The 63347-nt window shown below is 37.3% G+C and overlaps 4 protein-coding genes across 4 annotated transcripts; all 4 read right to left on the bottom strand.

Annotated features, from left to right (window-relative positions):
* Positions 1-15122: 15122 nt before the first annotated feature.
* Positions 15123-35615, bottom strand: LOC122027074 (myosin-8-like). The gene is made up of 40 exons (XM_042585902.1): positions 35350-35615; positions 35167-35237; positions 34619-34747; positions 34197-34340; positions 33817-33962; positions 33586-33742; positions 33332-33390; positions 33065-33224; positions 31866-32015; positions 31624-31760; positions 31399-31545; positions 31177-31278; positions 30289-30346; positions 30080-30181; positions 28037-28074; positions 27830-27956; positions 27584-27754; positions 27377-27508; positions 27195-27304; positions 27055-27115; positions 25622-25799; positions 25318-25523; positions 24913-25032; positions 24434-24532; positions 22677-22889; positions 22309-22448; positions 22043-22166; positions 21917-21955; positions 21737-21847; positions 21489-21659; positions 20163-20318; positions 19853-20041; positions 18847-18975; positions 18699-18769; positions 18533-18632; positions 18410-18466; positions 16095-16151; positions 15880-15960; positions 15561-15643; positions 15123-15468 (listed from the first exon to the last, which is right to left on the bottom strand). The coding sequence occupies exons 2-40, from the start codon at positions 35167-35169 to the stop codon at positions 15357-15359; spliced, it is 4569 nt and encodes a 1522-aa protein (XP_042441836.1). The 5' UTR covers positions 35170-35237; positions 35350-35615; the 3' UTR covers positions 15123-15356.
* A 4888-nt stretch (positions 35616-40503) lies between these two features.
* On the bottom strand, positions 40504-41816 carry LOC122027073 (AT-hook motif nuclear-localized protein 23-like). The gene has a single exon (XM_042585901.1). The coding sequence runs from the start codon at positions 41521-41523 to the stop codon at positions 40627-40629; it is 897 nt and encodes a 298-aa protein (XP_042441835.1). The 5' UTR covers positions 41524-41816; the 3' UTR covers positions 40504-40626.
* An 8233-nt stretch (positions 41817-50049) lies between these two features.
* LOC122027201 lies at positions 50050-57549 on the bottom strand. The gene is made up of 4 exons (XM_042586114.1): positions 57368-57549; positions 55174-55344; positions 52439-52652; positions 50050-50311 (listed from the first exon to the last, which is right to left on the bottom strand). Exons 1-4 carry the CDS (start codon positions 57428-57430, stop codon positions 50247-50249), a joined length of 513 nt encoding a protein of 170 aa, XP_042442048.1. The 5' UTR covers positions 57431-57549; the 3' UTR covers positions 50050-50246.
* On the bottom strand, positions 51036-51823 carry LOC122027202 (18.1 kDa class I heat shock protein-like). The gene has a single exon (XM_042586115.1). It carries the CDS (start codon positions 51700-51702, stop codon positions 51229-51231), a length of 474 nt encoding a protein of 157 aa, XP_042442049.1. The 5' UTR covers positions 51703-51823; the 3' UTR covers positions 51036-51228.
* Positions 57550-63347: the final 5798 nt, after the last annotated feature.

Below are 63347 nucleotides of genomic sequence, written 5' to 3'. Positions count from 1 at the left end.
TTCAAAAAACTAGATTTAATTGCCTCTTGTATTTAGAATTCTTACAAAGAAAATAACTAGTATGATGTGGAAGAAAACTACTAGTTATACCTTCTCTTTGTAAGTTAATGACCTCGAGATCTTCTGCCGTATTCCTCGCCTCGCCTTAGACGTCGTGTGGGCGACGATCCTCCAAGATGAACACCACCCAAAAGCTTCCTTCCTCCTCCTCTAAAATCCGGCCACCACCACCACCAAGGAGAGAGAGCAAAAGGGAAAAGAGAAGGGAGAGAAAAGGGGGTCGGCCACTTGAGATCTCCAAGTCAAAGAATAAGAGTTGTGTCTTATGAAGTCCCCTCACCCCTTCTTTTATATTACTTGCCCAAGGCAAATAAGGAAAAACTTTTTACAAAAAAAAAAATCATCCAAGAGTTTTTCCTTTTTCCTTTTAATTTTTCATTTTCTTTCCTCTTGATTGAATCAATCACCAAAATTAATTTTTGTGACGATTTTATATTTTTAATTATGGTCGGCCCCTTGCTTGGGCACTAAGCAAGGTGGCCGGCCACCTCATCAAGAGGAAAAAGGAATTATTTTTTTTATAAAAATTTTACAAGAAAAAACTCTTATAAAATTTTACAAGCTCTCTTTTCTAAAGTAGGAGTTAAAAAAGAAAAGTTTCTAAAAATTAAAATCATGTTTTAAAATTTAAAAACTCTCTTATAAAATTTCCTTTTTAACATGATGATAGAAAATTTTAATTTTAAAACTTATCTCCCTTTTTTCTTAAACCATGAGGATGGTTAAAAAAGGAAAGTTTTAAAACTTTTAAAACTCTCTATTAAAACATGTGGCCAAATTCAAATAAGGAAAGTTTTAAAAATTAAAAACTCTCTTTTAAAACTTATAGTTTTCTACAAAGAGAAGATTTTAAAAATTCAAAACAACCCTCCTATTTGAATTAATATTGGCCGGCCCCTACAAGCTTGATCACCAAGCAATAGGGCCGGCCCCTATAAGAGGATGTGGCCGGCCATTGCTTGGTCATCAAGCAATGGTCCGACCCCCTTCTTGGACACCAAGAAGAGTCTTACATTTGGATGGACTTGAGACTATAATGAGGCTACGACAGGGACCTAGAGGAGAAATTGGTTTTGGCCTTCTGATGAGCTTGAGTATCTCGTGCTCTCCCCGAACACACAACTCAAGTTCATCGATAATAACTCATTCCACTAAAGAGTTATTATCGCACTACCGCACCAATCCCAAATTACATTATGGGCTCCTTATTATCATGAGTATGTTAGTCTCCCTGTGTTTAAGATTACAAATGTCCACTAATTAAGAAAGTTACTGATAACTCACTTAATTAATATCTAGCTCCAAGAGTAGTATCACTCAACTTCATTGTCATGTCGGACTAAGTCCACCTGTAGGGTTTAACATGGCAATCCTTATGAGCTCCTCTTGGGAACATTCTCAACCTAGATAAGTAGGACACAGATTCCTTCTATAATCAACAACACACACTATAAGTAATATCATTTCCCAACTTATCGGGCATATTGATTTATCGAGCTAAACCTCACCCTTTGATAAGTCAAAGAAATAAATATTAAATATATGTGCTTGTTATTATATTAGGATTAAGAGCACACACTTCCATAATAACTAAGGTCTAGTTCTTTTACTAAGTACAAAAAGAACTTACCTAAATAGTCCTACTCAATACACTTAAAGTGTATCAGTGTAATTTATTAGTCAAGATAAACTAATACTTAATTGCACTACAACTATTCTGATGGTTTGTTCCTTTCCATCTTAGTCGTGAGCAACTGTTTATAATTTATAGAGAACCGACAACATGATCTTCTGAGTGTGTCACCACACTCCATGTTATCCACTATATAAATTAATTGAACAATTACATTTAACAAATAAATACATATATTGACCAATGTGATTCTTTTATTTCTAAAATAAATGTTTATAAAAGCTAGGCTTTTAGTATACACTCCAACAGTCAAGACTGATATGATTATTATCTTCAATTGATCTCTTATATATAAAATATAATAAAATAAATTTGTGTTTGTACGAAAAAATATAATAAAAATATAAAATTAATCGACACATACTCTTGTTGTAAATTGGGGCAATTACGCTTGTCATATGACACTCTTCGATATCTGCATCCACGACAAAGCCTAGAATTTGAGGTTGATTTCTTCTTTAATGATTTTAATCTCTTTCCACATCCCTTAGTTCTTACTGCAGAAGGATCAATAATACCAAGACTCTCATCAATGGATTCCTTTCTTTAACTTCTATCACTGTATGTTCTACTAATAGACATCTCTTAAATCTTGTTGTAGATACAATCGAATTGCTCATCCAAGAAGGTTGTTCTCTCATTACTCAAAGATGCATCATCAATTAATACTGAAGTTTTATAGGATAACCTCGAGTGCCTCGACGTCAAATACCTTTCTGAATTTAGATCATCAATGATATTTTACTCCCCTAAAGCATATATTGCTCCAACTTTTACATCTTGCATCCATCGTTTGAGTATATACATATTAGAAAAATGAAACACTTGGTTGATATGAAAAAAAACTAACATATGTGTACATGGAATGCCCTTAAACTCAAATTTCATGCAACTACATGATATGTAGTTCCTTTGTTTGTTATGCGTGAGCACTCTTGATTTTGAGGAAGGACTTTGAAATTTCATCACATGGTAAATCGCTGAGGCAACTTCTATAAATGTCTATTGCACATAATAACTATGACTTTCGATCATTTCACTTTGAAACTCTAGACATTTTTTTTGTGTATAACTTAACCATTTGAGTTTTCATTGGCCAGATCGTATTAACCTTGGGATGCTTATTCATATTAATATGGTCCCAACTAATTCATTATGTCTTTGGTGTCTCAGTACTCTATTAAAACATGTGATAAAATCTATTAATGAGTTTTTATTTGAGACATATTTTTTAAAAAAATACATGTGAGCCTTCAAATCTTTGACTACTTGGCATTTCTGTAGAAAATATATGACTAAAATGTGCTAGCACCTATATATGTCGTAATTCATATATTAAGGACAACTAATCATTTTTCTCTAAGTTAGCATACTTGATAGTCTCTTCCCATGACTTCTCAAAATCATCAGGCATTGTAGAATTTACAATAACATTCTTTATAATGTGATAGTAGTTTCAAAAAGTCAAAGGGTCTAATTTATCTGAAAATTTATTCAATATGTGTCACAAACAATATCGATGCACTATTTGAGGAAAAACTTATGCAATAGCTTTTGTTATAACAAGATCCTGTTCAGTGATGATAATATTTAGTGCACCTTTAGGCATAGCTTCTAAGAACTTTGTAAGCCCCCAGGGCGTAGCACAGACGGTGGGCGCATGGTATCTCTGGCGTAATGGCCAGGGGTCGATTCTCAGGAACTGACGACCTGGGGTTTACCCCGCCATGCGCCTATGGCCTGTGTACCTGCATGAACCTCCCTCCATATCCGTGGGGCCGGCACTAGGGGGGCCGCTAAGGTAGCGGATCTACCTTTTTTCTAAGAACTTTGTAAGCAACCAAACAAAAGATTCAATTTTGTCATCACTAAAAAATCCACAACTAAAAAGAATTCTCTGATGATGATGATTTACTCCTACAAATGGTGTCAAAATCAAGTCATATTTGTTGGTGTTATATGTCATATCAAATATAACTATATCACCAAATACACTGTATGCCCTTCTTGATACATAATCAGCCTAAAAGCACATACTAAATCTGTTATCTGAATCAGTCTCGTAATTTTAGAAAAAAAACTGAGGTGACATTTGGTTCTTTCCTAGGAATCGGAATGAGAATGAAAATCATAGTATTGTGGAATGGGAATAGGTATGAACATGGATATCATTCTTAAAAATAATGTTTGGTTAGTTGAATATTTTCTATCGGAATAAATCAAAATTTCTTTTTTACTCTTAGAGGAAAATAAGAGAAAACATTAGATATGAGAAGCAGTTGAATGTGAGAAAAAAATATGATGAGAGAGAAAGTATGATAGAGAGAAAATATGATGAGAAATAATAAATAGAGAGAAAATGTGATGAGAGAAAATAAGAAAATAAAGTATAATGGGAGAGAACATGTGGAACCGCCACATCAGCGGCCCCCCTAGAGCTGGTCCCACGGATATGGAGGGAGGTAAATACAAGTACACAGCTGAAAGCGCATAGCCGGGACGCTAACCCTAGGCAATGACACTCCGAGGATCGAACCCTGGACCTTTCGACCACGAAACCATGCACCCCCAGCTGTGCTACGCCCTGGGGACTAAAAACACAAAATTGATCTAAATTATAATGGGAGAGAACATGATGAGAGTGGATGAGAAGAGAGAAAATATGATGAGAGAGAAAATATAATGAAAGAGGATAAAGAGAGAGAAAATGTGATGAGAGAATAAGAAGAGAAAGTGTGTCATGGGAGGGATTAAGGAGAGAGAAAGTGTGATGAAAGAGAGTGTGTGATGAGAAAAAAATGAGGAAAGAGAGTGTGATGGGAGAGAAAGCATGATGAGAGAGAAAATGATGAGAGAGAGTAATGATGGAAGAGATTGAGAGAGAAAGTGTGATGATAGAATGAGGAGAGAGAGAATATGATGAGAGATAATAAGGAGAGAGAAAGTGAAATGAAAGAAAAATTAAACAAATATATTAAAGGTATTTTCTTCCAAAACTTAATTCTTACTCTCATTCCATTAAAACCCAAGGGAGGAGGTGAGTTTCATCAATACTCAAGTTTTGGGGTTTCATTCCAAAAATTTTACTCTCAAAATTTCTAATATCAATTTCTGTGCAATCTACCCGCTCAAGGCCTCCATACTCAATCTCTAATAAACGTATTTGTTGACAAGTTTGTACATTAGACTCTGAAAATTGTTTTGTTAATGCTTTCTTGGCTACCGAAACACTACGATTGAGTATAGCAAATGCACACCTTTGATGGAGTTGAGAGCTGATAATTATGAGTTTCTATGAAGTTACAGACAACCCAATCAGATCCCATCTGTTTCTTGACAAATGCAATATTTGATTTACAACTCGTTCTAACTGCGTCACATGTTCTTTCCCTTGTCAGTTGATTAGGGTTTGGATGTTTATTGTTTCACATTAGATCTGTGTATGCCCTTCTTTAAAGCAAACAATTTGTTTCCACGTCACTTCATTTGTCATCTTATTTTTCCTGCTCGTGCTATTCCTTGAAATAAATTCGACTTCTCGTGCATATTAGTTATAGAATGAATATGCATCCTCTAGAGATGGGAATTCCATTCTAATTTTTGACTTTCGATCATCTGCAACTTGGGGAATGAAATCTTAATCATAAGAGAGCTGCTTTTCCCCCCTCCCGATCTGACACACACCCTTCTTTTTCTCCCCTCTCTCCCTGCCAAATGACGCATGTAACCCCCTCTTCTGTTTTTTTCCTTTTTTTTTAATTTCATTTAATTTTTATTTAATTTTAATTTTTTAATTAATTTTGTTTAAAAATAACTCTCAGTATATTTTAAATTTTCTTTTTTAATTAATTTAATTTATTATTTTTTATCAATACTTATTTTTTCAGTTTTATATAAATTTCATTTAGTTTTTATTTTTTAATTAATTTAATTTATTAATTTATTTAGTTTTATTTTTTAATTAATTTTGTTTATTATTTTTCATTAATACTTATATTTTTTAAATTTTATTTAAGTTTTATTTTTAATTAATTTTATTTATTATTTTTTAATATTTATTTCTTTAATCAATTTTATTTATTATTATTGTTATCAAATTTTTTTAATTTTTTAAATTTTATATAATTTTTAAATTACTCATTTCCTGTAAATTACCTTCCTAATTTGACACTTAAATTATCCTCATCCAACTATTGATACATGTCATAATCTTCTCTCCCTTTAAATCATCCCTCCCTCCAACCATTGACATGGTTGGAGGATGGGTAATTTAAAGAGGGTGAGAGATTCTGACATGTGTTATGTGTCAATGGTTGGAGAGAGGGATAATTTAAAGGGAGAGAAGATTATGACATGTGTCAATAGTTGGATGAGGGGTAATTTAAGTATCAAATTAGAAAGATAATTTACAGGAAGAGAGTAATTTAAAAACTATATAAAATAAAAAAAAAATTAAAAAATTTGATAATAATAATAATAAACAAAATTAATTAAAGAAATAAAACTAAATAAATATTAAAAAATAATAAATAAAACTTAAATAAAATTTAAAAAATATAAGTATTAATGAAAAATAATAAACAAAATTAATTAAAAAATAAAACTAAATAAATTAATAAATATATATAAGTATTAATGAAAAATAATAAATAAAATTGATTAAAAAATTAAAATTAAATAGAAATTTAAAAATATATAAGTATGAATGAAAAAATTAATAAATTAAATTAAATTTAAAAATAAAACTAAAAAAAATCAAAAAAGATAGAGGGGCAGAACAGACATTTAAAGGGGAGAGAGAGAATCATAAACTCTATTTTCTTCCATTTCTAGGCGCCCTCACATTATATTTGACAATAGATAAGTAGATAAATAAATAAAAACTACAACTTATTACAAAATAAACAGCAATTGTTTCAATTAACTAGACATGCAATTTCTAAACTCTAAACTTGATTGAACTGTTGGGGATCGGACGGCCGGCTTGAAGGGGGGTTGGATAGACGGCGCCCCCAAATACTCGCTTCTTTCTACAACGTTAGTGCGCAAGCGGAAATGCAAACAAAACAAGTAGAAAGCTAAATACTAAAGGAAAGAATGCAAACCAAGCTACACGATCATTTACGTGGTTCGGAGATAAAGCTCCTACTCCACGGCGTGTCCGTAAGGTGGACGATCCCGATCCTTCGGTGGATTACTCCCCGGAAAACTTCCGGCTAGCTCAAACCTCCTTGTGGGTGGAGAAACCTCACCACAACCCTCACAAGAGCTCCTTTGACGCTAGGGCACAGGTAGACTACTAATAGAGATTAACCACCTCTATTTCGTCAACTCAAACCAAGCTCCCAAGCTTTGGTTTTATAGGCCACGGGTTGGAAAACCCCGCCTACCAGTCGACTGCTAAAACATGCAGTCGACTGCCCTCTGTGGAAATTCGACCGTTACATCCCAACGGCTCGATTCCACACATTCTGTTCGCTGCCAGTCGACTGCACCAGTCGACTGCTAAAACATGCAGTCGACTGCTACAGTACTGCTACAGTAGCGCTACAGTACTGCTACAGTAAAACCCTGAAACTAGGATTTTACTCCGAGTACAATCTCTCGTGCACTCGTACCCTCACCCTTATGACTCACTTGATTCTTCCTTTGCAGCTTTGACCTTTTGCCTTCAAGCCTACTTCCTTTGGCTCTCGTCCCTCGGATGCATTCAAGCCCGCGGCTCGTCCCCAATGCCATCCTTCGCGTATGCCTCGAAGTCGCTTCCCTTGGCTCTTGTCCTCGCTGTCTTGTCCACGGTCCCTCGGATGCTCCATCCTTCACCGGACCCGAAGCCATCAACCTGAGTCACATGTGTATCCTGCAAACCTGCACAACTCAAATACACATATCAAATACAAGGGTGAACCTAACTTAAACCCTTTGCCCAAACACCAAAACACATGGTCCCGTGGACCATCGGGATTGCTCCAACAATCTCCCCCTTTTTGGTGTTTGGCAATACGTTTAAGTTAGGGAAAACAAATAGCAAATAAACATGCTAATACAATGGACTTACGATGCCAAGGCTACACACTTGGACTTACTCCGCCGAATGGACTTACGTTGCCAAGGCTACACACTTGGCAACCGCCGAAACAATGCACAGGGCTTTTTAAGAACCTATCCCAAGGCTCCCCCTACACCTAAGCTGCCATTGAGCTAGGATTTTCCACATAAGGCTTTTGAAGGACCTATCCCAAGGCTCCCCCTTTACCTAAGCTCTCCATTGAGCTAGGATTTTTACAACGGGCTTTTTAAGAACCTATCCCAAGGCTCCCCCTACACAAAGGTACTTTCAGGTTTTCCTAATTAAACCTTACTTCTCCCGCTTTGCCTAACATCCAAAAAGTTCTCCAACAATATCCCAATTATTGAAAACTTGTCATCCAAATGACCCTAAACTCATGTATGTATCACCCATGGATCCCATACATCTATATGAGCTGACCCGGTCAAAATCTAGTGCTGAAAACACTTTCAGACTGGTATCAGTCGACTGCCCCCATGAAAACGAGCTTACAGAGACATTATGTGCTCAAATCTACTATTACCAGTCGACCGGTACACTATTCATGAAAAATCAGCCTTTTCCGGCCAACTTCAGAAATGCGCCAGAAATTCCACAGACCTCAAAAATCCCCAAATTTTGTGGAGAGGTCTATTATATCAATATCTACTTGGGAAAATATATATAAAAATATATCTATCACCAATCCCAAGATTGACACAAAACACAAAACTAGCTAAAAGTTCAATTGAACCTTGACCTAAAGTCCTAGTTTTGGCTTCCTCTTGATGTATTTGCCCATACCAACCCACAATGCATCCCTAGCATTGGTTTATATGGCATCTATACTTCCAAAACCAATTATCATGCAATATGACCCCAATTGTCATATTTCTTGCATGAAACATAAACCATGTGTGCCAATTCCCTAGGTTTGAGACTCAAGTCCGTCTCTAAACCACTTGGCACACTCTATGGCTCCTCTAGACCCCCAAGTAGAACCCACCTGAGATCCATTGGCCATGGGTCCCAAATTGACTCTTTGAGCTCCCCCTAGAGCTCTTAGCCTTAGCCACCTCCCTAGGTGACTCTTCCACAATGGCTAGGCCACATCGATCCACCCCCGGTGACACTTGGCCTACAAACGTAACTTTCTTAACCTTGGACACCTTGTCCTTGGTTAATTTCTTCTTACCATTAAATGACTTTCCCTTGCCATTAATTGACTTCTCCTTGCTATAGTCATATGCAACCCTAGCATAAGACTTTCCCTTAGCCTTGGAGACCTCTCCCTTGCCATGATCATTTGCCACCCTAGCATATGAACTCTCATTGACCTTGGAGGGACTAGATCGGTATCCCAAGCCCGATCTATCATTATTGGGTCTTTGGCTACCCAACATCATCCTTAATTCCTTAGATCCAACATTGAATCTCTTAAGGAATTGTTCCAACTTATCAAGCTTTCCCCTTAAAGCTTGATTCTCCTTCTCTAGGTTTCTAACCCTAGAGTTAATTTGTCCAAATTGGACATTCCTAGACCTACCCAACCTAGGCATGTGTCTCCCCTTCTTGGGATTAATGCCTTGGGTCTCCCTAGGTCTATTGTTTCTAGATTTTTCATGCATAGATTTCCTAGGGTTTTGATCTACATTAACCCTATTCCTATCATGATATTTAAATCCAAAATTTTGCATGGGTAAATAATAACAATTATTCCTAGCATGCATGGGAACATAAGAATTTGAATTTGAATTACACTTCAAATTAGGGTATACCTCCCTTACCCTTGAAGCTCCCCCTTGACTTGAGCTCCTCTTCTTCTTCTCCCACTTCTTTAGATGCTCCAACTTCTTGAACTCTCCCTTCCTCGAGCATCTTGTGTGGTAGTGTCCAAGTTCTCCACACGTGAAGCATCTAATGTGCTTCTTCTCCTTCTTCTTCCTACAACTCAAATTAGATTCTAAAGGAATTGAATTGAGTTTAGGAGATACCTTCTTCTTACTCATTGGACACCTACTCTTGTAGTGTCCCTTCTCATTACATCCGAAGCAAATTATGTTGTTCTTTGACTTCACTTCGGTGGAGGTGCTCACTAGGTTGACTTCTTCCAAGATTTCTTCTTCTTCACTTGTCTTGGAATCTTCTTCAATTCTTGAGGATGTAGATGATACCTCATCTTCCTTCTCCTCCTCGGATATTGAGCGTGACTCAACTTCCGTTTGCTCCACCTCCTCTTCTTGAGCTACTAAACCCAACTCCTTGGGCTCCACATCCGATTGGTCCTTCTTCTCCTCTTGGACCACTTCATCACTTTCTTCGGATTTTTCTTCTTCTTCTTGTGTAGGCAAAAATTCCTCCCATGGAAATTTCTTCACTTTGCTCCATAATTCATGGGCATTTTCATACTCACCTACATCACTTAACACGTTAGAAGGCAAAATATCTACCAAAATTGATATTACCTTATCGTTTGCCTTTGACCGTGTGATTTGCTCCTCCGTCCAATGTCGTGGTCGGAGCTTCTTCCCTTTCTTGTCTTTTGGGACTTCGAATGGTTCCTCCACCACCATCATTGTGTCCCAATCCGTTTCGAAAAAGTTCTTCATCTTCACCATCCAAAAGGTGATGTCCCATAAGCTTCCTCCTTCGAACTTCGATGGTTCTATCAAGTAGGTCATCTTCTTGCTTCCTTGGCGGTTAGTCCTATGGAGAGCGTCCTCGCTCTGATACCACTTGTTGGGGATCGGACGGCCGGCTTGAAGGGGGGTTGGATAGACGGCGCCCCCAAATACTCGCTTCTTTCTACAACGTTAGTGCGCAAGCGGAAATGCAAACAAAACAAGTAGAAAGCTAAATACTAAAGGAAAGAATGCAAACCAAGCTACACGATCATTTACGTGGTTCGGAGATAAAGCTCCTACTCCACGGCGTGTCCGTAAGGTGGACGATCCCGATCCTTCGGTGGATTACTCCCCGGAAAACTTCCGGCTAGCTCAAACCTCCTTGTGGGTGGAGAAACCTCACCACAACCCTCACAAGAGCTCCTTTGACGCTAGGGCACAGGTAGACTACTAATAGAGATTAACCACCTCTATTTCGTCAACTCAAACCAAGCTCCCAAGCTTTGGTTTTATAGGCCACGGGTTGGAAAACCCCGCCTACCAGTCGACTGCTAAAACATGCAGTCGACTGCCCTCTGTGGAAATTCGACCGTTACATCCCAACGGCTCGATTCCACACATTCTGTTCGCTGCCAGTCGACTGCCCCAGTCGACTGCTAAAACATGCAGTCGACTGCTACAGTACTGCTACAGTAAAATCCTAAAAACTAGGATTTTACTCCGAGTACAATCTCTCGTGCACTCGTACCCTCACCCTTATGACTCATTTGATTCTTCCTTTGCAGCTTTGACCTTTTGCCTTCAAGCCTACTTCCTTTGGCTCTCGTCCCTCGGATGCATTCAAGCCCGCGGCTCGTCCCCAATGTCATCCTTCGCGTATGCCTCGAAGTCGCTTCCCTTGGCTCTTGTCCTCGCTGTCTTGTCCACGGTCCCTCGGATGCTCCATCCTTCACCGGACCCGAAGCCATCAACCTGAGTCACATGTGTATCCTGCAAACCTGCACAACTCAAATACACATATCAAATACAAGGGTGAACCTAACTTAAACCCTTTGCCCAAACACCAAAACACATGGTCCCGTGGACCATCGGGATTACTCCAACATGAACAAATTATGCAATTTCTAAAAGGAAAATAACAGAAGCATATGAATTTTGTTTCAACTTATGCAACTATTGTCAACTTCAGTGAAATGTTAAACCACCGTCAACTTCAAATTTTGTTTCAATTTAGATTTTACAATTTGAAATGAACAATAAACTAAAATAAACACAAATCATAAAAGTACATAAAAGTATGGGAATGAAGTTAACAAAATGTTTCAAGCACGTTCATAAGCAAAACAAACCGTAAACTACAGGAATGACTTTGTAAGAGATTGGAGAGGCTGGATTCTGTCGCACATCGTCGGCAAAGAGGGAGGCGAAACCCTAGTCCAAAACCACATAGCTTCTATGCGCAAGAAACTAGAAGCGAGAAAGGGATGGGCGGTGGGGAGGCAAAAACTATTGCGCTCCGCTAGCAGAGAGGGAGGCGAAAACTTGTCAAAGGAGAGGCTGGATTCCGTCATGCATCACCGGCAGAGAGGGAGGCTAAAGCCCAAGCTCCGTGGTTCTGGAGCTCGTGGCGAGGGAGGCTGGGAACCCTTGCGAAAGGGAGGAGCGGCGGGCGGGGAAACCCTAGATCCGCTGGAATTAGAGCTCGTGGTAGAGAGGTGAAGAAATTGGAGAGGAGCCGTGGAGAAGTCGTGGAGAGAGAGGGAGGTCAAGAGAAAACTCGCTACAAGAGAGATCTCTCGTATGTTGTTTGGTGTGGAGGGCTGATCACAGCGAGAGAGTCGCTCATCGTAGGAGAGCTCGCGTAGGTCCAGTAGCTCCGGTGAGGGAGGCATATTCGTGGCAAGAGAGGCGCTTCTTCAATTCGGAGAGGGAGGAGCGGCTAGGATTTACGGAGAGGAAGGCGAGGAAGAGGGTTTGACACAAGATAAAAAATTTCTACCATTGCTCTGAGTTTTTGTCTTTCATGCGGATGACGTGGAATGTGCCACATCAGCTCGCCACACTAAAACCACAAGCAAGTTCTGCAAGATAGAATATATATATATATATATAGGATAGAATATATATATATATATATATAGAGAGAGAGAGAGAGAGAGAGAGAGAGAGAGATATGATACTCTAAGTACTTTATGTCGTACATCCCGTAAGCATCTAAACTTTTCTTCGATTTAAAAATTTATTATGCTTAATACTATAATTAATCTCTAAACCCTAAAGGTAAAATCCTAAATGATATACTCGCAAACAAAAAAAAAACTTGAAAACATGCTATCACAAATAAAGTCTGCAGGGACCGTCCGTAGTATATATATATATATATATATATATATATATATTGTTATTCTGCACATCTAGTTACCCATTGAGCACTTAATTTTTTTCCCTTTTTTTTTACTTAATACTATAACTCAACATTTAACCCCTACAAAATCTAATTGGCATAACCGGGAGTTTTAAAAAAATAAACAAAAAATAAAAATAAAAAATCAGTGTTTTGTTAGATGTGAGTCACTCATATTGGACGTCTAAATTAGATGCATATCTATATAAAATGTATGTTGCAGACGGTCCCTGCGGACTTTGTCTGCGATAGCATGGTTTCATTTTTTTTTTTTGCTTGAGGGTATGACATTTGGGGTTTTACGTTTAAGGTTTAGGGATTGACCTATAGTGATCCTGTCCGAGCAATGAATCGATGGACGCTGGGGACGTGGCACTCTCCGTTGTCCTTTGATGATGATGTAGACCTCCGGCGAACCTGCAAAGAAGTCGAGCCGGGAGGAGTTCCCCGGCGACGACCCTCCGACGCTCAAGTCAGGCAACGAGAAAGAATGGGGGCAAAGTTACTGTGGCTACAGTGATGAGAATTGCATACCTTCGTCGAAGTTTAGGGGTCCTTATATAGGACCCCGGGGAGATGCGGGCACGCTTCTCGATGCGTGCACGTTTCTCTAAACATACCTCAGTAGGGTTGTGTCAGAAAAGCATGTCTGACTCCATTCCGCAATCGTCCGAGCATATCTTTGATGTGACAGTGAAAACTTCCACCGTACGATACTCTGTCCGCTCCGGCCGCCGACCGTGCTGTTTGTCGGTGGCAGGTGTCTCGAGGATGATGTTACCAGTTGCCCCTTTTGTCCCTTTGCGCCACTTGTTTATTCCCGTGCCGAGCGGACCAGCCGCTCGGCGCTCATTGCCTCCGGGCATGCTCCGATACCTCAGACCGGGCGGGGGAGCCCCGCTCATGTGCTCGGATGGGATTGCACCCTATTGTCTTGTGGCTCGGCCGAACAGCCTATCCGCTCGGCACAGAGACTCTTTTACCTTGAGCATCGGAAACCCGACCCCTGGTCGAGCTGTCTTTCGTCCGGCAGTGGAGACCCATGGCTGGATGTTCGGCCGGCCGAACGTTTGGTCGGCTCTCTACCCGCTCGGCACGACCTCTACCCGCTCGGCACGACCTCTGGCCGCTCGGCACGACCTTGGGGTTGACCCTGTTGACCATTGACCTCCACGTGTCGTTGACCTCCCGCCAACGAGGGTCCCCCGTTCTTACCACCGGATCATATAGTATTAAACATAAAAAAAAAATTAAATCGAAATAAAATTTCATGTAGGGTATTATTTCTCTCTATATACATACATACACGTAACACACACTTTATGATATACACTTTTCAATTTCTGTAGCTTAAATACCATACTATAAATCCTATATCTTAAACCCTAATCTCTAATTTTTTTTTAAAAAAAAATTATACTAGGTGTTTACAGGGTGCGTACCTACAACGTAATCAATAAATCTTCAGGTACAAACTTGCGGATATGTACAATAGCAGATTTTTTTTATTATTATTTTTTATTTGCGATTAAGTCATTTAAAATTTAGAGATTGGATTATAGTATTAAGCAAAAAAAAAAATTTGGATCCGCACATAATGTGCGCATAAGATCCTTAGCCTATTTTTTTTATTTTGAATGATTGTATTTATTTTTAAAACTCCTAATATAGTTTTTAATTTTAGCTAAAAGCCATAAGCATCGTTAGACTAAAATTTAGTTGAATATTAAAATATTTTATATATTTCTTAAAATGCATAATTTTTTTTGAAAAAAGTTTGAGTAACATTTCAGTAAACATAAAACATGTAAATGTGCCATTTATAATAAAAAAAGATAAAATTTTATAGGTCAGGGACACTTTTAGAAGCAACTTTTAAAATTGTTTAAAAGAAAATTTGTGCCTTAACTTTGTTTTTTTCCTTGAGAAACTATCTTTGGCTATTTGAAGAGGATAACACAAGTTTACGTTGACCTCCTCATTTGGCTGTCTTAGATACATGTCTTTGAGTGTTGAACTGCAAATCTGCATCATTTTTTCATATCACTTGTCCTTCCAAATCCCAAATTCTCTATATCTTCCTTCTTCCTAGTAAAGGCCATCATTTCGATCAAGATGAAAAGACAATTTATGTTACTATAATAAAGAATCATGTTAAACAAATTTTTTTTGTTCACTGTAATGTTTTTATACAACTATATAATATAGGAGAAAGGAATATTATTAGGCATTCCCCACTTCCTGGCCTTCCCAGTTTTGTGAACTGAACCAAGAATCAAATAATGTCACCGAGAACCAGAGACAAGAACCTAATGGCAAGAATGCTGATGCACATCTTGACTCACTATGGCAATCCTAAACATCTATGTGATTGAAACATTTTTCTTTTCTTTCTTTCTTTTTCATTTTTTTTGTTTACAATTTGACAGGGAGAATGGGAAAAAATAATGAGAAAGAATGAATTTACAGTATTTTACGATCGATGAATATCAACCACTTGAATGGCGCGGCAAAAACCCTTAAGCCTCACTCTAAAAATTGGAAGGCTGGGTTTTGGAGGAGCTCCTCAGCTAGTTTGACCTCTGAGAAATCCTTTGCACGTAAAGAAGTAGCCAACTCATCGACTGAGAATGGCATGCTGCAACCAAGATACAACAAGGATGTCAAGTTACCATGAACGATTTAACTACTACGTTCAAGTCCTTATCTATGGAAAGTACATTCTTTTACCTAGAATTGTCATCTAACAAGAAGGAGCTGCTTTCTGCGCCGTTAGAATCTTCGGTCATAAGTGCCCGCATGTTTGAAAGAACCTTGAAAATTGCATCAAAGAATAAACACTTAAGAGCCATTATCTAACAATAACTAGAAAATATAACTCCAAAAGAAAAAGAAAAAAAACTCTGGTAGTAGAGATTAGTTTCTTTCAATAGTTTTTTCTTTAAAAAATTATCAAAAACTGTTTTGATCAAATTACTGTCTAAAAGCGAATGATCTCTGATAGAAATCAAGAGGTACTTTAAAGGAAGAATTACTAATGAAAGAATACCTCTGACGAGACACTCTTTGTGTCGTACTTGTCATCCCAATACTGTGTGCAGATTCTATAAAGTTGCTGCACACTGAGAACCTGTATGAAAAAGAAAAGGCTGACATTAGCAATACCATGGCACAACTCAACCATTCCCATTGGTGCCAACTAAAAGAGCATTACCACATCAAATGTACTCTACAGGATAATAACACAAATCCCTTTGGTCTTACCGGGCACAGATCTTGAGCTATCTCGTCGTAGGAAATCCTAGATTTCTGGAATATGACCTGAATATGATATAAAAAACGCAAACATGAGAATGATAATGATTTTTCCTCACTCCAACAATTTTAAAGAACTAGCATTGGTCTCTTGGGCCTTTGCTTCTATCAAATTGGACTTGATACCATTCGTGCTTCAGAATGCTCTAATCTCAACAACAAAGATATACACGTTAGTTTTGTATTGGGTTTAGCAGTCCCAACTATGGCCCAATACCAAATAACCCTATTTTAGGTTTTTTGGATGATTTTTAGCATGATGACAGCTGGGACAACATTGGGGCAGCAAATTTCTCAATGATGGAGTCTTTCAGATTTAGAAAATGCTGTGGGGGTGTGTTTGAAGGCTATAGGAGACCTAAACACTTGCATTAACAAAAAAATATTCTTAAGGGGGTTGTTTTAATGTCTGGAAATTGCTACAAGTGAGGTTTCTCACTTTCATTATCATTGTTGAGAAAGGGTAGGAAGGATTATGTGATCCCTTGTACAAGGTGAGGACAACAATTTGTTATTTTATTGTGCTTTTACTCTCATATGATATACTCGAATTCTCTCCATTTAAGTAGCGTTATGCCAAACCATGCTAAATAACTCTTTTCTATCTTTGTTTGCTTGTGTTGTTTTACCAAAGAAAACAAGGATTCCACTACTTGAGCTTACAATGGAAGGTTATTTTATAGAGACACTAGATTTAGATCTACAAGTGCATGATTTGAGGCGGTGAATTCAAAGAAGTGTGAGAGGGGATCTCTAACCCCATCTAGGGGGTACCAAACACACTTGGGATCCCAGCAAAAAGCTTAGACTTATTGAAATCCAAAGTCGCATTCTGGAAGAGAAGGAAAATGCAGCACAATTATAGTGCAAGCAAGGATGGAATCAACGGTAACAAGATGAAATTGTTATTAGCTACCCAATCACGTTCACATTATGACTAGTAATAAATATCCAGAAGCTTAATTCATATTGAATTCAGTACTCTTCCAAGTGTTTAGCTTAACTTTGTGGTTTAGATGCAGAATTCTTCTGCATCTCCTGCCAGATATGCTGCAAACCATTTTCATGATTTCAGATAGGTTAATTATTGCATATAACATTTTTTTTCTGTTGTTGCAATTGGAGGACAAAAATTATTATTACCTTTTCATTTGAATACATTTTTTTTCTTCTAGAGTTGACATGGCCTTTTTTAATGAACACGCATGCAATGTCAGTAAAGTGATCTTCTACCAATTATTAAATATTGCAGGGCTCCAAGAAAAGGAAAATTGATCAAGAGTTTATTCTTATTTATCAAACTGGAACTTGAATCATGCAGAGTTCAGTCAATGATAGAAACTCTACTATTAGCTACCTTTACTATAACAATTTACTACCAAATTTACAGAGTTATTATGATAATGGAATATGACTGACAACTTCAGAACGATGCAGCTTAATCATACAATAGTCAGTGGCCTTTAGGATGGAAAATGTAATTGTGAGAAACTTGTGTGATCGGACACAGAGGCATCATCCCTACCCAATGTTTACTAGTAAACATCCAGAACCTTTCATCATTCTGTATCGGCAGTCTTTCTACTTTGGCTCAACTTTGCAGTTTAGATGCAGATTATTCTATTGTATACTGCTACATAGTCAATATATTGTCTTAATAAAACAAAAAAGTTCTGAGATCTACTATCCTAGCCAACACTGACAAAGCAATAAAAATCACATTTAAGTATCACATCATACAAAGAGTAGCATAGTAACTAATGACTTGGACAATATCATAAATAGGCTGAGGAAGATTCATATGGACATGGAATTATATAAAAAAAACAAAACAAGTAATCCTCATAGGATCAAAACTAGAAGAGACAAATATAGTCATGCATTAAGTCATTGCCTCTCTCTCCTCACAAAGAGATACAGTCCTTTGCTACACAGGAGAAAATGTTTGTTACCAAAACAGCAAACAACGTAAAAGATAATGTACCTAGCAACTATTGGAAATTATGTTTTCTGGTAAAAATGTGATGATTGGCAGAAAAACGCTCTTAACAAAACCAAAATTCCAAGAAATTACAATGTAGCATCTTCCATGATGTAAGAGGTTATATTGTCTTAAAAAGAAAATATGCTCTGTTTGAAACCTAGATTACATGATCAGTATTCCAATTCAGTATCGAAAAATAAACTCAGGTAAAAAATCCTTGGGAAGAATCATAGCAACATCATATATAATAGTGCACCAGCTGATAAAAGAAATTACATACCAAGAAACCAACAGCCTGTCTTATGTGCTTAAGCTCATCCCAGGATGATCCAGCATACTACAATTAGCAAAACTTCAGATGGATCATCAGAATACAGTAGACAACTCTTGCCATATTTATTACCTCAGATTTTGCTTTTGTGCACCACAATTCTAACTCAGATAAACCAGATTTAACATACTCTCCATTGTTGAAGGAACAACATTCACGGCGAAGAAGCAAACTGCCACAAGAAAGAAGTTACATTTTGTGTTTATAATAAATAAGAGATTTAACTACAATTAGTTACCTGTTAAATAATTGTACATTTATGTATGAGAAAATCTGCATAATTATCTTCTGAATGAGAATAGAAGGAACCTGAAAAGAACGGGTTCAACCTTAAGTTTCAAACAAAAAATTACAAGTATCGTACCACATCAGAAAAGATAATTTACATAATTTCCTTGCAACGTCTGGAGAAGGTCATCCAAACACTCAACAATGGTCTTCCAGTTGTTACTTTGTACTTGGTTTCCAGATGAACTTGCAGAGCCATGCAACATACTTGACCTTGTTCGTGGAGCCTAATTGCAAAAATCAATAAACATTGGCCATGATTCAACCAATAGATGCAGAGTGATTAAGAAAAAATAGTGACCCTTTGCTAGGATTCTACAGCTTATAGCCACACCTAGGGCATCATCAGAGCCTATGCCAATGAGGAAAATGGACGGGCAGAAGTTACTTATAATATACCAGAAACATAATTATATCAACAATTAAATTGATGAAAATATTAAAATTCTGTGAGAAAGAACATCTAAAGTGTCAAAATATTTATAGCCTGCTTGTTTCATGGACTGGAATTTATAGGGAATAACGTTTTTTTTTTCCAGTGAATGCAAATGCTTGAAATAGGATAGGAATATGTATTCTTTAGTTTGGTTCATAGAATAGATTAGATGGTTCATGAATTGATTTTACCATTTTTGTAATATTTAAGCAGTCTTGGTCATCAATTGCTATTTCAACATCAACAGCCAAAACATTTATATAATAACAATTCACAGTGTGGATTTCATTACTGTGGTAAATATTAGAGGCTACAACTGCAGCCACTCAAGAATCAAGATCTGGTTCTGTCCACACAATGGAATAAATAAGAAATAGAATAGTTATTCATAGGGAATTGAATGATTCATGGTGGATAACAATTTTAACATATTAGAATAAGTATTCCTGAGTTTGGTATAAGGGAGCCAAGAAGGATTGAGTAGGAATAACAATTCAGTAAGAATTGGTACTCAATTCCAGGTTCAATTTGCAACTAAATGCAGGATTAACTATTCTGTTAGACGTCAGAAAAGGAATAGCTATTCCTGAAAATCAAATGTGCAGCTATTAAAATAGGAACTTAATTTCCAGCAATTAGAATATATTTCACAACAAGATGCATAATACCTGTACACACAATGACAGTGAAGAAGACAAATCCTTTTTCACATTGTCTCGGATCATTCCATACATCTTCTCCACATAAGCTGTCAGCTGCTGCTTGAAAAGTAAGGCAGGATATTTTACTTCAACTTGGCGCACAACATCCAGGCCATCCACAGCAAGGTTGGTAAAAGATGCTGAAGAACGAAATGACTGGTGATGATGAATAATGTAGACTGTTAGTTCTTATCCAACTAATTACCCAAAAGATAAAGAACACAACAAAGTCACATAATAAAACAGAGCATCAGAAAACATAGTAGTTGTTACATACCTGAGTCATTCTCCCAAATAATGACGTGGGAACAGGAGGTTTTCGATGTGGATTAGCTCCAGCCACACCAGGAGGCTTAATGCTTTTTTGCAGCAAAAACAACAAACTTGAACCATTTGATAGCCAATAAGCAAGATGATTATTGGACTCTTCATTCTGTAAGGCAAATTACACTAAATTGAAACACATAATGCAGACCAATGAACAAAAACAAATAGTTAAAAGTTAAAACAAACATGTTAAAATTTCATGCAAGTAGAACTACAGATCAGGAATAATCATTTAATTGTGACTATACAAGAAACTCATTAGATTTCACATTTTTCTTGAAATTGACCGAATTCCCATAAATCTAAATGCATTCTGCATGATTTCAGAGTGAGAAGTGATCAAATCTAGAAAAATTAAAAGAACAATGCATAGAGCTAAAGAGCAAATGACACAAAAATACCAAGAATATGTGATAACATATATGAGGTGGCAATATAATTGGTATCAAATAACAAAGCAGAATACGAAAGAGGCAGCTTCCCCACTGACATCAGTTTCTTGAATATGTAGTTTGACTATCCATACTTCATACCAGTGACCAATCATAAGATTATAATATTAGTCTTCAGGCATATTACAGGAAAAGAAATCATAGTCAGATGTAGTACATGATTCACTTAAAGGATTTGAGTTTGGACTAAACAAGATTATCAGTACCAACATATGAAAGACCCAACCTATTTGAGTAATGAATAAAAGGATTTGTTTCAGTGCGAAATATTCAGCTGATCTTTAGACTATCTGATTCACAAAAAGGATATTCAGCCAAACTATAGACTATCTAATTCACAAAAAGGTAAAAATTCAGGTGTAACCAAACCAGCACAAGAGATTATGTAAATAACCAAGGGTAAAGTTAAACACACCAGATGGAGCACACCAGAAAATTGAGCTAATTGATATGTTTCCCAAGACAGTGGTAGGATGGTGAATTTATACTATTTGCTTATGGACAATGGTAATGCATACTACAGATTAATATTGCCTTCAAAGCATTGTCATTTTCCTTTGTACCTAATATTCAAAGATATTTGAAATGTTAGTTTTACATTATTATCATTATTTTAACAGTAATTTTAGTGTTTGGTCAAACCAATAATAACCAGTAGTATCTGTCTGGTAACTGCACGGACAAAGTCTAGTATATCATAGTACTGTAGTCAAGGAAATGGATGAAATCTCCAGAACCCATACTATGTTTGAGATATCTAAAAGAACTTGAAAAAACAGAATTACACAAATTAGAAAATAGAACTCTATAAACTTGTAGATTACCTCAATCGCAGACCCAATCATCTGGATGAGATGATCAAACACACTAGTTCTTTCAGCTTCAAAGGATTTCCAGTGAAGAAAACATTTGTATATAGTTAATGCAGCTACTGGTTTTCCCTGACTAAACCCAATATTTCTGCTGACACAACTGATTAGGGCACCAACATTCTCCTGTGAAGAAAGATAGCACATCAAAAGGAGTGAGAAGTGCAATAATAACTTAGCTTGGTGGAATATAAAGCACTCACAAGTTGTCTCTCAGCATGAAATTTGCTCAACTTAGCATCAGCATTCTCATAGTCCTTGATACCTGGTGGGGCACTCTGAGGTTCCAAAAGATAGATGGAGTTTAGGTGATGCTAAGCATCACTAGTGATGTTGCAATCTGCACACAGATGAGATCCTTACATATAGTAAACACACTTTACCTTAGGATCTTCAACATGATGATGGCCATTCTCCAAATTCTGTCATTAAAGACAATAAGAGTATAAGGGACAGATGAAAATAAAAATAGGTAAGAAATAGACCATAGTTGCATAACACATGACTACATGTTTGGTAGGAGTTGTTGGAATTGATGAATGCTCAGATATGGATTTCACTGAGGAATGCAATAAGGTCTGCTGTCGCAAAATCTGGTTCTCAGATTCCACGTTAGAAAGTTTCTCTTTGAGCCTGTCACCATATTGATGAGCATCAAATGAATTAAGAAACAAAACCAGAAAATGAGAACATAAATCAGCGCAACCATATAGTTTGTAAAAAGATACAGGAAGGTAAGGTATATCTTAGAAAGTTTTAAAATATTTATAAAAACCTCTGCACTGAATTGTTCAACTGAATTATCTTAGTCTCAGCATCCATGGACTTCTTCAGCCTTTCCTCACTGATTCTACTAGTCTCTTCAAACTTCTTCTCAGTTTCATTGATCTTTGTTTCTAGTGAGCTCACCAAAGCCTACAAAAATATGAATATGAAGAATATCTTGTATGATGCACTGATGTTGGCTAAATATGAAAGAAGAAAAGGAAGTGAGTTTCAGGGAAAAAATGACACTTGGAAGACAAATGCATTTCAAACACAGTAGGTATTCACAATACACTTTATGAAAACTGAAGAAACAAATCTTGGTAGTCAAATTAGGGATAGTAGAGAAGCAAAATAAATCATTAAGGTCAATCTAACCTTAAGCTTCTCATTCTCATCCCTAAGCTTATCCAACTGAACTGTGTCAACAACAGGAACCTCTTTAATGACAGGAGCTACTTCAGCAGCCTTTTTATTAGCCTCACACTCCTTAGTCAACAAAGAATTAGTTTCCTTCAATTTTTGTTGCATCTCTTGCAGAGCAGCTTGCGATTTCACATTTTCCTGGTTCTTAGCTTCCTCAAGATCAGCCTACAAAAAAGTCGATGCGTGTGAGAGAAAGCTAATGCAAGAGAAGTACATGGATTCAACTATCCATATTAAGAACATTGATAACTGATAGCAGTATAAGAAATTAGCAATAATTAGGAGATGAAACGGAAGGACTGAATTAAGGGAAATTTTACAGTTTTCCTTCCCTCTTGTTCTGTGACTTCACAGGACCATATCTTCTATGACACATGCGAGTCTAATCTAATACCTAAATCTGAGTCGACACACAAGTTGACCTGTATAAGTCAATTTAAGTCAAAGGACCACCCAAACCTATGGTTAAACATGAGTTTGACAACATCACTCAATTAAACAGACTCAACTCTATTTTAGGAAATTTACACCAGTCTGACTACATCTGCCAATCAAAACAGACTCAACTTTAATTTAAGAAATAAAATTTGCAGAACAACAAAATGATAATAAAATATATCATAATAACAAACATGGTTTAGTTCAGACAGAATTCAAAACTCCACCAGATCCATCTTATGGTTGGATTTTCTGAGAAATTAGTAATTGAATTTCCATAGAAAATAGTGATCCTTTCTTATTTGACTTTCAGAGAGAAATTCAGTCCTCAAAATTGTATCAATAAGGTAAATTTTATTTGTTACATTATACAAATACAACTTAGAAATTCAATAAGTGATTTTAAAATATTTAGTCTCAATTGCACCGAGTAACAAGCTGGATCAATTTTTCCAAAAATGTTCTTGGGTTTCTCTTTATTGAACCTAAAAATTCAGATTGGAACAACAAACCAGCACCCACTCTCAACAATGAGTTGAGGGCCTTGTTACCAAGATTGAAGTTACACAGATCAATCAATGGATAAGAATCGAACTCTTAAATATAGGTCATAAAGGACTATTTAGGTCAGGATTTCTAGTTATGCTTAAACTGACTTCAATATAGGTCACTGCATTGAGAAAGGGTCTTCAAAGTTCAAACATGCATTTAGCAAGTGCATCTACCCCCAAACTCTTAGGCCTTGTTAGGTTTGTGAAAATTTTCTAGTTTTAATTTGCATCTTTTAAAAAATAAAAGAAAACCATTAAAAATTAGAAGAAAAAAAATATATCGCACTACACACCTCTAATAAATTTAAACGTGTCAAAAAAAAAACAATCCAAATATTATTTTTACATCTCGTTTGAGCTTTTAAATTTTATGTTTGTAGAAAACAAAAAACTGACAATTGATTTTTTTTCCCAAACAAAGAAGGCCTTAGAATGCTAGAAAGCATTATCAAAACATACCCTTTTCATCATCTATGTAGTTATTTCTAGTGGAGGTTGAGATACTTTTAGGATATTGTCTACCCTAAACACCAAAAGGTATGACAGATGGAATCTATTTTGTTCCAAAATAATGAGTATAGGAGCAGAACCATCAAAATAGGATGTTGTTTAGCACAGAATCATCAAAACAGGATCCTGTTTATGTGGACAACCATATAGAAAATATGGTATCAAAGAAAGTTAGAAAAACGAAAAGAGAGAAATGATGATTTTTTTTACTCGCATGCGCTTTTCCAATTGCAGACGCCATGTAAGTTCTTCAACTTCTTTTTCCAACTTATTTTTAGCAGCTTGAAGGGCACCAGTTTCTCTAGCCGCCTGGAAAGGGAAGAACAAATATATAGCTGCATTCAATATGAAGTATCCACGCCATAAACAACAGATAAATTAGATTGCTCAGCAGTTTATAATTAAATCTTTTACAAAGTATATATGACTAAAAATAGGGTAACAATTTAGTAGCAAAAGGGCGCCCCCACATGACCGGTCTCACGGTCAGAAATAGGGTATCAATTTAGAAGTTATGACAAAATGTCATCTGCCATAATAATTGAAATTCCATATTAAAGTAGTTTAAATTTAAAGAAGAGATTGTTGCCCATGTCTTAACCAAAATTCATACACTGAGAAGTTAAATCCATGTCACTCAAGGTAATGATCTACAAAAGAAAGTTCAAAGAAAAAACAAACTAGGTTACCATTTTAAGATTCCGTAGCTCTCTTCTTGCAACCTTTCCTCTCCAAGCACATTGAGTAGTGATCACCGCCTTCTTCATCCTTGAGTAATTCCAGCGAGCCAAGAATTTGCGACAATGACTCTGGAAGAATTAGCCGGCCTTAAGCATTTACCAGTTTATTGCTCTCAAACTAACAATACGTGTCAGGCTAACAAAAATGCTATGGAAAAAAAAAAGATAAGATAAACCTGAAAATTACAATCCTAATAGGTATTTTGAGTTAACTAGTGAAAGATAATTTTAGTGCAAGGGAGCTTCTAGATATATTTGAACTCTTTAAAAGTTTGTTAATTTAAGTGTTGCTAGTCAGTGTACAGAAACTAGATGTGTGATATGTAAATGCCTAAGAAGAGATCCTTAATGTACCTGAATAATAATGGCAGCTTTCGTCTTCTGCCTGAAATGAAGTTCCTCACGAGCAGCCATTCCCCTTAAGCCAGCTTGGATGGTTACAGTGGAAGACAATAACTCTTTGTAAGCTATCCTTGCAAGATGCATTCTGAAAAATGTCTGAATACTAAGTGCCGCAGCTTGTCTACGCATGTTTTCATAAAGCTGTCTTGCAAGTTGACCTTCAAAAAGAATGAAAACAAATTGTCTGGCATCAGCTAGAAAGATTTAAAGTTTATGTAGCAGAAATCACTGCTAAAATACACTTTTTAGTAGATACCTCTGCATATGATCTGAATCTGTATGGCTGAATTCTTAAGCAAAATGAACTTTTTATGGGCCAAGTATGATCGAACTTTCCTTTGGATTCTGGCAGCAGATCTTCCCAGAACTTCATTTCTACGGGCATCAAGTTCAGCCATTTGACCAGCTCGAAGAAACACCTTCGTTTTTCCAACCTATATATTTTATAGTTAGAAGTTAGATAACTCATCAGCAATGTGACTAGGTTGCTTAAAGAATCTAGTACAGGCAGGCCCGCACTAGAATCATAATTTTAGTCCTCAAAACCAGGAATTTAATTAGAAACTTTGATGATCAACTAGTCTGAATGCAACATGAAATCTCAAATTATGGAGGCTGAACGTTAGAAGTGAATATGCATAGGAACTTACCCAATCAATTAAATAAAATTTGGAGGACTAGCAAAAAATTTAGGCATATCACAACATTTTCCCCAGTCGTATTAGGTTCCAATAATAGTTGTTATCACGGTTTAAAATTTTGACCCGTGTAGATGTTTCGGTCCCGAACCTGAACGATACAAGTTCGATATTTTTTAAATATAAAATATATTATCTAAAAAAAAAAATCTAAATATTTATAAATTAAAAATATAAAAAAATAATTTTTTTAATATATACATATATATTTATATTAATGAATTCTCTCATTATATATATATATATATATATATATATATATATATATATATATATATATATTAATGAGAGAATATTATTAGGCTTTGATTATGCCTATTTAAATTATTCCAATCATTTATAGCTATAAGAGTTGATTAAAATTATTAATTATTTAATCAAAAGTTAAAACTTCATGCCCCTCCTGTTCCGCACTGTGATGCATCGTCGGCGGCCTCTGCCTAGCTCGACACCTTGGGACGTGTCGTTGGGCCCGCATGACGCCTTCGGACACATCATCGGGCCAGAGCAACGCCTTTGGACACATTGCTGGAAGAGCGCAACTCCTCCAGATGCATCACTGGGCTAGTGTGACATGTCCATGGCGCCTTGAGGAGCACCAACACAAGAGGCGTGCCTATGCGTCCGCGGGCGAAACGAAATGTTTCGCCAATATTAGGTGAAATGGCACGAGAACTCTTGTTATAGAAGAATATGTTGGTCGTGATACGGGTATAACTACTAAAGGGTAGTAGAATGAAAGGAGAAGCAACAGATAAGGAGAAACTAAAGTTTCTGCAACATAGGACCCCAATCCCAACAAAATAAAAGAAAATAAATAAATCTTCCAAAGTGAAGGCACTTAGATAAGATACTTGACCAAATGTAACAGGTGTAGTATTTGAGTATTGCGGATAACTTTCTTTAGTAAATGTTACCCGGTAATACTTGACCAAATGTAAAAAAGAAAAATACTTAAATATTGTAAATTATTTTCTTTAGTAAATTTTACCTGGTAACCTTGGAGATCAGTCTTCTCTAGCAACCTCTTTACAGCAGTGATCTCATCACAACTGTCAGGCAAAGAATATCAGAAGAGTGAGATCAAACAAATACCAATATCTTCGTATAAACCATTCAAATACAAAATACCTTTTGTCCAAAACCTGTGGTGCAAGAATGCCAAAACGGTCGATAAATTCACAAAATACCCGTCTTGTTGGATATCCAGCACAACTTATTCTAATGGCCTCCATCACTCCCTAAACAAAGAAATGATGCAACATCAAATACAATTGACTCCTTATACTTGAACTACTAATTGAAAATCCTACCCCACACCGGAGCTGCTGAAGAATATTCTGATTCTCAAATATTGCTGGTTTCAAGAGATTGTTGGGTTTAACACAGCGAATGTAGTGTGGCTCAGTGGAACTCAGAGTTTCTAGCAGAGATTGCAGTTGTTGCTGCATAGTTATTGAAAATAACATTTATAGCATGACAAATTTAAGGTTATCCAAAGTGAATATATACCATTGTACCTTAAATCTTGAGCCTATTGATGAGAATTTTGAAGATTTTGAAGCATCCTCAGAAAGAGGTGGAAACAAACTTGAAGCAAAGGAACATTTAGAAGCACTCAAAAGAGCCTGATGCTCCGCAACCACATAATCCTTGTTCTTGTCTAAGAACAACTCTGTCTGATATGTAACCTATATGAGGGAAATTCTAAGATCACAATACGATTTACAGGTAGATCAATATGGGACATAAATATAGCTACTCACTTCACCAGCATAATGACAAATGGTAAAGTCAGACCGAGATAATTTTGGCTTGTTAAAGCGGTTGTGATTTTTAAAAGCTTGGTAGAGTTTCTGAGCAAAAGTTTCATGTGTTGATCTTGGCAACATGCTGCACAAAGAAGAAAGACAATTACTAAAGCATCCTTTCAATCAATTCATAAAAGATCAAGACATTTAGTGTTAGATTACCAAGCCTCATCCAGGAGAGCAATAACTCCACCAGGTTTCTGACAGTTAAAAACAAAAAAAAAATGATAATTAAGAACCTAAACCAAATATTATATAGAAGATGTGTGTAGATAACTCATTCATCTTGGATAGATCTAATAAATATTGTTAGGCTTCCGATGTATTAAAATCCCAAAATTTTCTCAAATTTTTTACTTGCACTTATGATATCTCTATGAAATAAATTATGAAACCAAAAGAACTAAAACCATATGAAAAAATGACATCTTCAAGTGTTCACTATGAAGTCCACCACAATTTTGATATATGAAATTCCATAAGTTTCTCCTTAAATCTATCATATGGTAAATCAAAGTTTGATATCTTAAGCAAAGCCAAAGCCAGGATTTTAGTCCTTGGCTGGCTCAAGATGTACCACCCATGTTGAGAGTCAAAGGATGTGTCGAACACTAGAAGAGAGGAGAAGGGGAAGGAGAGGAAGAAGAAGATCAACTCTCACATGCTTATGGGAACCCTCTGATGCATCATATAAGAGTTGTGTTCCCTAAGTGATGTCCCAGAAGATTCAATATTTGGGTGTCCTACGTGATGTCACAGAAGAAACATTTGTCACGGAAGACTCGCATGTTGTAGGTGACACGCAGAATGTGTGTTACAGGTAATGTCGTGGAAAACTTGGCATTTGTCATGGAACACTCACATGCTGCCCTAGGTGATGTGATGAAACTTATTGGTCATGGAAGACTCACATGCCTAAAATGAGATAAAATTTGTTTATTTCTCCACCAGAATTGAGAGGAGTCCGGGGAGAAAAGTGAGAGCTTTAGTACATGAGTGTGGGTAGCAATTTGTTTGTGTTTCTTCATACTTCACTCCCTAAACTCTTCTCCTAGTGGGATATGGTGGTGACATGGAGAGAGAGTGTCGAATTTCACCTAGAGAAACATGTTGTAGAAGTTCTGATCCAATGAGCACTTGAGGTTATGTTTTACTTACTTTAACAATCAATATTGATGGAAGTGTCTAAGGGAGAATTGAGAAAAATTTGATGCATGATGTCTAGGATCACATTGTCTCATTTTGTTTTAATTAGTTTTGCTCTCATATAAAATATACTAAGGTTCTCTATATGGAATAAGCTTAGGTCAAACAACCTTATCTCATTCTTGTCTATTTTGTAGTATTTTTTGTGTTTCTAAGGAGGTTGTTTTAGATTGCATACAAGATATTTGATCTATTACTTGTCGTGAGAAATTAAGATTCTGTAGCACATCTTTGTGGTGGGGGTGATTCCATTATAGATATGTGGGTCTCAATCTATATAGAGATATTTGAGACAATGGATTTGAGTATCTACTTTACTGGTGTTGTCACATGTGATCTTTTAAGAATGTCGATTACAGTAAATGGTGATAGAGTGATCAATAAACTCTTTGACTATTAAAAATGAAGAGTTCTTGTATTGAGAAGGTTAAGCATCAGATCATGTCAAGCAAGTAACTAAAATTGAACAGTTTCAGTCTCCTGGCACAATTCAACAACTGTGCTGATCTGTACTCACCCTTGTAAGCCATGGCTTAGTGTGTGAAGAGCTTGGAGAATGTATGAGAAATCCCTTTGGTTCATTTCCTTGAGCTATATAAATTGGTTTCAGCCTTGCAGGTATGATGTAGTGTCCAAGTGGCATGATTAAAGAGTTTGAAGGTTTCAGTCACCTCTGGTTTACTGTCTTAAGATCTAAAACTCAGACTATTACAACCCCTAATCTGAGGAATCATTTTATGCGCCTTGTTAAATCTGAACATGACTTTGGAACTTGTGAGAAAAAAACAGAAAGAACCTAATAAAAAAAAAATGGTGCACAAACTAATGGTTGATTTAGGCACAATAGTTGAAGCATTATAAATGTTTCTTATCCATTTGTTTTTCCTGCTACTAATTCCGAAGCATGAAAAGAGGTACTAACAGAATTGCATAACATATAATTTACGTCAATATGGAAAAAAAGTTAGCAGTTAATATGGGCAAGCATTCAAGGCAAACCTTTTCTATAAGATCCAGTATGTCCTGGTTATCAACAAACTCAATATAACTCCAACTGATTTCTTCTTTAGTATATTCTTCTTGCTCCATCTTAAAAACATGCTGTAACCAGAAAAAAAAGGTGATAGCTGCAAAACTTATGACAACTAGGTTTAAATTTTAATCGTAATTGAGCACAAAGTACAAGATATCAATACTACTATACGAACCTGATTGAAGTGCTGCTGCAATTTTTCATTTGTAAGATTGATACAAAACTGCTCAAAACTGTGAAACATATAATATTAGTGTCTATCCATCAGTTTATCTATGTTAACTAATAGAACGTCTACTGAAAACAGTCAATAGGTCTTATCAAAACACAGTTCTTGTTCATAGAGGAATCATGAAAAAACATATGGTTCAAGGTAATCTTAAGAGGGAGGCCCAATTCACAAGACTATGATAATGCCGGATCTAGTAAGGTTCAACGTTGAAGGCTTTTGCTAGATTGGTTAGATGCAAATATATCCAAAGAACCAAAAGTTTTACATTGTGTATCTAATTGTTTGGAATCTTGTGTTGTGTCAAGCGACATACTTGTGATTTCTCTTGTATTGATTGTCCCAATGCTAAGCACGCTTTGATACACATGATTAACTAATTTTTAAGTTTTATTTTAAAGTAAAAGGAAAATATTTATAGGAGTAAAAATCAATTTACCTATCTAATTGATATACACTTAAAAGTAAAAAAAAAATCTAAGTGAAAATTCATTCATCATTCTTTCTCATATGTCAAAGCACATCAAGTAGCAAAATAATATAGTACCGCAAAATTTTAATTCAATTCACAATCTCATTGTTATATTATTATTTATAAAAGCAAATAAACAAAGTGTAAGGGTATAAAAAAGTTAAAACATTTAAATTCATCTTGGCACACTTTGATGGGAGCTAAGCATATTGAGTGTTAGCATAGTAAGATGTCGCTCGTTCCAGCCAGGGAATAAACCCCCAATAAGGAACCATATATCAAACCTTATTTTATCCTATTATATAATAATAGCAAATGTCTCACATATTAATTGCAGAAACAAAAACAGACTGGTTGAGCACCTGTTAGTTTTAAAACTTTCAAAGCCATATATATCGAGCACCCCAATTAAGCACTTTGAATTAGGGTCTTGGCCAATTGAGTTGTTGATCTTGTTTACAAGCCTGCATATAGCATATTCAAATCAAATAATTTAACTGCACGTTTCAGATATTTGTTAACTGAGATCAAACAAAAGAAAGAAACCATGAAAAGCTTATCACAGATTGAAACAACCAATATACCAATCAAACAGTCTTGAGTAGACAATTTTTGCAAGGGCATCTCTACTTAAAGCAGCAGCTTCTGGATCCAGGGATTTTACAATATTCTCATCCCGAGTAACAATAACACGCTTACACAAAGAATCTTCAAGTGCCGTTGCATCGCACCTAAATTTTTTTTATTTCCTTCAAAAAATCAGAATCCAATCTGAACTAGCATTGAAAAGCATAATGTTCAACAATTACATGAATAGCTCTGCAGCAGTTCTCAAATGGAACCATGACTTCTCATCTTTAGGTTGAGAAGAATCTATGTCCTTTCCATCTACAAACTCAATATTCCCTAGATGAAGAATAGCAGCGACTACTCGGAAAATTGCATCCTGAAACAACCAATATACATAGTAGACAATAAAGGGTGGAAAAAGTGTGACAATGTATCAGATTTGGGATTTTTTTCGCACTCTCATGTGAACCAGACAACAAACCTGTTCATCAGAATTGATGCCAATGATGTCCATAGCCTTTTTAGTTTCCAAATACTCCTTGGAATCATCTACCCCATCAAGCTCATAGCAGCTGGATTGGTTAAGATAATGGAATGTCTTGGGATTTCCCATCTTGTATCTTTGAATGTCCTTGATAATAGCATTTTTTTTCAATTTTAGAACCAGTAAAGCAAACTGCTTGTACTAACATAATATTTCTTTGTATTTTTTCAGTTAAGATGATAACCAAGAACATAAACGAGTATCTAGGAGATAGCATTGCAAAGGATGTTTGTGTGAACACTGAACCACATTTTGGATCTATTGCCCCATAAAACTGAATATGATCCAAGACAAAAACTGAAAAATTAAAAATTAAAAAATTGAAAAAAATAAAAATAAAAATACACACGCGTCTAGCTAAAACAGAGCCATTATCTTCAAAGAATTAAGCTTGACTAAGAGCCACATGTGATTTAAATATATGCTCACAGAGAATTACTCTAGAGATTGAAATATTACACTCCTTAATACATGAGTGGCACGTTAATGATCTCCCCAGAGTAAGGCATCACTCTGTTGAACCAGTAAAACAAAGAGTGCAGGAAGAACAAAATAAACAGCAGAACAATGAAATAACACGTGGCCAAACTAGTAAAATGTCATTCATAACCAGCTCATGTACTGATTATGCATTCACATTATTTGAATGACTAAGGACAAAACTAACCTCAAAATGCAGGGTATAAATCATTACTGCATCTCTTCGTATCAGGTAGACTAATTAGACATCAATGATTATCCTATTAGGGGCCAGTTAGAGGTCACTAATTATCTGATGCTATAAAGATCGTACTGTTCACCACTCAGATGTTTCAAACTACACTATCCCTTGTTTTTAAAAAAAAAGGGTAGATGTGAAAAGTTAGAAACAGTCCACCAAAATAATCAAACAAGAAACAATATACACACATTCACTTGTTCCTATTGACTATATCTAAGAAAGGTGTTTGAACCATTTTTCACTCAATTTAATCTATTGTCCATGATTATGCATAGCAAAATTAGTCCCCTTTATGCTATGGTCCTCCAAAAATGTTCCTTTTTGTTAGAGCATAAAGACAATGGAATCTTATCATCTCGGGGGTTTAGAATATATATAGAATACTAGCAGTCAACCAAATGTCTAAAGTGAATACTTCTGGTGGTGCCGCGCAAAGCATGTAAAAGCAGTGATAGTTCCTTTCAGTATCAGATATTTGGCAAACTCGGGATCTTTCAAGAAGGTAAGTTCTAATGGCAGCTCCAGAAATCCTTCCCCTCTCATCAAACTGAATCTCAACAAACTTGCCAAAACGACTGCAGATACAACAGTAACCAAAAATGTAATTTGAGAATGAATGAGACAAAATTTTAGTTGCAATAAGGAAGATATTGCGATTGTCAAAAATTCCACTCTTCATTACCTTGAGTTGTTATTTCTTACTGTCTTTGCATTTCCAAAGGCTTCAAGAACAGGATTGGACTATATAAAAAAATAAATGAATAATGTTAGAGAAATTTGAGTTGAAAAGGAGAAGTTCGATAAATAATAATAATAATAATAATAATAATAATAATAATAACAATAACAATAATAATAATAATAATACAAAAACATAATCTAACAGAAAATGGTATAAGAATTCTGATTCAAAATAGTAATGGGACGAAATTTAACCTGGAGGACTTGTTGCTCGACAGTCCTCCCTTCTGATACAGCTCTACCACCCATGTAAGCAAGATAGCACATAATCATCTTTGTGCTTTCAGTTTTACCTGCTCCACTTTCCCCACTTACTAAAATTGCTTGACTTTTTCCTTCATTTCTCATCAATCTGACATTGGAAGACACACTCATGTTGAAAGCACAGTCCATGAACACAGGACTAAGCATAAGAACAGAAATTACCGAAAAGCAGCATCTGCAACAGCAAAAGGATGGGGACTTAAATCACCAAAAGCTGCTCCTTTATATTGTTCCATCATGTGGCTGTCATACAGGTGAGTCAAACGCCGGAAGGGATTGACAGCAATCAATATATTGCCAGTATAAGTCTGTTTACATAATTTCATCAATGAGCTGGGCTAAGTAATCTGATATCAAAATGAAAACAATCCTGCAATGCTTAACAACTTTGAAAGGAAGTCAATAAGATTTTACAGCCAGGACACAATGACTATGTACAAATAGTGAACTATGAGAAGCATCAGTTTGCTTAACAGAGAATGTTATTTAACCATTGCAGATAAAAAAAAACTACTGTTTCAGCTTCTGTAATATTTACTCACATAAATTTCATTCATGTCATATCTAGATCTCAAGTTTTGCAAAACTCCTGGTTCATGCAAATAGGCAAGTTTTGTCATGTCATCCACTCCACAAGGTGAAGCTTCGGGATCCTTAGGATGGACATTAGAAAACTTGGCTGTCACCTGCATTGCAACATGTGATCATATTAAAGTAACAATTTGAATTGTAGAAATAGAATTCAATACTCTGAGTGGTCAATACCACAACAGATACAGAGAAGAGAAAAATATTTGAATTACTAAACTACACAAAGAATACATGCTATCGAACTATTAAAGCTTCAGAAGCATATTCCATGGAACAAAAATAAAATCATATACCGGAGTATTATGGAAAGACTTTCTAGCTCTCATCCATGCAAAAATATGTAATGAAAGATAATTGAGAACAAAGCACGCACTGTCTTTCCAGAAGTACAGCTGATCTTAATCTCATCTCCTTTGATCTCCAATACTTGTCCATCTATCCATGCCACATCAGGATCCTCAACCCAGACTTGTGATCCTACAACTACACTTGACTTGCTTGCCTGCCAAGGATATTTAGCAGTTTCAACAGTAATGTAAATGGGTTTGTTTCAATGCATGTGCGATAAGAACGCAGCACAGATGCCAATTGAGCAAAACATCAATTTTTCAAAATCCCTGTTTCGGAACCAATGCAATATGAAGAGCAGAATATGTTGTGCAAGATAAATGAAAAAACCCATTTTCAACAATTTTGTGTAAACACGAACAAGGCAGTCTACAGACAAGTAGAATAAATAAATTCATTAAAATCTTCTAAATCTAATCTAGTTTGGTAGATACATGGCCATGAAAAAACGAGATTAGAGTGTCAAGTAAATGCAATTTTATCGTCCGAAAATAAAAATTTCTGAGAAAAATCAAAAGGTGTCGAGCCAGAGCTAAACATCACAATGTCACAAATTAAAAAGAAGAATTTTACCATTATCTCCTACTATCGCAGAAAGCCAATCGTTGTCCCCCGATGTTCCCTTCTCAGAGGTCCCAAAAACTCTATCAAGAACCAAATTAGAAAAAGGTCCCCAATCTATGGATCAAAATCCAATATTCCCTTAGTTTCCACTTCCCCGTGTTTTAAAAAAATGATTCCCTCCTCGTCCCTTACCTACGACACCTGGATCCTGTCCTCCTCCATCGCTTGCTCTTCTCCGAGAACCTATTACCAAATGCACCGATCGAATCGCTACGCAGGGAAAGAGAGAAGGAGAGTCACAATGCGGAGATAATCCCTGCCAGGCGCCGGCTTCGATCGCCGCCCAAAACCCCCCCGTCTCGCCGAGTAGTTGCGTTCCTCCGTCCCTTTTTCCTTTTTCCCTGTGTTTTCTTTAGCTCCGCTCCCTCTTTCTCGGCTTCCTTCGTTCCGCATGAACGCGCGATACGCGACCGCCTTCTCTATTCTAATTACGAACTAACTCCTCCGTTTAGCTAAATTGCCACCGTCGTTCCGTAAAATTACGTAATTGCCTCCCCTCCCTCTCGGAGCTGTTCCTTTTCCGGTAAATATAGACTTCCATAACAATTGCCCCTGCGAGTCTGCTAATCAACAAGCGAACCTTCTTCTTTAGCATATAATCATTTTATTTTATTATAATTTTGCATTGTCGGTGTAATTAATGGGGAATAATTCGGTATAGTTTATTACCTGATGCGGTGGATCAAATATCATGGTGGAGGTCAAAATTAAGATGATTAATATTAGAATGTCAAAGAATTTATCTATGATGATTGAGTAGAGGTTGACTATAAGAATCGATCGGGGACAAATAATGTCCGATCGGCAACAAGCTTGGTCGAGCTGACCGTCCGTCTAGCTCGGAACAGTATGATAAAATTATCAGACGCTCAGTACGAATCAACAGAATACCAGGTGACCAGAGCGCTTGTCCGATCGAAATGCTGCAATCTACTATATCCAATCACTACAAAGAAGAATAGTTGAGGCCGACTGAGCGGAGGAGTCCTCAACCCAGCAACTACCCCGCTCAACCGAGTAGCGAGATCATCATCGTATCTCTCAATATCCTTTTAGGAGATAGTACCGTTGGCACAAGGCATGGTCAACAGACGGATGATATCATATGACGGAAGCTTCTATTATCTTGTCAAGAATATGCACGCCTTGTTAAGATATGATGTCAGACATATTTTTCTGACAAGTTTTTTCATAGGACACATTAGAGAATATGTCCACGCCTCAAAAACGTATATGTCGCCCACCAGCTCTATATAAAGGAAGGTTTATACACTGACGAAGGTACGCGTTATATTCACTGTTTACGCTTGTGCTACTGTTATTCCACTTTCTTCTACAGTTCTGATGACTGATTTAAACATCGAAGGACCAATATCGAGGATCCTTTTCTAATTCAATACTGATATTACTTATTTTATAAAATAAGATACGATTTATATCCCGTTAACATAACAATCACATCTCCAAGTAATCACTTTAATTTCATTTTCGGAGAGGATCATTACACTCGACCCTATCTTGTTTCTTTTTTACCATAATGCCATTTCTCCGCAACTTATTTGTCTTTGATAATTGACGATATTTTGACAACGAGTCGTCGTCAAATTCACGAGACTCAAAATCAATTTATCCGAAGTATTTCTAATCCAATAGAGAATTAAGACACATTTAAATATTTATTTCTTTTTGTTTGTTTGGGAGCCAAATCTACGTGCAGAGGCCGCGCCGGGTCAGACTTCAAGATTCGCGACTCCGCAGCGATGGGACAGCAGTTAGTCGGTTCAACGGCAGCCCTGGTTGTTGGCAAGGAATCCGGAGGAGTTTGCGCGTTTACAACGGAGCAGAGCAACGGGATGAGCATGAAGAGGAGGAATAAATGACCACGGTGGCCTTTTAATTGCGCATCTGATGAAAACGATTTTTCTGTACGACGTGCTTCGCGCAAGTATCTTCGATTTTCTTTTTCTTTTTTTATTAAAAAAAAGAAATATTTTGATGATCGTAAAGTTGTAGTAGTGCGACAGCTATTAAAATAAACTACAGGACGTGCAAATTATTGAGAATTATATAGTGGAACAGCTAGTTAAATTTTAATACGTTTGAAGATTTTACTATGTCACGTGCAAAGGAGATCTTTATTGGAGTTTAAGTATAATTTATTATTTGTTATTTTTTAATATTTTTTAAAATTTATAATTTATTTAGTACAAGCGGAATTGATTCAAAATAACCGAATATCCGACTGATTTTTTTAAAAAAATATAATTAAAATTAAATAAATCAAACTAATATAAAATTGATTAATTTGTCTATTATCAATCAGGATATTATTAATAGTTGATGCAGTCAACTGCTTATCATGCTTGATTCAATTTTAAAATTAAATCGAAAAAAGTAATATTTTATTGAAAAAATAAAATTTCTGAATTAACGAACGGAATTTTTGATGAATTAATTCTGTTTAATTGATCTTTCGATTTTTAGCCGACATTGATAATGAACTAAATGTTCATTAAATGCGGCCTACATCCATTATTTATTAATTGCCATTATCCTCGCATCCAAACTCGTACAAATGATGTTGATTTGGACCCAATAAGGGAGTTAACAACCCTGACAGAACAGTTTCTTCGGGCCAATTAATTTTAGGAATGATCGATTTGATCCCATAAAAATTTTTAACCGATAAATTTATAAGTGCTTACTCCGAGTAGGTGGTCTCAACCTAACATCTGTTAGGAGCATCCTATAGCACCTTAACCCGGGGCGAGATATGAATATATTAGTAAAAATTTAATTTATACAGTTAGCATCTCATAGCAATTGACGCATTGAATTACTAAAAATCTCAATGTCAATAATTTTCTTTTTTAAAAAATAATAAATTTTTTTAAAATATTATTATTAGAATTATTATTATTATTCAATATTATTTAAAATATTTTAATACTTTTGATATTATTATTAATTAATATAAAAATATATATTCAATTGGGGCTTAGTTTGTGGGCCATGTCTAGACCAGCATAGCTGAGTTCGTCCACAATGTCCAACTCAAGTTCTTAGGACATAGACAATGAGGATTTGAATAGTAGGTCCTGGAACGGATTGATTGTTACACTAAAACGAGTACAATCGTCTTTTGTCAACTTGGATAACTTATGATATAGTCTTTAAAGATAATTATCTTGCCCCCAGGGCGTAGCACAGATGGTGGGCGCATGGTATCTCTGGCGTAATGGCCAGGGGTCGATTCTCAGGAACTGACGACCTGACCTGCATGAACTTCCCTCCATATCCATGGGACCGACACTAGGAGGACCACTAAAGTAACGGATCTACCTTTTTTTAAAGATAATTATCTTCCTTCTAGTTTCTGCATTTGTCTCTTTACCCACCGATGATTTTTTGAATTTTAAATTTATATATTCATAAAATTTGAGAACCACGTTAATTAATAAATAAACCTTTTGTTAGAGTTATAAAATAAAGGATCAGTTGCCAAAAGAAAAAAAAAACAACTTATAATATTAAACTTAGTAACCAACCAAATAAAATCAAAATATAAAAGTTTTTAAATTAATAACATTTAAATTAATGAAGTTCAAGCCACGAGCTCAAGCTCATTAAAAAAAATCAAGATTGAGCAATCATTCAATAGATCATTAGTTCATATGAGTTCATAGTTATTTTCTAGCTTTATCTATACCTATTGTTAGCCAATATTATGCTTTGCCAGTAATTGCTGTTTTTTTTTCATTTAAATTGATAGTACTAATATATATAATCCTTTAAACATTTTGTCCATGTTGGTTTCAGTATATAATATTAATTAGCCCTACTTTTGGTGTAGAAAATTAAAATTATATGCCACAGTGATTTGTTTGATTTAATGGATTCAAGAACATGGCTCTAAGAAAGTGTCAAAGTGTAGTTTAATCTTTAATCATTGATCTAGTGATTAAAGAGGTGAGAATAAAGCAAGACCAGGATAAAGAGAAGATAATGAAAATGAATACAGAATTACAGATATAAAATCTGTAGGCAGAAGAATGCTATTTCTCCCTTCATGTTAAAATTAAACCCTAAACAAAGTCATTAGATATCGGTTTAGTTTAAGAAAAATGATAATGCTCAATGCGAAAGTAAACAAGTTATCTAAGGAAGAAAAGAGAATAATTTGAGCACCCTTTTTTTTTATATGTTTTTTGTATTAATCTATTTTAGATTTAACTATATTGGCATTTTGAATCAGATCAATTATACACTTCAAGTCTCATCCCTGATCGATTCTGAAACCCTTCTTTATATATAGTTTATAGTTTTAGTAGATTTTTTCTTCAAATTTTCTTTATTGTTTTAACATAATTCATAGCATTATTAATATAGCTAAAATGTGAATAACCTTTGAAAAAAGAAGATGCACAAACCAAAATCAAATAAATACACCTCACCCTGGTGACCCCTTCAGAACTGCTCCACTATCTGGAAGGGAGGTAAATCACGAGACAATTCAACTGCACAATCTCGAGATATTGTGCATATTTTCAAAGCCAAAACCTAAAGTTGCTTATGTTGAAAATAGAGTAATTTTTCTAGGGAATGAGTCAAATGTATTGTTGCATTTATAAGCAAGAACTCTGGAAAGCATATCAGCAAAGCTAATTGTGGCTAAATTTGTCTAGATGAAATACTTGATTGAGTTTGATGCTACTAGAAGAATTAGACTCCTTATTTGGATTGTCTATGTAACTATATAGTCTCTTCTTCAAGAACTAAAACACAATTAAGATCGGTTCGACTTAGAAAGCTAAGAAAGCTATTCACTTGCAACAAACTATCGATAAAAAGATATACAAGAATGATGATGATTAATATTTGATTGAAAAAGATGAACTTATCTGATTTCTTTAGAGAGAGAAAGAAATTAGGACATAGACATGTTGTTATCCGACAAAGAAATAAAATCTATTTACTTGAAGAGAAATAAAAGATACAAGCAAAGATCAATAGCTAATTGTGTAATTATGCATATATGTTGCCAAAGTAGAAGAAAACAAATCATGATTATATAGAGCATTTTCCCTTTTCCTTCATAATTAATAGGCATGTGTATAGAGTAGCCAACATGCATGTAGGATGAATAAGAACCCTAGATCAGATATTAATTAGCATGTCATATTTCATCTCAATCTTTTCAAGAAAAACTACCGATGGAAAACCTTTTTTTCTAATAAGAAAATAGTGGTAGATCAATTCAAATTCAAAAGATCTGAATTCCGAAGAAATAGAAAACAGCAAAAGCTGGGTTTTAATTTGAAGGAGAAGAACAATTCGAACACCAAAATATCACAGCAAAGGAAATTAGAGTGTAGTAGTTATACAGGTTCGTCGCCGGTTCATCGTTGATCAGAACTGTGGTCTTCCGGCGGTGGAAGACGCGCTTCCGGGCCACGCGTCGCCGCCGCGCCCATCCACCGGCAGCTGAGACATACTGAGCGGCAAATTGAAGAACGGAAGACCGGACGAAGGATCGGCAAACGGCGACGGCAGTCCCAGTCCGGCGGCCGTCCCGCTGGCGCCGTTCGTCGACGGCGCCGGGTGCTGGATCTCCAGCTGCTGCTGCTGCTGCTGCTGCTGCTGAGCGGCCGCTGCCTCGTCCTCCTCGTCTTCTAGAGGCAGCCTCTCGTACGCCACGTTGGTGAACGACGCGGCGATCAGGATGACCGGCCCCGCGGCGATCAGCGCGCCCACCACTCTGCCCCCCACCACCTGCCCCTGCCCGCCCGCCAAAAACACGGCCAAGCTGGTGGCCCCCGGCGGCGCGGGCGGCGGCAGGAACGAGCCGGACAGCGACAGTATCTCGAACCTCCCCTGCAGCGCCGCCGCCACCGCCCCTTCGCCGCCTCCCCCGCCGCCCGGCTGGCGGAGCGTCACGTTGGCCACCGTCCCGCTGCCGCTGAGCACGCACACGCCGCGCTGCCGCCGGCGCGCGTACGTCGTCAGGCACTCGAACACGTCGCACCCGCCGCCCACCTCCAGTATGTGCGTCCGCAGCGCGTTCGCGCTCTCCCGCGTGATGATCACCGGCGGCTTCGGCTTGTTCTTCGACCCCGGCGGCCGGCCGCGCGGCCGCCTCCCCCCCACCTCCCCGGACGGCGTCGACAGCTCCAGCCCCCCGTACCCAGCTCCCTCCTCCTCCCCTCCGCCAGGCGAGCCATCGCCCTCGTCGCCCTTCCCGTGGGGGAGGTGGAGGTGCAGTGGGTGCACGAACCGTGAGGCCGTGCCGAAATCAAGCCCCGCCATTCGAAGCAAAATAAAATACAAAGAAAAAGAAAATCAGCGTTAGGTTAGATTATTTTTTTTAACCAATAAAAAATGCAAGAAAAGCTCTTTATAAAATTGTTTCTGAGTGGATCGCAAATTTTTACGCTACGAAATTATTTTTTTTCCTTTAAAAAAAAAAAGGTCGATAAGAAATTAATTATCGAAGAGAAGAGAAGAAGAAAGGCTCTGGGAGATGGGAAACGGGAAGGAAGAGCGCAGAAGCTCGAAGGCTGCGTGTCCAACTCAAATGACAGCACAGGCGATCGAGAAGAGAAGAAGACGAGCGGCGGATTAAAATATTAAGTCAGTGGGGGCAGCAATTGAATTGTGTGACAAAGCCTGATGGAGATGGCTTTGTTCTTGGGCGAATTCTTTAAGGAGGTGGTGTAGACTTTGAGGGGAAACCCTTTTAACGAGCTAGGGCTAGCTGTTAATAGTTTTCACTAACAGTTTACTAATTTGATCGATTAATTTAAAAGGCTTCTTGTCAAATGTTTTGTCAACTCGTCCTCACAAACCCTAGCTAATGGTATATATATCACCATATATAAGAACATTCCTTCTCACTAATTATACGGAGTACTTTCATAATGGTACGAGACGATGCAATTTGGAGTGAGTTAATTAATTAAGCAGTATAGCCTTCTTTGTTGATTGAAAGCACAGATTAAAGCAGAGGAGAGCATTGGCCGCCTTAATTAAAGAATAATTAAGTTTGAAAGAATTAGGTTCTTTCTTCATCTACAAGGCTGCGGCAGGTTTAATTAAGTCGGGGTGGGTGCCCTCAATTATTATCTATTGGGTTGCCAGTGCAAAATTATATATGGCAAATATATATGCAATAGGTGATGGATGGATGGATGGATGGATGGTTCTGATTACATTGCGAGCTTTGGTCAAACAATAATGACCATGGATTTTGCTCCTTCAACAAGGCGTATTTTTATTTTGCACAGTGAGTGCATATGTGCGACCGATAGGCGGGCGTAAGCAGGCAGCAGCCTGAGTAAATGCGGGGAGAGGGAGGCAGGGCAGCGTGGGAGGGCGTGTGGGGTGCACGTGAGCGCGGTCTCCGAGCCTCAAAAGCCGCGGCTGTCGGCCATCTCCACCGCACCACCACCACCACCACCAACTTCGCCCAGCGCCACCACCACCTCCCAGCTGCTCCCTGTCATCGGGAATGCCTCCGCACTGCCACGTGCGGTCGCCGCCCTCCTCCACTCCATCAGAAATCGTGCGGTCGCGCCCGCACTTCCCGGGCAACAACCCAGCACCTTCTTAATTCCGCCCTTTCAGAGCCTTAATTTAATCACCCGTCTATCAATAATTCATGAGCATTGCTGTTAATTTTTTTTTTAAAAAAAATCATTTCCTCCACGTGAGAATTGGAAACTAGATTCGAACAAAATCAACTAAAAAAAATACTGAGTCAATTAGTCAGGTTAAAAAGTGCCCATGGGTTATCTATATATAAGTGAGTAGAGCAATAAGATTGTATACCTATATTCACTCATCCATGGGCATCCCATTAGCACCTATCCTATGTTTGAAGGTTTATGAATGGGAAGGGAAGGGAGGGGAAGGGAGAGAAAAAAAGGAGAAATAAAATATTTATATTATCTTTGTTTAGGAGGGAGAGAGAAAATTCATTAAGTAACATGCATGTGTTATCACCATATTTGAGAGGAACATGAGGATAATAAAGGTTAAATATATAAAATTATAAAATTATTTTCACTTTTGTTAAAAATTTATGTGTTCAAAAATCTAGTACATCTTGTATACATTTATTGGTTAAGACTTACACATTCAAGCAATTGTAGTTCATTTGTTAAACTCGACGTCGAAGTCTGTGTCGATGTAGGCGTTGAAGTCAGCGTCGACATCAACATCGGTGTTGACATCGGTGTCGACATCAAAGTAGGCGTCGGCGTCAAAATTAGCGTCGACGTCTACGAAGTACGACGTCGAGCAGTGTGAGTCAGGTAATGCGAGTGTTTTTCGTCGTGACGCAAATATACATAAAATAATGATTTTTAGAATTAATATAATAAAATATGGATAAAATTAAAACACAAGCACCTTTCCTTACACCAATCGGGGTATAAAAAATTCTTTCATTTCATGGGTAAGGAAGGTTAAAGCTTATCCTTCATTATCTTTTCTTTTCGTAGCTCACTTTCTCCTAAATAGAATTTCAAGTTTCCCTTTTCCTTCTTTATCCTTCCCTCACCTCTTTCCAAACAGTATGCTAGTGTTAATTCTTTTTTAAGAATTTATGGCTTAGAATTTATGATTTAAAGTTTATGCTAAATGAAATGAAAAAAAAAAAATTAACACTAGGTGTCTATGGGGATGATCATAGATGAATAAATAAGGTAACAAAATTCTATATATAGAGAGAGTCATGTTACCCTATTCACCTATGGGCTATGGTAACCCATGGACATATAGTATTTTTTTTTTAATTCTCACTTCCTTTATGTGAGAATTGAAAAATGATTAAGATAAAATCTCATTTCTGTACTAATAGGTGTTCATGGATTGTCTATAAATGAGCAGGGACGGATTTACATTGGGACTAGGGTTCCCCCCCCCCCCCCTGTGTGAGAGAGAGGAAGTTGGGGAAGAGGGGAAGGCGAGGGAATAGCGGCGGCAAGGGACTCAGGGACTCAGGGAAGCTAGGAAGGCGTCATCGCTAGTTTCTCAGGCAAGGGAGAAGCGAGGGAGGGAGGGCCGGTGAGCGGGTGACAGGGACTCAGGCGAGGGAGGAGCGGGGGCAAGGATCAGCGACGGCGAACGACCAGGTGAGGGAGCTACGACACAATAAATATGTTTTAATTGAAGGGAGCTATGACACATGAATAGAATTAAGGGAGCCGTGATATAGTAAAACAGTCAATGAATTTAAAACTTATTAATTAAATAAGAAAATTTATATATACTTCTCTATCCTAAACTAATCATTACAATATATATAAATTTATTTTAAATTTTAAAATTATAAATAAATTATATTTATTTATTACATATATTATCAATTTTATTATTATAATTAATATTATTAATATTATTATTTAATTTATTTAAAAAAGAATTTTAATTAAATATCAAATTAATTTAATTTTTATTAATCAAGATCCTCTATCAAATACTAAATTAAATTTTAAATATTTTTAATAGGATCATACTATTCTACGATCTGATCCCGATTGATTTGATTCTAACTCTAAATTGATCCTGCATAGGAACACAATACTATAAACTGTGATTTTACCTACCGTTCATGTGTGAACCGTGTGCATCGAGTTCTTCGCTTCTGGTAACCGGTACCTCCCTGACTCCGTCATCAGCTCTATCCGCCTTCTCGTCGGCACCTTCCTCCTCATCTCTCAGTCGTGTGACCTTTGAATACAATATATAATAATTATTTTCATCATTTAATATACGATCCCCAAACTTAAAATCTTAAATCCGTCCCTGTAAATAAGTGAGTAGGATAATAGGATTATAAACAATACTTGAAACTCCAATCCATGTGAAGTTAGAGGAGAGTATATTATATACCATTTTATCTTACATTGCTTAGACAATTTTCGCATTTTACGATCACCGAGTCTTGTGTTAATAATTTTATTTTTAAAAAATCTAAATAAAAGACAATTCAATATATAAAATTACGCATCAATATGAGATCTCAACAGAAGATATATTATAAGCAATCTTATCTCACATTATAAAAATTTATTGAAAAAAAACTCAAAACAAAATTAATTATTAAAAGGATGAAAAATTTTATTTTATTTCTCTGCAAAGTGCTTTCTTTTTAAAATATGAATCAAATTCTAAACTAAGTCAAGTAGCGTTATATCATCATGTCATATTATCATATTCTATTTAATATTGATAACTTATTTTATTATATATTCAAACAACGCATTTATATATCTTTATCAGTCGTATTAAAGTACCACAACTTTAAAAACAATATCTGTTTCCAAAGTTCAAATCCTAGCTAAGCATTTATCCCGTAAATAAAGCAAAATAGACAGACAATAAGTTTATAAATGAGTCATTTTCTAAAGGACTCAATTGTTTACATAGTAACAAGATTTTTTAAAAAAAATAAAACAAAGAGTTTCTGAATATGTCTTTTAATTATTTTTTTTATCTTGTCTGCACTAGACAAGTGATATTGCTGTTAACATGAAGAGGATCTCGAACTAGAAAAAATATTATGTATTAGAGTGAAAAGGGGTTTCGAGTATCTTCTTTCTCTCTGTGCACACGAAAAAGAGATCCTATTGAACGTTAAAATGAGAACCAAAGAAGAGATTCCTAGTATAAATTCTCTAACGCTCAAGTTAGTATAGTGGATCAGCCTAAGTGAAGAAGATGAATAGTAATTCTATATCAAATATGTATGTGTGTCTTCGAGAGCTTACCTGACTAACAGAGAGAACCTCCCTCCTTCATATCACCTCTTATAACTTCCGTAATAATAAGACGATAAAAAATATTCGGTATCAGAAGATGTCGGATAATGAAAGGTGTATATCTGGAATATGTACAAAAATCCTCCGAGGAACCTTCTATTACATGTGTATAAACGATCTCATGTAACCGCTGCAATAATTGTTGGTGCAATATCCTTTTGGTCAAGGTTGACCTGGTTGACTAAGCGTGAGTTGACTCAAGTTTGAGTCTTGATATTTGGATTTCGATGTTTGATAATGCATGGAGATTGCAGATGCAATCGTCCGTTTGGAGAGATTATTGATACAATTCCCCTCTGGTCAAGGTTGACCAGTTAGATATGAAGAAGAGTCAAGTAGGTCAAAGGGTTGACTGTATACTTGACTGAGAAAGTCCTAACTGGATGTTAGACAGATGAGAAATCCTGGTGAGTGAAGCCAGGTGAAAGACCTAGTGAGTCTAGTGAGTGAAGCTAGGCAGTTTGAAAATCCTAGTCGGTGAAGTTAGGTGAAAGTCTTGGTGAGTGAAACCAGGCAGGTGAAAGTCCCGGTGAGTAAAGTCGGGCAGTGGGAAAGTCCTGGTGAGTGAAGTCAGGCAGGTAAAAGTCCCGGTGAGTGAAGCCCGGTAGTGGGAAAATCCTTGTGAGTGAAGTCAGGTGAAAACCCTAGTGAGTGAAGCTAGGTGAAAGTCCTGGTGAGTGAAGCCAAGCAGATAGGAAGTTCTAGTGAGTGAAGCTAGGCAAATGGAAATACCTGATGAGTGAAACCAAGCACGTGGAAATCCAGGTGGGTCAAGGTTGACCAGACACCTAGTATTGAGAAATCTAAGTAGGTCAAAGGATTGACCGGATACTTGGCACAAGAAAATCCAGATGGGTCAAGGGTGACCGGACATCTGGTGGAAGGAAGTCCAAGTGGATCTTGGAGGACCGAACACTTGGCACGAGACGGTAAATCTAAGTGGGTCAAGGAGGATCGCACTTAGTGATCAGAAGTCCAACGAGAAGTTGGCAAAGAGACATTCCTGATGGGTCAAAAGTTGACCTAATACTTAGCGATCGTAAGCCCAATAGGGAGTTGACATTGAACTAGGAAGTTCGGATGTAGTAAACTTCCGAAGGCTATAACTTTTGACTCGGATATTGGAATGAGGTGATCTCGGATGTGAAACGAAGCTCGTTTCAAGATCTGCACATTTTTCTACTTGCCAATCGATTGGGGTGGTTATCAATCAGCCAATCGATTGGTTGATGTAATTTTGTGCAGAAACTGTCTTGATCGATTGGGTAATCGATCAAAACTTCCTCAATCGATTGGGAGAGTTTCTGAGCGAACAGTGAGCTTTTGAATCAATCATTTGATCGATTGAAACCTCCAATCATTCAGTCAATTGATTAGGAAGCTGGAAATCACGTGATAGAGGCTGAATCGATCGGGCAATCGATTCAGGCGTTTTCCAGAGAGCACAGAGGCGCTTTGAATCGATTAGCCGATTGATTCAAAGCCTCCCCAATCGATTGAGAGTCATTCAATTGATTGGGATCCGACCGTTGCGCAAGTTATAGCCGTTGGCGAGCGTTTTCTTCGCGTATTCCTCTCCAGCGACGACAGGCATCTCAGCGATGATTCACGAGCTCTCTCCACATTTTCACAGCCAGTTCTTGAAGGCGCTTGGAGACAAATGTAGTTACACTTCTAAGGTTCAAGAGGCAACAACAAACAACAAGTAAGCAAGAAGAAAGAGTTTTCATTTGTATCTTTTGTATTTTCTTCTTGTGGGTGTTGTATATTGTTGTGTGAGTTTGTACGAGGCTTCTCTGCCTCCGGTTGTGACCAAGAAGGAGTGTTTTGATTAGTGGAGTGTGTGTCGTGTAGATCCTTGGATTAGTCACCTCTTCTTGAGGTGGATACCAAGTAAATCCTTGTGTTAGCATTGTAATTTTGTTTCTTATTCGTTCCACTGCATATCATGACCAAGAAGCAAGCAACGAGCACGTGACGAGCTATTCACCTCCCCTCTAGCACCAAAACACCCCTAACAATAATGATAGAAGCTAAGTAGCCACCCTCATAAAAAGGTTATGTTGTATGTATATGTCAGATATTAGAATATTTCCTGACGAATAGCTATTATTCTCTGATAGGTTGTTGTGATTCTTTGACAATATGGTCTCTTGAGAAAGCCCGACCGGATCTTTAGCCGATCGGTTATATATTATATTGGCAGATTAATACATAAGCAGCAGGGTACCGAGTCCCGTAAAGTAGTTCGTCCCCTGAGTGACTCAGCTATATACTATGTGATGTTAGAAATCTGATATTGAAGCAACAAGGAGCCAAGTCTCATAGGCTTGGACGGTTATACGATCGACCGACCATATATTGGGATATTTACCTCTGAAGGATGGGAACTGAATCCCGAGAGATCTGATCGGTACTTTAATTCGATCATCCATATGATAAGAGACTTACCTTTGGAATAATAACCTGAGATCTGGAGGTTCGGTCAAGTCTATAATGAGAATTGTCTTATACATTTATCTTCTGTACATATGAGAAATGGGTGTGCTGAGCTGTGTACATCTGATCGACGTTATTACCGACCGACTATTTAAAGGAGGGCTGGAACATGAGAAGACCTATAGATTTGATCGGTTGTTGGATCGACCAACTATATACTGAGAGTCCTACGATAGTAGTGGAGGGTTGTCTTGTACGCTCGTTCGACCGTAAGGTCGTTCAGGTTATGTGTACGTATTGGCATTGGGCCCCCTAAGTTTGACTGATTTCAGGGCTGAGCGTCTCTATACTGAGTTATATTGCAGAAGCGGGGAGCTGGATCCGTAGACTCATTTCAGCATGTAACGTCGATCGAATTTGCTCTGTATATCTTGGCAATGAGTGGAGCAACAAGCTCCCTAAGTCTGACCGGCTTAAGGGCTAACCGACCATACGCTGAAAGATCTATACTATGAGAATGAAAAGCTGGGTCCTCTGAATCCGGCTTGACTTATGACCAACCGGATTTGTTGTATGTCGGTCATCCCTTAAACCCGATCGACTATTGGCTGATTGGATATATAATAAGTGTCTTAGCATATGAATGGAGCACCAAGTCACTTGGGTCCGACCAACTCTTTGGCAAGTCCTCCTTGTACTGAAGGTCTTAGCCCTAGGCTAGGCGCAATAATTCCATTGAAAGTGATTCGATAGCTCTCACCTCCCCTTAACTTTAATCACAATTTCACTTTGACTTTGAATCATACCTAGATCCGCTTGTAACATCCCAATCATTTTTTTTTTAAAAAAAAATCAGATTTATACCACAATAATCAAAATTTACTGAATTATTCCACTTGCCTTTCACTTTAAGAAAAGTGACTAACAAATGCTCCCTTGGCTATCATGATGGTGATCCAGCAATGGCGTAATTGACTTGAATGGATTACCTTTTTCCAATACTACACAGAATTTAGTTTATAAGTAATTTATCAAAATACCTTTGTTTGATGCCAAAATGTATTGTTAATGAAATATTGAATATTATTCAACATGTTTAATCTCCATAAAGAAGCACAAGTCAGTCAATTCCTGTATTCCTCACACCTGATTAATTTAAAGACTTCACAGCAAAGAGGAATAAGGCAACTATTCTGTGATGAAGCCAATTATTCATCTTGAGGACATATTACTTTTCTAATTGTTGATGATCATCTCTTGAGAAGAAAAATAATTTAAAATACTCCTTTACCATTGATTATTTCATAAACAAAATGTAATGAGAAAAGCATGATTATTTATATTGTAGCATGCTGTTAAGTCAAATAATATAAAATAGAACATCAATATTTTGGTTTCCTTTGTGTTTTATTAATTTTAAACTCGGTTTCAAATAATATTATCCTAAAATTTATTAATATATAGAGAGTGATAAGGAAGCATAATGTAACTTGATGCCTACCTTTGAAAGTGATCCATCAGTAAAGGAGTTGTTATCTTGATGCCTTACTACACTAATTTGCTGTTGGTGTATCGTGGGACCTCTCTTTTAGCATTTTAATTATTGTGAAAAAGAATATTTTATTTGTGCCATTCAAGAAAAGATCAAAGCAATAAAATGAAGAACATTTTGTTTACATCTTGTTCAGTTAAGTAACCTCTTGTGGCGCATCAATGAAACATGAACAGGTCCTTCTCTTGCCTAAAAATCTCTTTCGTCAGGTTGAATTATAGTTCATCTTTTTCCACCTTCTTTCCTTGTTCAAGATGTTGAACACGCGAGTGAAAGAAACCTGCAGTCAATCATGGCAAGCTAATTAGTCAATGGAAGATAACGCAAGGCACCAAATGAATGCTATCAACAATGGCATGCTTAGAAATCTAATAGCTGCAAAGAAAGTCTTTCTCTGAATGGTCTTTTTTTAGCCAGTATATTTGTTAAGCATGACAAATCCCTGGTGCAAACTTCTATTCTCTAAGTAGACGACAGTGAGTATCATTACTCTTCCAGTATGATGTTCAACTTCGTAGAGTAGTTTGTAACTCTTGTAACCAAATTGGATATATCGGAAATTGATGTTCTTTCCGACTATGCAAGTAACTATTAGTACTTTCTACTTTGAAGAAGAAAGAAACATAGTTTAAGGATCAACAAACTTAAAAAGTAATTAAATCTGAGACATATGACTCAGTGCAAATGACATTAGATAAATCGTTTAAAAGTGATCGAGTATGTTTTCGGATAGAATGCTAGTTGATCAGCACTCTTGGCATTCTGTTTGAGGATATAAATGGGCTTATGATGCTTAAAGCATGACAGGTTGTTTTTATACCTTTGGAGAGCTGAGACATTCAGCAAAACTTCAAAACTTAGCTCAACAATGCCACCTTTGGGTGTCGCCGCTAAGAGCTTCACTTGGTATGTGCTTGCTTGAGCTTGACAGACTCTGTATGAACAAAGTCCAAGCCAAGCTTTACTGCTTAATGAACCAGTTCTATATAATCAAGTTCTGTAACTGAGTCAGAGTCCATAGTTCATTCTTTCAGTCTCTGAAGTGGAGCATGCAGACCAAGCTCCTAGAGACAATACTACTTTTTCATGGCAAACAACACAAAGTTTATTTAAAATCTGTACTCTTGCACCACAGTGCAAGATTGGTCACTCCATCTCATATATATATATAGTTTCACTAACTAGCTGTTCATGCCTTTAGCCAGCAATTTGCACGAGCCTAGTCTGCGCCTTCTTGTCCTGCTTCTTGGGCACGGTCACCACCAGCACTCCATTCTCCAGCTTGGCCTTCATCTCCTCAGTGTTGGTGTCCTGAGGTAACCTTATGCTGCGAAAGAACTTGTCGTGGTTGCGTTCCAAACGGTGCCACTTATCTCCTTTCTCTTCGCTCACCTTAGCTCTTTGGGCGCTTATCTTGAGGACCTTCTCTTCTTCCACCTCGATGCTCACCTCCTCCTTCTTCACTCCGGGGAAGTCCGCCAGGAAGACATGGTGGTCCGCAGTCTCCTTCCAATCCATGCTCACGGCGGCGGAGGCTGCAGGAAGGGCTAGCGTGGTGGTAGCAATCGAGAAGCCTTCGCAGGCATCCCAGATGTCAAGCGACATGGGATCCTGGGAAGCAGCAGCTGGCTTGTTAGTCTTACGACCGAATAAGCTGGGGAAGATCGACATCTATGGACAAATGTACTGATTGTTGGATAAGTAGTTGCAGGGTGGAGGAAAGTTGCTGATGTATTTATAGGGATAGGAAAGAAATGTCTCATAGACTCAAAATATTATGATGAATTATAAAGAGAAAGCTAGTGAGAAATGTTGTTTGGTAAACAGACTGCACAAGTAGGTCTCTCTAGAAACACAAGGAATCTGATAAATGGATAGCTTTGGATTGAAGCTCAGAATATTTTCCCTCCAAAGGTGAGGAATTATATTCTTTATGAGTAGGGCAGTGCAACTTCTAGTGGAAGGTAGGAATATTGTGTAGATGATGTGAATTAATTCAAGAGAAATATTAATCAACCCAAATTCGAATATCATTATTCATTAAGGATAAATATCAACGCATGCATTAACACACTCTTATAGACAATTCATATAAATAAGCTATTCTACAGTAAATTCAGCTTTCATCTAGTATTGAAGACTGTCATGTAGCATAAGAATCCATAGCACAATGGAAGACTAACTCAAATGAACAAGCCGCAATGTAAGGACTAGCACAAATTGCTGCTGTTATTGTATTGAAAGAAAACCAAGTTGCTTATATACCTGGTATATATATATGCATAGGGAAAAGATATTTGATCTCGGCGGTAATAAAAAGTTGATAAACACGATGGACCAACAACGATACGACATGAAAAATAAATTGTATACAAGGGGCTGCAAATGGAGCATATGCCTTAGTTACCAGCTTGATCTTGAGATGTATTACACTCCTCTAGCAGGCTGATGATACTATGCTCAGGTGCGCTGAGAGAGGAGGATATGTGTCGCTTGGCTGGATTTGGCATTGGCTTTGTTCCATCTCGAGATTCAAGGCATGATGCATCTTTAACGACTGGTAAATCTGCCTTGGCGCGACCAGTGATGGATGTCCTCCTTTCTTTCCATATTCTTCCATCCTGAAACAATAGAAAATGTAGGGAATGAACGCAAACAAGAGAAACAACACGAGCAGGTTTCTAAATAAAATGAGTAGGTTGTTCATGCAAAATCCTTGCTGATTGTAGCATGCGGCCCTCTAAATTTATGCATCCTATCAACAAATACTATTTTTCATATGAATGAAAAAGATTGTCGCACGAGACCAACGGGTTCAACAATCTAATAGAAAGTTAGCAATTGTCATTCCGAACTTCAATATTTTGGTGTAGTCCAGTCTTCCGACTACAAAATGTTAACAAATAATAAATTTTAAATATATATATATATATATACAAACTGTTAAACAAACTACATGGACAAGATGTAACTTTCAAGGTAGTTATTTCCATGTCTCTGGACGATGCAATAAACTTTCTAAATGTTGAATCATTAAAGGAAGTTTTAATATTAAAGACCATTTCAAAACTAGTTATTCAGTGACCAACACTTTTTAAGTTTTCCATGGCTGTTTTAACAAAAGATGTTACCATAATATTCATGCAAGCTTCCTATGGGATCTGAGGGAGAAAAATATACTGCAAAATTGCTTTTCTTAACCATGCCAAGTTAGGCCTAAAGATTATTCTATGTGATTGACTTTATTTCCCGATTACCCCATCCATCAATACACAAACACAATAGATGTGGCTAAGATACACTGAACGTGTACTATGGTTTTATTGATATAGGCATCTATGTACTGCACATGAGTAAGCAAGCCTATACAATTACAAGCATTCAATCAAGCGATACAGAATCATAGATGAGCTAAAACCCACAAGGACAACAAATAAGTTGATGGTGCATACTGCATTCCTATCCAAATTTGAGGTTTGTGATAAAAATATAAAATTCTAGTGACCAACTAATCAAATACAACCGAGAGGCTTGGAACTTCTAGTGACTCTTGCAATTTCTTGCGAACAATGAAAACTTTTACGAAATTAAAGAGACTTCTCAAGCTTCAACTTTCACTTGTGGAACTGTTGGACTTTATATTACTTCCCAAATAGGTTCATCATTATCCAAACTATGCTGAGTTTTGGAATCATTTTTCCTGTGCTTATATACATTTTACAGGAAGCAACCACTTGTCTCCATCAGTTACCCTTCAAACCGATGGCCTATGTCTAGACTTAGTTATTATGTATTACTGAGGTAGAAAAGTAGGAAAACAAAATTTTGTTGCTATGTAGTGAGAAGCAAAATCCAAACTTGAGTAAATGTAGCTTAGCTGCTTAATGGAAGATAGATTTTTTAGTATTCAAAAGTCAATATTCAATAATGAAACGACAACTTTCATGTCTGTCAAGTCAGATATTTCGAGAGAGCAAAAAGATATGAAACAAAAAAAATTGTACTATATGTTAGTTTTTCTTGATAAGGGTGTGAAAATGATAAAATAAGTAAAGGGGCTATATAAATGCATCTTTTCTAGATGTTGTCACATCAACCCTGAATTGTTAAAAAAGAAACATATCCCTTTCTCCTCAATGTAATCCACCATTAGTTCTAGTGCCAGCAAAATTCCATATTCTTGCAAACAGAGATAAAATTGTAACAAGTTCATGAATATCGCAGTGTAAGAAGATTTTTCTGCACTCAAAAAGTTCCAAATTCTCACTGAAAGAAAATCCTTGAACACTGATAAAATCATAATATGTTTATCGCTCAGTTGAAAGAAATCATTGACACTTTGCAAAATAATAATAATAGTACACCAAAACTGAAACTGAATTCCTACAGCAACTTAAAGCTATTTTATCTGCTCCATCATTAACACACACCAACCTAGACATCAGTCTCCTTCAAAATTGATGGTTTGGACGCTCATGAATGATGGTCCGTCAATTGCTACATCTAAATCTTTGAGAAATTAAATCTCATCTACAGCTTCACAGATTAGTATATAGTCAGTTAGATGCATTTCCACTGGTATTTATAAAGTCAATAACAATAGTAAACATTCTTTGAAATGTTGGTATACCTCAATACGGGAAGGTATTGCATACTAGTACAACCTTATTTCACGCAACATTCTATTGCTATAGTGATGATTAGGGGTAGGTTAGTCACTAAAAATTGTATAAAAAATGCTGATAACAAAACTTGGGTAAACTAAATCTAATAACTTTCCTCTAACTGCATTTTTAAATTAAGCATAAATGTTTGGTGAAGTGCAATATGCAAAAATGGACATCTCCAGATGCATGGGAACCAATAACTGATTGACAATATCCATAATCTGGGGCAATAAATGACAAATTCTAAAATATTACTTCAATATGTTGGCTTTTTTAAATAAAAAATCACCATGAAAATTTAAGATTCAGTCTCTGTCTGATAGAAAAGAAAAGCAACTCATCCTTATCTGAATATTCTACAAGGGGAAAAGTTATGAAGAGGAATAAGACTGACATGGCATATGAGCAATACCAATTTACAATGGTAGATTAATCATTAATCTAATTATTCTTCGTGAATATTGAAGCCACCTACATTTATTATTGAAGGTTCTGGCAGTGGGCATGCAACTGGTTGATCATAGACTATTGGCTCGGATGGGTGCTCCACTGGTTTAAACTCCACTGCTTCTTCAAATCCATGGTTCACAGCAGTATGAACAGCACTAACTTCCTCTATGATTGGTGCCGATGAGGTCCTAACATCCTAGTCCAGAGAAATATACATTTAAACTTTAGAGTAAGGAGACAATATAATTTCCATGATAGAGTAGAACAGCTTAATAAGAGATTCAATTATTCAAAAATATCACCTCCAAACAACAAAAGAGAGAGATTTTTTAGAAACAACTTATCAAGAGAAAAATGAGGACATCAAGATCAGAGTCCTGTCATCTGCATACAAGCATTTGAACTTTGAATTTATATAGCAGTAGCATATTGGAGTGGTGGTTCCTATAGTTTGGGAAAATCCACTTAGAGCCTCTTTAAGTTTTAAAATTTTTAAAGAATCTACGCAACAGCTCACTCAACTAAGAGAAAGTGGTAGGCATTATTTCAATGCATTTGCCATAGTTCAGTACGTTTCAATTAAAGTGAACAGGACCTAGTTCAGGTGATGCCTGCTTTGTTTATGACCTATGATTAATCTATGATAATTCAACATCTCCAGTGATTTTCCAATAAGTCTACGGCAACTAGCTTTCTCATCTCATGGCAATATTCCAACAAATCTCTAATGATGCTTTAGAAAGTTCGTGCCTATGATAAAAACAACCCATAACATTTCATTTTCTGGCCAATTGTAGCTGACTAACGCCAAATACATTCCGTCATCATAAGCTGTGTTTATCTCAACTATTTGGGTCTCATCCTTCCATTGAGTCAATGCAAGGTTATATTCTAAGCCTCAAAGACATTCATATGATCAAATTTTACTTTCTATCTCTGTCGAGTAGTTTATCAAGAGTGCCCCTACAATTTTGAAATAACGAAGAAAGCTAGAGGAGTTACCCTAAACCATAAAGAGTGCCAACCACAATATGTTGGTTTCATAGTTCCAGTTTTGTGTGTCCATGCATGTGGAAAGTCAAAATAAGTTCAAACAAACAAGCATATTGCAACTATCTTTATTTTAAAGGAGCCTTGTGATTTCAAGACTAAAATAGATGTAGCTCTTTGACATAAACAACATCAAGGATTGTTAAGGAAAGATGATAAATTTGTGTTGAATTCATCAAGAATATGTGGTTAAAATGAGTCTTTTTTCTTGTCAACTTAGCTTTTAGGATAAGTGGTAGTCAACCAACTTTGACATGTGAAGACAGAATGAGGTAATTGTTCAAATTCTGCTTGTCCCACTATTATGCACTTGTAGTTCATGTTTTAGATTTGGGCTAGTCGAATTTAGTATCTAGGGCCAACTGCTCATCACAAGTGAGTGTCGTATATGGATTGATCTTTTTCCTAACATTTTAGTTGTTGGAATAAGTGGTTATACAATCAGCTTGTATAGAACTAGTAATTAGAATAAAAGTGAAAATATTTCAAGAAACTTATCTAGAGAACTATCACATTAGCCTATGTGAGAAAATATAACATTTAAAAACCAAAAAAAAAAGAGTAGCCCGGTGCACGAAGCTCCCGTCATGCGGGGTCCCGGGGAAGGATCCATTGTACACAGTCTTACCCTACTTTTTGCAAGAGGTTATTTCTAAGATTCGAACCCGTGTCCTTTTGGTCACATAGTAACAACTTTACCATTGCGCCAAGGCTCCCCTTCATTTAAAAACCAAAAAAGGAAAAAAAAAAACACACTACTTTATAGGACGAACTGAAGAGAACATCAAAGAAATTATAGTGCAAGCTCTTCTCTTTTTTTCCCCAAAAAATCACATATAAGTTGTATAGTAAATAGCGAATATATGTAGACGGAAAACAAACATCTCTAATCTGAAAGCTTGATCTATCAACATAGTAGATCCACAACTATCAAAATCACGCCCCAAAATGTTAGAATCTGTTTTCAGCATCACGAATGTCAAAAATTCAAACCTCACTGGAACAAATACGCGAAATAAGTCAAACGCAAACGTCGACCCCCAAAATATATCGACAAGTATCATCCACAAGTCATCAGCATCAACAAAAAATTGCAGAACATAAAATATCCGGCAGGTATAAGATCCAGCCAGAACAAGATTCGACTTTTGGAAGGTTCAGGAACTCACAGTGGCGCTTTGCGCTCGGCGGTGCCCCCATCCGCCAGAAATCCGAGAAAAAATCCCCACCATCGCCTTCCCTTCGTTCTCCGCCTCCGCCTCCGCCTCCGCCTCCGCCTCGAAAGCACCTGCGCCGCTAGAAAGAAACTAAACTGCGTGAATTGTGATAGAAGGGCTCGAGGTGGAAGTAAAAGCGACAAAGAACCGCGCGGCATGTGAGACGGCGGTAGTTAACCCGAGCTTAGAAGAGATCAGGTCACCGCTTTGATGTGGAGGTGAGTTTACTCGCCCAAAAGGTGACGCAAGAATCTAGATTACTCTTCTTCCATTGCCCACACACGTCTTTTCTCCTTTCTTTTTTTTTTTCCAGTTGAAATGTTTTTATTTACTCTCGAAATTTACCTTTCTTGTTTTTAAGAATATACCCACGCGATTATGTTAGCCCGCGGGCGAAACATGCGTCAATGCTACTCAGTGCCTCTTTTTCAATTACATATTGTCTTTAACATAGTTAGATTTAGTGTTTAAGTTAAATATTTTTTTAAAAAAATTAAGAGGTATATAATTTAGGATGATTAATAATATATTTATTTTTTTTTTATTTCGAAATTGAGTCAATTAAATTTTACTTTTAAAATTTAAAAATTTGATTATAATGTTGAAGTTAAAAAGTATTTAAAATTAAAAAATTTTAAATGGTTGAGGTATAATATATGTATTTAGAATTTAAAAAATATTAATTTTTAAATAATAAAAAAATAATAAAAAAGTCAAGTATTTGGAATAATTCAAGATGCCTCAACCATGCACCTACTGTTCCGTAGTGAACACTCTACAGATTAACAAAGGCGATCACTATGGGCACCTCTGATATTTGGAGGTGCCTTTTATGTGAAAGGCATCCACGATAACGTTCAGATTATAAAACATGAAATTAGAAAATTAAGATTGTGGTGGCTTTGTTAATTGGATGAAGACATCGTTCTCCTCTGTAAAATAAATCAAATTAAGGAAGGAGTTTTTGATGTTAATCTTTTGATATTCAAGTTAGAAATAATAGTAGGAGAGAAATCGAAAATAATAGAGATAGAGATTAATCTTATCTTCCTTCATACTTAGCATACACTTTTATACCTTTTTTTAGTGATCCTTCATCTTCCTCTGTTTAATGATATTAATTATCGACATAAGACATCTTTATCTTGACTTCTTCGCATTCAATAATAGATGAAGTGTTTTCTTTTGTTTTCTCTTTCCCTTATTAAATATTTATCTTTTCCTCTTTTATTATTTTATTGGTTCATTATTAATATGTACAATGCTAATGTCATACCCCGAGTCGAATGGGTAGCCCGCTCGACCACTCTCCTGTCGACCAGGCTGACCGGACATTGGTTCATCCAGACGATCGACCGAACAGTGGTTCCTCCGATCAACTGCTGTAGCCACTTCCCGCTTGGGTCGGCCTAGCTTAAGCCATGGTGTTGACCGCTCTGACTTTGACTTACACCGTGGCCATTGACCCGTGCTAGGTAGGCTCCTCCTTATCGCCGCATCATAAGCCTCCCCCTCAAGTCTAGTCGAAGGAGGATGCAAGTTCGACTGACTGGACAGTTGGTGCCTTAGGTGATTTCCACGTCCAATCGGACTATGCTCGGTCCTTAATCGTTGATCAACCCATAAGACAACACAATTCAACTTTATTTGTCATGTTGTGCTTGTAGATCTCTCGAGCCATGGCTAGGGCAGATAGTGCCTAGGACGTTTGGCCCTGTGACCCATCCTCTATGTCGATCGGGATGATAGGCAGCACTGACTCATCCCCCTATGCTGATCGGAACGATCAGCAGTAGTTGGCGGCTGAACTTCCTTTCCTTATGTGTCCTTGGGCGAGCACGGTCTTGGTTGACGTCATCCAAATTTCTCGAAGACCGTTTAAATGCCTGATAATTATGGCCGAGCACGCGGTCATACCCTTTTTAATCAAGTTCATTAAAATGCTATCCAGTGTCCGAAGGACACGTGTTCCACACTACCGCCGCACGTTTGATGTGACAGGCGGATATCCGCTTGCGACGCAACGTGCGCTTTTTCAAATTCAACGGTTGGATCTGCTTCTAGGTTTCCATAACTCTGGATCGGACGGCTGAGGTCGATCGGACGCAAGGTTTGTAAATCTTACGTGCATCGTCGTCTTCCTCACTTCGCGTCTTCGTCTTCGAGCTTCCCAGCAACGCTGCGTCCTTCTTCCTTTCCAGCGATTTCCCTTGTAAGCTCCCTCCTCCTTTCAATCGAATCCTTTCATTGCTATTTAATTTCTTAGTTTTCAATGGCAAGTACCTCGGATCCCTTGCCCCTATCCCTGAACTATGGTGCACTTCCATCGAGTTCAGGTTTGACGGGGGCGATGCTAAGAGTTCACAAGCTGCTTATGAGCTTCCCTCTGGCTATGAAATTGTTCTCCCTTCTTCTTTTGATCGACCGAGTGAACCACTGCCGAGTTATTTATGCTTATTTAGAGATCAATTCACCGCCGATATGTGGTTCCTGATCCACCCATTTTTTTCCGCAGTTTGTAAATACTCTCGTCTCTCTCCACCAATTAGTCCCGAACTTTTTTAGGCTGTTGTGCAGGGTCGTCGTCCTGTTTCGCTTGCACGATATTTCTTTGACCCCTCGATTCTTTCACTACTTCTATTATCCTAAACTGTCTGAGCTGGGGACCTTCCTATTCCAAGCATGAGTGAGTTTGGTCTTCTTCGATAAGATGTCTTCCTCTAATAAGCACTGAAAGAACAATTTTTTCTTTGTACATTTTCTTGAGTGGCCAGATTTCTCGACCGGCTGACAGCTAGAGGTTGTGAATCCACCATCGCTCGGTAAGTACAAAGGTCAAGCGAACTATCTCCAAGCAGCCTCAAGCTTGGCTGGACAGAAATATCACATTCACAAATTGCTACTGAAGGGCGTCCTCTACATGTTTGGCCTGAGTCCGATCCGCACGAAGCTTCCATCCAACCTAGGTATGCTATTTCTCAGTTTAACCTTTAAATCTAACTGTTTTATCTCTTTCTTTTGTAGCTTGAGTTGTGTTGCACACACGTCTGGCCGACAAATCTAAACTCGCAGATGCAGAGATCAATGTTACGGCCATAGCCGAGCTGGAGAGCCGAGGCTTACATCCGGTCGGCTTGCAAGAAGATCCGCTCGGAGAGAGCGCGGGAGTGCCGGCTCAAGGGAGCAAAGGGGTAGTCAACCGGACGACTAGTGGTGAAACGGTTGGCGTAGTAAATCCTCCACCGGAATGGCTTCTGGTGATTCCGGTCAACAGGGTCTTGAAATCGGCTTCTTCAGGGGAGCCGCTGATAAGCCGAAAGAGGTGTCTGTTAGTGTCGATATGTAGCTAGAGGGGGGTGAAGAGCTCGTCGTTGCTTGTTTCTTGGTGATGATACGCAGCGGAAAGAACAAGAAACACAAATACAACACTAACACTAGGATTTACTTGGTATTCACCTCAAGAAAAGGTGACTAATCCAAGGATACACACGCGACACACACTCCACTAGTAAAAATACTCCTTTACGGTAACTACCGAAGTCGGAGAAGCCTTGTACAAACTCACACAACAACAAGAAGAAAAGAAGAAGCAAATACAAGTAAATCTTACAATATTTTATACAATGAACCCTAACTAGCTTCTCCTTCTTGTTTGGAACGCCTCTTGACCTTGGAAGTGTAAAAACACCTTGCTCCAAGAAGCTTCAAGAACTGGCGGTGAGCTCTGGAAATGTCGTAGTGAAGTATCGAGAAGGATCGGGCAAAGTGGTGCTGAAGAAAATGCTCGCAACGGCTTTATCCAGCACCAACGGTCAGATCCCAATCGATTGAATTGCTCTCAATCGATTGGGGAGGCTTTGGATCGATCCAGAGTGCCTCTGTGCTCTTGAAAATTCCTTGAATTGATTGCCCAATCGATTCAACATGTCTCGCGCGATTTCAGGGCTATCGTGCGATTTTCCAACCTCCCAATCGATTGGCCGATCGACTGGAGGTTTCAATCGATCAACTGATCGATTCAGAAGCTCACTGTTCACTCAGAAACTCTCTCAATCGATTGACCAATCGATTGGAGAAGTTTTGATTGATTACCCAATCGATCCAAACCTTTTCTACACAAAATCACATCAACCAATCGATTGAACCCCCCTAATCGATTGTCCAATCGATTGGCAAGTAGAAAACTATGTAGAGCTTGAAATTAGCTTCGTTTTGCATCCGAGATCACCTCATTCTGATATCCGAGTCAAAAGTTATGGCCTTCGGAAGTTTACTACGTCCGAACTTCCTAGTTCCATGCCAACTCCCTATTGGACTTACGACCGCTAAGAGTTTCGTCAACTTTTGACCCATCTGGACTTTTTCTTTGCCAACTTCTCGTTCGACTTCTGATCACTAAGTGCGGTCCTCCTTGACCCACTTAGATATATTGTCTCGTGCCAACTGTCCTGTCCTCCATGACCCACTTGGACTTCCTTCCACCAGATGTCCGATCACCCTTGACTCATTTGGATTTCCTTGTGCCAAGTATCCGGTCAATCCTTTGACCTACTTCTCAATACCAGGTGTCCGGTCAACCTTTGACCCATCTAGATTTCCACGTGCCTGGCTTCACTCACCAGGTCTTTCAATCTGCCTGGCTTCACTCACCAGGACTTTCACCTAGCTTCACTCACTAGGATTTTCATACTGCCTAGCTTCACTCACTAGGTCTTTCATCTGGCTTCACTCACCATAATTTTTCTTCTGTCTGGCTTCACTCACCAGGACTTCTCCTTTGCCTAGCTTCACTCACTAGGTCTTCTTCTCTGCCCAGTTTCACTCACTAGGTTTTTCACCTGGCTTCACTCACCAGGATCTCCCAACTGTCTGGCTTTACTCACCAGGACTTTCGATCTGCCTGGCTTCACTCACCAGGACTTCCCAGTCAAGTATCCGATCAACCTTGACCTACTTGACTCTTCTTCACACCTAATTGGTCAACCTTGACCAGAGGAGAATTGTACCAACAATCTCCCCAAATGAACGATTGCACCTGCAATCTTCATGTATTGTCAACATTGAAACCCAAATATCAAGACTCAAGCTTGAGCCACTGTGAATTGATAGGAGAATCGATCTAGCAAGCTTCTACTTGCGAGAACATCCCTCTCAATCGATCACCCGATCGATTGAGGCACTCCAATCGATTGGGTGATCGATTGGAGCACTGAAAACCTGAAATTCAATTTTAGTGAATTTCAGCAACTCCTAAAAATTTTTACAAAATTCTAAAAATCATGAAAATTTGTATAAACATTACTTAGGGTATATACTATCAAGGAAAAATAGTTTTCTATGAAAATACTTCCTATTTTCAAAGATTGACGCAAACTTGAAAACTTGTAAAAACTTTAGTGTTTTCTTCTAGTTTGTGTTTAACTTTTCAATGATGATTACTATCGAAAGATAGTCTTCACCAAGGTTTTCCAAAATTATTTTAAAATCATTTTCAAAACCAATATCCAACCATGTTCTTTGGGCTCAATGCACATGACTTGTACATTAGCTTTCCCAATGATTGGAATGCACATAACTATATGTTTTGATGAAACCAAAACTCAACTAGACACACTAAATCAACATCTTGAGTTTTGTTTATCATCCTAACATCTCACTTGTATTTAATGTATACTAAAACATATACAAGTCACCTTATAGTTCTTTGTGAGATGTAAAGTTTGGTTTTGCCCTAAACTAGGGATTATGCATATCTATCTAGACATTTTTGGATTATGAACATCCACCTAGGATGTTACTTGTTAGTTGATTCCATTTGTCCTTAATTGCAAGGAATTAAAAATAATGTATGATGATTTATGGCATACATCAAAATGAATAATTTTCAAAAGAAAATTTGCTATAACTACATGATGTATGTATGACATGACAT

This window comes from Zingiber officinale, chromosome 10A (genome assembly GCF_018446385.1).
Source record: "Zingiber officinale cultivar Zhangliang chromosome 10A, Zo_v1.1, whole genome shotgun sequence".
Taxonomy (NCBI): Eukaryota; Viridiplantae; Streptophyta; class Magnoliopsida; order Zingiberales; family Zingiberaceae; genus Zingiber; species Zingiber officinale.
The sequence above is the reverse complement of the archived record's forward strand: the minus strand, read 5'-3'. Positions and strand labels throughout refer to the sequence as shown.

Excerpts from the sequence above, each read along its gene's own strand:
- LOC122027201 (XM_042586114.1), bottom strand. The coding sequence starts at position 57,430 with ATGGTGGGGATTTTTTCTCGGATTTCTGGCGGATGGGGGCACCGCCGA. Across the intron at positions 55,345-57,367 it reads GCCGAGCGCAAAGCGCCACT|GATGTTAGGACCTCATCGGC; the intron begins GTGAGTTCCTGA and ends TCTCTGGACTAG. Across the intron at positions 52,653-55,173 it reads CAGAACCTTCAATAATAAAT|GATGGAAGAATATGGAAAGA; the intron begins GTAGGTGGCTTC and ends CTATTGTTTCAG.
- LOC122027202 (XM_042586115.1), bottom strand. The coding sequence starts at position 51,702 with ATGTCGATCTTCCCCAGCTTATTCGGTCGTAAGACTAACAAGCCAGCT.
- LOC122027073 (XM_042585901.1), bottom strand. The coding sequence starts at position 41,523 with ATGGCGGGGCTTGATTTCGGCACGGCCTCACGGTTCGTGCACCCACTG.
- LOC122027074 (XM_042585902.1), bottom strand. Across the intron at positions 25,524-25,621 it reads GATTCAGATCATATGCAGAG|GTCAACTTGCAAGACAGCTT; the intron begins GTATCTACTAAA and ends TTCTTTTTGAAG. Across the intron at positions 16,152-18,409 it reads GACAGGCTGTTGGTTTCTTG|GTCATATTCCAGAAATCTAG; the intron begins GTATGTAATTTC and ends TATCATATTCAG.